Source organism: Magnolia sinica, chromosome 10 (assembly GCF_029962835.1).
Source record: "Magnolia sinica isolate HGM2019 chromosome 10, MsV1, whole genome shotgun sequence".
Taxonomy (NCBI): Eukaryota; Viridiplantae; Streptophyta; class Magnoliopsida; order Magnoliales; family Magnoliaceae; genus Magnolia; species Magnolia sinica.
In genome coordinates this window covers 83,318,060-83,390,148 of record NC_080582.1, presented here as the reverse complement: position 1 = coordinate 83,390,148, position 72,089 = coordinate 83,318,060, and the positions used below count along the sequence as shown (strand labels likewise).

Below are 72,089 nucleotides of genomic sequence, written 5' to 3'. Positions count from 1 at the left end.
TGTTTATTTCTACCGTCCATTTTACATTCTCTTAATCGTGTGGCTGTGATCATCATCCAACCATGGTTATTTTCAGTTCATGTGCAGTCTTTCATCTATTCCTTCTATCCAACGGTGTTTGTTTATCATAGGTAGGTCCGTTTGTACCTTATCATGGTTCAAATTCCACTGTGGGACCCTAGCGTGCCCAGTCGGTAGGAGGGATGGACCATAGATTGCAGATGTACCAAAAAAACATCCATGATTATATAATCACAGCCGTCTAATGAAGCTCATGCAAAACGGACGGTCAGAATGGGAGCAGATGGCGGACTCACTCTCTAGGCTATATCGTACTGAGTAAACTCTGCGGGCCCACCATGGATGTATCTGTCTTATCCATGCCGTCCATCCATTTTTCCAGATCATTTTAGTGCATGATCCCAAAATCAAAGCATATCCAAACCTCAAGTGGACCACACCAAGGGTGATATTTATTTACCATCCAACTTTTTCATAAGGTCACAAAGACAAGGACGAATGGAAAAAACAAATATAAGCTTGATTCAAAATTTCTATGGGCCCCAAGAAGTTTTCAACGGTAAGCATTCATTTGACACTGTTTCCTTTGGAGTGGTCCACTTGAGCTTTGTATATGCTTCAATTTTTGCATCATGCTCTAAAATTAGCTGGTAAAACGGATGGACGGCGTGGATAAGACACATGCATACACTGTAGTGGACCCAAAGAGTTTACTAGAATAAACTCATCCTCACCATTCATTTTGCCCTGCCCTTAAACGAACGGCTGTGATCATCAGATAGATCTATCCAATAATCCACCGTAATCATAAGTGGGCCCACTTGGGTCCCACATATAGGTCGGCAAAATAATTGGATTTTGAAAGCAAACATACATCCAAACACTCCCATCATATTCAAACCACTACTCCCAAGTCATTGTGGGGTACCATATGATCATTTTGTGGATGGGTTTGGACAAGATCCTCATCTTGATTTGATTTGTGACACCTACAGCTGTCCACGTGGCCACGTGGACGGTTATCCAGATCATCCATCGAGTGTTTCGGACCGTGGCTGGACCACATCGCTATAATCCAAAAGAACCGTCAAAGTGGAGATATACTGTGGGAACGGTCCATATTCGACGGCGAAAAAGTCCACGGTTTAGACAATTGGATTATACGAACGCCGCGAATTTTTCCACGTGGGCCATCCTCTGTGGGCCCACTCCATGGACATTTCCTATCACAGCCCACGTGTCCGAAATTGCTAGGCGATTGAGGCTCAACAGCATTTGTTGCTCCATCAGGTGTCTCCCATAGACGATCAGATGATTGCAACCGTCCATCTTCTAGGATTTCAATGGTCCACAATCTGGAAGCATGCTGAAATTGATCCTAACCATTGATTCGGGGGTGGGGTTGGTTGAATGTGGGACCTTGAAAATTTTACTTTCAACGGTCCATATTCAACTATCTTGCTCACCATGATTGTTGGATTATGGCACACCCACCGTAGTGCCCGGAATATGGACAGTTCGGATCATCGAACTATCAATGCATGTCGGCATGAGTTTTCGACGGCCCAAATGCTTTTGTGTACAAAATGATCTGGACCGTACAGTGTGGGAGGGGCTTCAATCACTAAACATAAAGCTCACCACAAGTGGGAATATGGCATATGTGTGTAGGATCCAGGACGTTCATTGTATCTTTCTCTCAGCTGATATTCAACGTGCCACAAGGGCTTAGTTAATCGCAGCTCGCTTGGGAGAACATGCCAAATGTATATGAGATCCCAACCGGTCATCACGTAGTTCCTACTTCATGTGGCCCACATTCCAAAATTGGCATTGATTGGACAATCCTATCCGTTGGATTGGGGATTCTTTTATGGAAAAAGAAAAGGTGAAATAAATTTTGATTGGTTCCTTTCTTGTAACTTTCTCTAGAGGCCCATCCAAGGTCTCGACCACTGATGAACAGTATGGATATCAAAGGAATTTGCTGGTAGATGGGAATTTCCTAATTATTTTTTTTTGAAGGTATTAAAATCAAAGTATCCTTCTCCAGAAATAGATGGGATTGTTGGGCCATGGTTTTAAGACTCGAACGAGTATAATAACTGGTCTCAAAATGTAGCTTCAGGGCTGGGCCAGGCTAGTAACTAATGTGGGCCCCACCAGTTGACCTGGTCCATTCATCAAGTGGGCCATGATTATATAAAAGAATAGATGGTTTAAAGACACTTATCAGTGGTTGTATCTGTTGTATGTGAGTAGTTTAAAGACACATTAGATAAAGGGATGTTTCAATAATCCAAGCCATTTGTTTGATTGGACTTATTGTTGGTGGCCCGCCTAGGGCCCTATTAGGGTCAGGGCTTAGGGAAATTTGGCCCGCATTAGCCCGGCCCACTTCCACCCCTAAAAGTGGGCCATTCTTCATTAGTTCTACATCTCTCTTCTAGAGAAATGATCACATACAATCTTCTTATTTTCTTGTCAGGTGTCACCGAAGTGGAACATCTGAGCCGTTAAAAGGTTTGGCCACTCCATGAAGATCAACTAGATGGAAACTTGGAATAATCTATGCATCAGGTGGGCCACAAACATCCAATGAGTCAGACAATAGGCTGTACATTGATTTCAAAGGCGCGGTCTCACCGACAAATGACCGTTCAGCTGGTTTTTGTCTCATGTGATCTTTATGATGTGGCCCACCTTTTGCATTGGTCAGATTCTACACCCATTTGACATGTCAGCATAAAAATGTTGTATTTTTAGTTAACGCAATGGGCTGTATATGATCATTTCTCTTGTACTGATGGTTCTTGCCTTTTAGGCTGCGTTTGGATGTACAATACAGTTGAATTATAAATGTTTCAGTTTAAAATTTAAACAACATGAAATGAGAAAAGATAATGGTGTTTGTTAGTTTTTTCAAATTGCTATTATGTAGCTTTTAGATCCAACTTCAAAGTATTGTAATTGCAATTTGGAGTTGCTTGTATGAATGCTAAGGAAATCACAATTTTGGTAATGTCTAGCTACTTTATTACTAATTTCTACTAATGATTTCAATTCAATTTGAAATCAAACCAAACGGCAAACGTGGACTGAATGCAGATTCATGGAGTCGGGAAAATGATGGAGCTGATCCATTAGGTAAAAATGCTGATGTTCTCACCTTCACCACAATGTTTGCAACATCCTTAAAGCTTTTAATTGGTCTGTGGGATGGCCAGTGACCGATCCAGACTGCCCATTCTTTCATGTACAATAAGAGGGAAGCAACATTGCAAAAAATCACATGGCTTGGATTATCCGAAGTGTTACGATGTAACCGATTTTGGTGGGGCCTAGTGGATAGATGTTTCAAGATGGTTGCACATATTTAGTTTCTCAGTTCGATCTTTACTGTCCATTTCACATCCTGATCTTGATCAGATGGTTAGAACTACCTGCTCAAATGCGAATCTAGTTGTAGGAATGCATGGACAGTCCTGATTGATCGATGATCCACCGGCGGTCCCACAAATCATTCAAAAGCACCTTACAATACATGTACCCTCTTAGTATCATGACCAATAAATGGGTCACTGATCTTAAAATCAGCAATGTCAGTTCCATGATATCACATACAATAAAAATGGGTTGAATCTCAACCTTCCATTTTGAATCAAAGAACATGAAATGCCACAAAGGATTGTTTCACCATTAAATACATTTGAAAAACAACATGAATATTACATGATACATAAAAGTGGGGTGTGTTTTTTTCTTCTTTTTTTCAGAAATAGAGCACACAAAGTGGGGGTTTTTAACAAAATCATGGACCTATACAATGACAAAAGTAATAACAAGCTTTCTTTGTCTATACACCATAACAATATAAGAACCCTAATACAGTTACACATCAATATCTCTTCCATGGCTTCTTCATTTTGAGTGAAACCCTAGCCCATTTCAGATCAATGTGCATTTACTAGGGTTCTTAGGATGCTAACCTGCAGCTCGAGACAGATGATGTAGCTTTTGACTTCCGAAAGCAGTTCGCCGGCTCCCATTTCATCCCCACCAGGCAAAATCCTTCTTAGAGTCGATAGACGGCAAACCAACTCGCCGTCTTCATCTCTGGTCCTTCTCTTCTTACTCTGGTGGTTTTGGTAAACCCCATTTGGCCTTTTTGAGGAATTCTGGGAATTGGGGTTAGGGTTTGAGTTTCTATGGTAGCCTACAGGCACTAGAGTCCTAGGGAGGGGTGGTGATGGAGGGAAATCTTTGAGATTTTCACCACTGTAGCAATGTGGGATGTGTTTATAGGTGAAGAGAAGGGTTGGGGATGGTGGAGTTTTGTTCATGCCGGTTTGGAGCTTGCGTTTCAATGCATGGCTCCAGCGGAATTCGTCTGCGGACATTACTAGTGCCATGTCGACCTGGAATCTAACAATCTTCTCGATCTCTTGGCTTTCATTGTTGTCGCGAGAGCTGTCGGTGCTGATTTTCAGTAGAGCTGACAATAGATGATTTATATACTTCTGAGAGAAGGTGGCACGTAGAATGGAGCTTGGCTCGATTGAGTAGACCCGCTTTCGCTTACTTCCTTGCATCTCCTCCATCAAAGCAAAGGATGAAAATGGACACTGTAAAATAGAAGAAATAGATGATGAGTAACAATAAGAGAAGGAAGGAAAAGAAAAAACAAACAAACAAAGAGCATTAATGGTTGTAAAGACTCCTACAACTAGAAGTAGTAGTACAAACAAAGAGCAATGTAGAGGTGGTGGTAAGCAACGAGTGGGGGGGGGGGGGGGGGGGTGTGGTTGTGAGGGATGGTTCTAAAGACTTCTAAAGACTTTAAAAGCTCATACAACTAGTTGTGATGGTAAGCAACGAAAAGATGAGAGAGAGAGAGAGAGAGAGACTCTTTTTTTTTTCTCCTTTGCTACCTTAAATTCTTCAAAACTTCATGTCTGAGAACTTAAAATCCTTGGCACAGATCTCCACTGAAGCACCTGAGGAGGGGTAGAAACAAAGCATCCATGCAATGCACGAAGTCCAAAGCTTCACCTTATCTTAGTAGTAGAGCCCCATTAAAGCCCAAAAGCATCATGTCTTCTAGCCATCCCCCACAACAGTTGGAAGCCAGCCCTGAGAGAGAGAGAGAGAGAGAGAGAGAGAGAGAGAGAGAGAGAGAGAGAGAGTTCCAGTGACTGTTTTCTTGGGTGTCTCGGCTACTATCCTCCCAAATGATGTGTGGGGTTTGTGTATTATAGGATGCACATGCTAGCACATGTCCCACCTCTCTCTCTCTCTCTCTCTCTCTCTCTCTGCTTTGCTTTCTCCACCTACCAAAAGATCATACCCCCTCCCATGTGCGCTAGGGAACAAGAAACCAAACTCCCTATAAATGCAATCACATGACTCCAACCATGCACCCCTTTTCCCCTTATTTCTTCTCCCTTACTCCATTCCAATTCACACACTCACATACATACATGCATACATACATACACCCCTCTTCACACATGCAACACACTTCCAGGACTACCTAAAGACCCTTTCCTCTCTTCTTCTATTGTTTTCTCTACATGGGTTTTCTTTGCTTTGACCACCTAACAAACCCCTATTTCATCTATTATGTCTTCTTTACACCTATGATAATACTACCCCTACATTTCTTCTTTGTATGAGGTGGGTCCCACACAACATCCTTAATTTCAGGGGCTGAAGATCCTTTTGACCATGATTTTAAGAGTCACCCATTTCATTATCCATTGAGATGGCCCACTTGGTATATCCATACACATTAATCCATTCTTAGTGTATTCTTTTAAGGTGGGCCCCACAAGATCCTTAATTTGAGGGGCTAATGACAAGCTTGATGATGTGGTGATCATGTTCCTCCCCACCATGCACATGCAACCAAAACGCAGTCGCCATCATGCATGACGTGGACACGATGATGGAGAAATAATTGGGAGCTGTGGGGGATGGGCCGCTGACCGATCAATCAATTGATCCACGTGAGAACTCACAGAGTACTAGGGCACGGCCGATATCGAAATCTCTCTGAATATCAACTACATTTCATTAATTAAAAACCACGTTGGTGATCCTTCATTGCCTCAACCTGGGGCCACAAGGAGTTTGGTGCATCCTCCACCACACATCATTGTCAGGGATTACAATAGCTTCCTTCCAATCTTTGTGAAATTGCCTTACTGATTCTATTAGTTGGAAAGCTTACTGCTCGGGACAACAGAAGCACCCAAAAATGAATCAAGCAAAGTATTCCAATCGCATAATCAAATACAATTACAAACACTTCAAATTTAATGTGAAAAAATTCTTGAAAAAAAATAAATAAATAACGGCACAAATCAATAATAATATACTATGAGAGCAAAATATTACGAAAGATCGAGATCACTCGAATCAAACAAGCCTCGAATTTTTCTAAGCTATATATCCTTTAAACCCAATAATGAATTAAAAAGCCCACATCTATCCTAAATCCCAATTACACCTATATATATAGCATATATTAGAGTAACAAACGAAATTGGAAACAAGTATGGCACTTACACAATTATGTGCACGCACTTGATGACACATTCGATGGTATCAACAGACTGTTGATGGCATCGAACACCCTCGATGTCATTGACTTAAACATCAAAATGTACTAGCGACTAAACATAGATTTTTCAAATATTTTCTGATGTCATCTTAATTTGATGAGACTTTGATGGCATATACGACCTATCAATGACATCGAACCCTTCGATATTATCGAGCAGGACACTACAAAGTATTTAGCAACCAACTTAGGAATTTCGAATTTTCCCGATGCTATTGAACAACTATTGATGGAATCGGATGTTCTGTCATCAACAGACTCTTGATGAAAGATTTGAATCATCAACAACACTTACAATGTTGGTTGTCATTGTTTGATTTGTATTGTTGGGCATTTCTCTTTGAAGTTGGTGGCTATGGGAAGCCATGCTACTCTTTGTACATAAAAAATATTATCATTTTCTCTAAATGTGGCACGATGGCACGTTTTCAGCACCGGATTGCATCTTTAGAAAGATCTGAACCGTTTATGTTCTCATTATTACCATTTAGAAGCTACGGCCTTTGTAATCACATTTCGTTGGTGATCCTGACCTTTGAATCTAGGATTTGAACACGAACCATCAAATATTCATTTTCATAGACAATCAACCGTTCAACAACTGCTTCTTATGGCGGTGGACCTGGTAACATGAACGGTTCAGATCATTATTTAAGATACAAGAAGAGGCTGGAAACCAGCTACTATGGTAGGGTGGCACCCTACCCTAACAAAACCCTAAAATATGGATGTGTGCAAATTGAGATTTTCGTGTTAATCAACTTGTTTGAGGTGGGCCCCACGTGGATGATTCGATGATTAGGGAGGGAATAGGTTTAAGATATTGATAAACGGAGGTTTGCTAGTTCCACGCGCGTGTAGGACCATACACATCCACTGGCGGGTACACGTGCAAACATGAAGAAGTGTCTGAGATCTGAGTTAACCAAAAGGTTCGAAATAATGCTCAGATCTTCTACCTGAAAAATCAGAAAATTTCACTTTTCAGGTGGGCCAAAACTTACAAAGTAAATCTTATGATTTAAAACTTATTTCTAGCCATTCATTTTTTTCTATTATGCTGTGGCCTACTGGAGGTGTGAAATGGCCTATTCTTAAGCCGGATGATCTAAATAGTGTAGCTCACCTGATGGAAGGCTCAGATCTCGCACATGTGTCACATATGACACATGCGCCTGCGTATGGATGTGTACGGATCCGTTAGGCGTGTGGAATTAGCAAACATCTGATAAACAAGCTTACATCGGGTGAATCGCGACATATGGCCATGCAACGTGTGCGTCTCTTGATGGGCCCATATGAGTTCATCTAACATGATCAGAGCCGTCTATATAGTGGGAAACAACGTAGATTTCTTTCTTCCCGAGAAACACATCCATTGCTGATCCTGATCACTTGATTAGTAGTATCAAAACGGTCGGTTAAAAATGAATCCAGCCCAAAAAAAAGCAATGATGACTCTGACCATCTGATTACCAGTACTCAAGACGGTCGGTTGCAAACGGATCTCGTAAATAAACATTATTTGACGGCTAAGCTTGCCCAATTATTGTAATTTTTGGACCATAGTACACCACAGTCCCAACCATAAAGATGGTTTTGATTGATGATGCACTCATTTCTTACGAGTGGGCCCATGGTTCATGATCTAATCCGTTGATCTTATGAAACACAACGCATGTTGAGTTTGGCCCAAAAATCTTCAAGATTGGAAAACTGGATAAAAATCATTCACTCTTTTTAGTCTGTTTCTGAAAATTTCTCCTGTCTATTTGTAGGATACTGATGGTAGGTTACAAATTTCTAATATTGTTGGTGATTTTTAAGGAATCACCCCATCCACATTAAGGCACATAAGATCAACGGTCTGGATCAATCACCAAACTATTTTTGAAGGAATCAGCCATCCACATTAAGGCACATAAGATCAACGGTCTGGATCAATCACCGAACTATTTTGTAAGGAATCACCCATCCACATTAGGGCGTATAAGATCAACGGTCTGGATCAATCACCAAACTATGGGCCCCATTTGTACAGACTGGTGCATCAGGGACAGTATTCACGTTCTGAACTGCATCGATTCCTTGTACGTCCCAACTCACTCGAGAAAAGGAATCCGAATTATCACATATGCTCGAAGGTACTGTAATTACATTAAATTCGTGCTGTGTGGGGCCACCCGTGATGTCTATGTGGAATCTGAATCGTCTATCTGATGAAACTCCTCATTCGAACCATACAAACCAAGAATCAACTACATCAAAAACTCAAGTGGGACACACCACAAACCAGCAAAATAACTTGTTGTAACTATCTAAATATTTCAATGGCTTCCTGTTAGCTTTAATCCTTCATCCTGGGACGTGATTAATGGTTTGGATGATACATACACAAGACAGTGGACCATAAATCTCGTATAGAAGTATCTATGGTGGGTATCCCCTCCCCAATGTCCCCTATTATTCCATTTGGTGTGGCCCACATGGGTTATTGATCAGGATTGATTTTATTAAATACTTCTAAAGTTGAGATGCACATCTAATGGACGGAATGGATGAAGTCACACATCACTTGATTGGCCCCACAAAGATCCAACGTATGGTAATCACCACCTGTACGGACTGAAATATGCTAAAGATATTCAGACGTGGTGTTCATCCATCCGAACCGTCCATCATATAGCCCCCCTCATGGGTAAGAAATAGACCAAAATCCACATTGATTATATACACCCTACACTTCCAATCAAAGGACTATGTGGACCCAGATTCAACGGTAAAAAAAACCAGGCAATCGTATCTAACGTTTAGGATGATATAATCAACCCCACTTTAGGTTATGATTCATTCAATAGGTGGGCCATCAACAAGTGGTCCAGGTTTGATATTCATTTGCCCTTCTGAGGAAGAGGAAGTATAGTACTGATGCACCATAACTTGCGTACTGTCCTGATGTACAGATATATACAATTGGGACCCACAGTTACATAATCCATACGGCTGATAATTGTGGGCCCCATCTCTACCCCACAATCTATTCATATTTCCATTGATCCAGACCGTTTAACTAATCTCCTACCTTTTGGATGGCCCACATACAAAAATAACACCACTACGATGGCACTACTTGCCAAATCCAAAGTAAATTTTTATTGACCGTCAATCAATAAATTGGGTTGTTAGGAATACTCCAACGGTTGAAACTTTTGGGGCCCATCCACTGATCGATCCACACGTGTGCTTCATAATTTCTGCCAGGCGAACCTTAACAGTCCACCCACATGGTGGGCCTTAGAAACACCCAAAAAATTTAAGGGGAGTTATTTGATGCTCTGACAGAGTACGATGCTCAATACACATGCAGTCAGAAATTCTACATTTAGCCTGTATGAATTCAAATTAAACCAACCAAAATGTGGGACCCACTTTATTAAATCAATAGAATAAGAATATTTGAACAATCCTGACCTCTGATTGGGTGATATCTGTTAATTGAATTAAGACCATTGGACTTCTTCATTTTAACCGTCCAATAAATGTCCACCAATCCCATAGTCAGATTATAAAATAAGCATAAAATTTCGGTCGTGATACATATAAGCTGGGACCCATGATTTTGGACAGTTTATTTTAATCACTCAAGGTCCAGGTATGCAAATTCTAGGTAACTTCAAAGTGCCTGTGTATCATCCCTCATACTCTGCCAGAGTATCAAAGTTTTCCTCATAAATTAAGGAAAAGGCCCACCATTAGCCTAATGTTGAAGTTTCATGGGCTGAGATTGTTAAACATTGATTGAGTTTTGGATTTTTGTGAGGGGGAGCACATGGGGCTTTTTGATGTGTGGAGCCCACCATACCTATGGTTGTTTTTGGACGTTTATAGATAATGTCATCACATGCAAGGAGCATATATTGACAAGCTTCTAACAGTATAAGAAAAAAATATTTAAAAAATAAAAAAATAAAATAAAATACTCAATGCTGTCCACCACTAGCAATATAGGCAGGTGTAGGTATTTAGTGGTGGACCCGGATGCATGAGAAGGTGGAAATGAGTCCTGGTATATACTTTATGTACAAGTGGAGGACCTGGTACAGTGATCCAGGCCGTTGAATGATGGGTCCCACCATGGATGGACAGTGGCACGAAAAAAGTGCAGATGGGGTGGTTATGTCCGTGCAATCTGTTTCTGTTGTTTCAGACCTTTGCTTTGCTTTTGACCTAACTGTTTGTTTTTACGATGCTGATCTAACGGGTTAAAACTGTGTAATATGAGATATGTTTAGATCAACGGTTGGGATGGACAAACCGTGTGCCGCACGTGTACAAACTGGTGCATAAGGAAACTCCGGTCCTGAGACTCAGCAAATGTGCACTTTGCTGAGGCTCTCTGCTCCATGCGTGTGGGACACATGATTCGGTTTATCCAGACCGTTAGTTTGATGTCCCCCATCGTGGATGGATTGCAGAATTCCCAGAATGGAGCATCTTAACCGTTCGATTACTGGCAATTTCCCGGGGATTATGGACCGTAGATTTTCCCCCCTTCTTATCTATTGTTAGCCACTGCTTGAAGGGTTACGATCTTAAATCTGGAGATTTTTAGGCACTACGCATCTGCCATGGGGCCCATCCACCTATATCCCTGGTGACCCCAACTCCACCTATATCCCCAATATGCAGGAAGCGGATCAGGTGGTGACCCCAACTCCACCTATATCCCTGGTGACCAGACTCTGTGGAGGCCCACCGTGATGTACGTGTTTCATCCACTCCATCCATTCCTTTTTGCAGCTCATTTTAAGGTATGAGCCCAAAATTGAAGCATATACAAAGCTCAGGTGGACTACACGTAGTGAGCAGTGGGGATTGAATGCTTACCATCGAAAACTTCTTCGGACTACATAAGTTTTGGATCAAGCTGATATTTATCTTTTTCCCTTCATCCAGGTCCAAGTCTAGGGCCGTGTGACCTTATGAATAGGCTGGATGGCAAATAATCATCACAGTGGGCCATACGAAGATTTCAAGGATGGATGTCACTATCCCCACTTTTTCCAGTCATGTGTTCCACTTGAGCTTTGGACATGCTTCAATTTTGGGCTCATGAGTTATAACGCCCTGAAAATCGGGGGTCGTGCATACATTCGACCCTCGAGTTCTCGAGTGTCACTTATCATAAATTTTATGGTTTTGCGGTTAATCAAATTTAGTTGAGCAACTTTAAATTACTTGAAGCATGAACACAACCACAACTAGTTTACTAAAATGAAAGAGATATACATATATACTGGTCCAAAAGAATACAGATGGGTCGCCCAAGGCGTTGCCCAACAAAAATCACAAAAATATCATGTCCAAAGGAATAGGACTGAGTCTGCTACTCAGAAATCCAACGTCCCGCATACTAATTCGAAGAGGTCCTGCTCATCAGCTAGAAGTAGGAGAACTCATCCTCCTCCTCGAGGCTCACCTCACCCTGCTCCATGTACCCTGCATCATCTGCATCTACGGGCAAGTCTGTTGGTGTTTTAAAACACCATCTCAGAGTGGGAGTGAATGATCAACTCAGTGAGTGTTATTAGTCTTAAGTTGTAACAAACATTAGTTATAGTAAGAATTTAATGAAAAATAATCATTCACAAACACCTAAGTAATCTTATTAATGCACATGTATGGTGGATGATATGATTTATGCCCTCGCCACAACTCTCCCTCGAGCGACTCCGTCTAACGATCGCGTATGTTAACACTCCCTCAGAGCGACCTCGACTGCCTAGTCGCCAACCTAGCTAATGTCGTGCAATGATGATGTTAACCGAGTTCTTAGTTAAGTCCATTCATCCAGTAGATTTGGAAATCTGATACACCTCACGTATCAAATGCCCTGAACTAGTTGCGAGGCCAAGACCCCCCAATATGTGAAGCCAAGACCCCGCGATCCTTGATCCCGTCGGGTTCCCCGTCCCCGACTTCAAGCACACGGGGAGTGCTGAGAGAAAGGAATCGTTCGCGGTTACTACGGGGAGGCGCGTCACCCCAGCGTAAGCCGACAGCTCGGACACAATGTCTCATTCTACCATGCCCGGCTCACGAGACTGTGGATCAATATTCTGTCCGGTATCGATGGGCTACAATAATGGTAGGGTGTTCCAGATTTCATACATAAGTGAGCAAACATGGTTAACAAATGGAGTTAGACAGTCGATAGGCTAGACCGCACGAGTCAGGCGAGCACGTGACGGATGAGATTGAGCACAAGAGGCCCATGTAGTCGAACTACTGCCGCCCACGCGCACCCGCCCAAATCCATGGGTTTAACCTTGGGTAGCCTTACCAATGGGGCTACCGTCTCTTCTCAAGTTTCCTAACCAATCCAAATATTTGAGAATGACTTTTAACATACCAACCATTAAGATTACCAACTAGCATAATGGTATCATATTTACAAACATCACAACATACGGTTCGATTATTTCTAACAAGCATGCTACAACAACATGAACAAGGTGCATGTGAGTGGTGTGGATTAGGGAGGAAGTTACGCACTTCCTACACCTCAAGGGATCAAATACACAAGAGTGATGAGTTAAGCACAACATAAAACAACACATATGAGAAGAAATCGATCAAACATGAGCATGTAGTTATTTATATACTAATTCATGTGAGAGGCAAGGTCAACATCAAATGCAAACTAAGCATTCAAATCATGCAATTCCAACAACATACCATCCCTAGGTTTCCTCTAGATTCTTCAATACATAATACCAAACGAACAAAATTATTAAACTCCTGCTATAATCGGTGCTAGGCCACCTAAGGATAATAGTCCGCACCTATGGATCGTTAAAGACTTGGAAATGACCTAGGAGTGTGGATTTTGGGTTGATTAGCCGGAATCCCTAAAGCAAAGCATTGCATGTTAGAATCTCATGTAAACCCCTCCTCATCATAAGGTTTTCAAGAAAAATGGGTGATGAATCTTACCTAAGCGATCAACGGAATGAAATGGCGGTCGCGGAGGAGGGTTTCCTCTTGGAGATGAGGTAGGGAGTTGTGGGGTTTGATTTCCTTGGGCCCCACCTCAATCTAGGGTCCACCTTGTCACCTTCACTCTTTTCCTCTCTTCCTCCTTTCTTCTTTCTCCCTTTTCTCTCTCCTCTCTTCCTTTCCTCTAGGGCCAAGTCGTATGGGGAGAGGGGGTGCCCAAATGAGGCCCTTTTATAATGTCAGATTTGGGGTAAATGGCCCCAAGGGCTAGGTTTTTACTATACTAGACCTATGAGAGGGTTTTTCTAAGCTCTAGGGTCCACTATGGGGTGTACACATTAATTTACATGGTAGGATAGTTAGCCCTAATGATGATCTACTTATGGATATGATCGGCCTGCCATTTGGATGCGCCGATCAACAGATATGATTAGAAGTCTGTTCAACGATCACCGATAGTCGATCGGGGCCGCGGCTATACGGATATGAGTAGGAAAATATTCTTACTCCATGTGTGAAATTTGGTCGCAAACCGACGATTCGAAACCCTCAACTTTGCATAAGAGGGGACGACTCAATTCACTTAAGTTTCAGCTCCTTTCTTTAAGGTATTTGCACTTCTCATGCACTCGTCCTTTAGCTCAAGTTGAGCGGTTCTGGGCAGTACCCAGGTCCGACTCTCGCGATGGATGTCAAGCCCAGCAAGACGGACATTACTCTATAATTTTGTAACTAGTGGCCCACCAATGAGCGGTTTAGAGCTTGTTCAAAAAATCGGGGCATTTTTGGAATGAATTAGGTATTGAGATTTCTCGTGGGCGATGATTAGGGTTTGGATTAACTATGTTCATAGTGTGGCCTATTCATAACTAGTGAAAGTGGAGATTTAGTCATGATTACTCTAAGCCGTCGGTTTTAGGCTAAAAGAGTAACGGGGTTGATTTGATCTATTATTCAAGATCCGGGCCTTATCTGACTTTACCCAGGTTAGATCTTTAATTTAGTCATGCTTACCTTAATTAGTTAGCGAAGGCTCGGTTAGATTTGGGCCCTCTGGCCTTAAGTTTCAATGAATTCCCACAATGGCCCTCTAGGACTCTTCATTGGCTTTGGGGCGGACCCAACACCTCCTTGGCCACCAAATTTGTTGTGTAGGTGCTTTATGACCTAGTGAGGGGCCATATAAAATTTGGAACAAACGGATGAACGGATACGGGGTTTGAGTAAACGGTTTCGATCTTCAAATGGCCCTGTGGGGTCCATTCCGGTGATTGGAGCAGTTTTGGTGGCCCTCTGCCTACGAAACTTATAGGATAAGTGCTCCAAGGCCCGATGAAGGGCCATGCAAAACTTGAAAAAGATTGAATATAGGGTTTGGTCACACGGGTCTGATTTGCGATCAACGGTCACCGTTCCATGATCGGGTCCCAGAGTTTGTAGATGGGCGTAGAAAAATATATTAGACCCTCATTGTAAATTATGAAGAAATTCGACGGCTGAAATGTCTTACATCTTAGTTTTATTTACACGTGTCAGATTCCAATTCTGGCATTGGTGGGGCGCATCTAGAAAGTGCCAGATTCCACTTCTGGGTGTCCACTGGGTCCTTGGTCAATGATGGTCTCCAAGTCCAGTGAGATCTATGCTCCCTTAAATTTTTATAATTTTCTGACCTTCCCGTGTCGCGGTATAGCCCGCACGGGCTGTCCCTAGGTGTAAACGGCCATCTGGCTTGAAGGCCCGCACCAGGTTCTATCAGGACCCATCTAGTCTATTCAATTGGGCTAATCTTGGTCTAATTTATTTATGATACCTCACTACGAGTGGCTTAAACAAACAGTCCTGTGGCAAATCCTACGTGGACGCCCCAAGACATTGTTCTGGTTGGGCGGGACGTTACACTACACCTGATGTTCAAGTAATCGGGCGGATTTATTGGCTTCCTACGGCTGATTAATCAGACTGGTGCGGTTCTTTACTAGTACCACCCCTGTATACACTAACATTGAGTGCTAATGGTTATTAAGTAATATTTAGGTTAATTAAATTTTTTTAAAAAAATTGATGGATTTTTGAAAATCCAAAACAGTGAAAATCCAGGATGTTACATGAGTAGAGCTAAGCAGAATCCAACTCGATCTGGCGAATCCGACCCGATTCGGTGGATCCGACCTGATCCGAACTGAATCGAAGGCCTAGATCAAGGCGGATCGAGTAGGACCACTCAGATCCAATCGTACATCGGATCGAGTTCGCATCGTGGTTAATCCGGACCGATCCGATCCGAAATCCGAACGAACCCTAACCCCTCTTTCTCTACCCAAAGGAGGCACCGCACCCACCCATCTCTCTTCCTTTCTCTCCCTCTTTCTCTCTCGATTTCCCTCATCTCCTTCCTTCTCTCTTCCTTTCTTTCCTTCTTTCTCTCTCGGTTTCCTACATCTCCTTCTTTCTCTCCTCCTTTCTCTCCCTCTCTCTCCTTAGACTCAACTTGATTCGGTTTCCCAACCGAGTCGGACTTGGTTCGGGTCAGGCCAACAAGGATTCAGATTGGATTGGGTCAGCCTTGCTGGACTCAGTTTCGGATTGGAATGAGTTCGGGTCAGGTTCTTGAAAAATCGGATCGATTCGAGTTGGACCCAATTTGGTCCGACTCGACTCGATGCCCACCTCTACTCATGTGTTAAATGCGCTGGAAAAATGGATGGAGGGAGTGGATAAAACACATACATTACGATGGGCCCCACCGAGTTGTCACCACTGTTAGGGTCACCACCTATAATCGGCTTCCACATGTTCAACAGTACAAGGATGCATGAGGAGCGCAATCTGTCTGCCCGGACGCAGTTTGGTTGGTGACCCTAACAGCAGGCAGTCAGCTGCTGTAAAAGTTACGTCAACCTCACCATGATGTATGCATTTTATCCAGACCGTTCATCTGTTCTGCCATATCATTGTAGGGCATGAGGCCAAAAATAAGGTAGATCCAAATCTTAGGTGGACCACACCACAGGAAACAGAAACACTGTTGATTAAATACTAAACTGTTGAAAACTTCTTCCGGGTCACGGAAGTTTTGAATTAAGCAAATATTTATGTTTTCTCTTCATTCAGGTGTGTGACCTTATCAACTGGAAAATAAAAAATCCCAGTTGACCCTAGAAGGTTTTTAATGGTGGATGTGCATTAAAACAACTATTTCCTTGTGATGTGGTTCACCTGATATTTTGATCTGCCTTATTTTGTGGATAATTTCATAAATGATATGTAAAAAAAAAAGATGGATGGCATGGATAAAACACATACATCATAATAGCTCCACAAAGCTTTGACACCAGCTAGTTGGCTGGTGTTAGGGTCACCAGCTAAACCAAGTCCATCAAGCTAGGTTGGACCCAGATATGGCACTGCCACGTTAATTCCAAGTAGGATTGGCTGTGACATGAAGGGGTGTACATGAACCGAGCTAGCTCAGTTAGCTCGCTCGACTCAACTTGAAAAGCTCGATTCGACTCGGTTTGAAGCTGAGTTTGAGCTGATTTTTTAAGCTCGAAAATAAGTTCGAGCCGAGTTTGAGCAGGCCCCAACTTGACATGACTCAGATCGAATCCAACTCGAATTGAACTCGGATCAAACTAGTTCAGTGACTCGGTTACTTTGCCATTGATGTTGTTCACCAAGTTTTTGATAAAATGACTCAACGAAGTGTGGCTGGTGGCAAGGAAGGTATGTATGCGAAACAAATACCCTTTTTTTCTGGTTTTTCTTCGTTTTTATGTTGCTTAGAAGATGTTTGGTAAAATACCTATAAAACCATTACTTCTGTTTCACATACAGAGGGATTTTGAAGGTGCAGTCCAGGTGTTTGTGGAAATGCCTCAATGGCGAACTCGGCTCAATCTTGGCTTGAACTCAGCTTGAGCTGGCCCGAGTTGCTAACCGAACTAAGCTAAGCTGGCCAGTCAGGCTCGAGGAGTGAGCTGAACCGAGCCGAGTTTGAGCTGAGGTCAGCCAATGGCCGAGCCGAGTTTGAGCTGAGGTCGACTAGTGGCCGAGCCGAGTCGAGTTGAGGCCAGCTCGACTCGGTTCGACTTGATGTGTGACACCCCAAATTTTCAGGGGCCGAGTAGGAACTCGACTCCTAAATTTTTGAGTGTCACATGTGCCCTAATGGGCTTCAGATTTTAATTACATTGGGATGATCTCATAAGCAATGGAGAGTTTAGTAAGGCATGAAGCATAAGTAAGTTAAAAAGCAGTATCAAGTGCCACTAAATATAAAAATATTCAAACCACAAATCCAAAAGTGACTAGGGCCCTGGCCCATACCCCGTGATCGCCCGAACTCGGAATAGAAGGATCCACCGAAAGTCTGGAAATACTCTCACTCCTCCTCATCGTCCACGATGGTGCCCCCAGAGCATTCAACTCTGTCGTCCCTATATCTATAACAGGTTCATGACACCTGCATCTAAAGAAGGGCCTGGTTGGTGTTTTAAAATACCGTCCCAGAGTGGGAGTGGGTAATCAACTTAGTGGGTGCCATTAGCAATGAGTTACCTAAAATATCAATTACAAAGGAGAGATTAATGAAAAGCATACAAACACCAATACCTAACTACTCTTGTTAGTGCATATGCATGTATTATGGAATGATGCATGCCCTCATCAACAACACTCCCTCAAGTGACTCCATCTTACGATCGCAAATGACCAACATTTTTTCAATGCGACCTCAACTGTCGAGTCACCAACTTAACTAATGCAATGCATGAAGATTTATGTTAGCCGAATATTTAATTAAGTCCGTTCATCCAGTAAGATTGGGGAAGCTGAAACACCTCTATTTAGTCAATGGCTTTACCCAGATCACTTGGCCCAGGGCGGCCGTAGTGCTTTGAGCCTGCGATCCTTGATCCAAATTTAGGTATCATTCTTTTGTCTTACAAATCAATAATTCTAAAGGTAAGGCATGATACCTAAAGGTTTGAGGATCAACTCGGTATAGATCGTCACCCAACAGTGAGTATGATCACTCAATTTCGAGGTGCGGGCTTGTCAAATAACCAAATCACTACAAGGGAAAGGGCTCGTCACCCAATTCTATCCATGCCCAGGTCGTTCGAATGGTACTTTGGTACGGAACCATCGGTTGGGTAATTTAACGGGGCCGTTCAAATAAGGACCTATCACATCTTATGCTCGCTGATCACTACGAGGAGGCTCGTCACCCCAGCGTAGGTCGACGGCATGGACACAGTGTCCCATTCTATCACGCTTGGCTCCCGAGACTTGGTTACTCACTAGTCACTATAGGGAGGCTCATCACCCCAGCGTAGGCCGACAGCTCGGACATGGTGTCCCATTCCACCATGTCCGGCTTATGAGTCTTGGGAATCATATCATTACGGTTAATAGTAGCCTCTCAAAGGCATGAGGTGCTTCAGATTCAGGTAAGCGTGACCATACATGGTTGGTCAACTAGTGATGTAATTTGCCCTCATTCAGGTGAGTTGCGGAATACACGGCATTGGAAGCGAGCGTCCCATGTAGTCTAACTACTCCCAGATATTCGTACTCGAACTAAATGGGTCAGATTAGCCGTTAGACAACCCTATCAATGGGGCTACCGCTACCGGCTTCGGTGTTTGCTGGCCAACCAAACAAGGGGGATTGTATTCCTACATATAACAAAATTATAATACGATCTACTTCTATTTGTGGGGAATTCGAGCATACATAAGTATTAGATTCTTATATTAGATATTACTAGTGATCAAATTATAAGAAAGTTCTAAGCAAGCATGTAAGAACATCAATTTACTTAACATTGTAAGAGGACCATATAATATTCCTAATTACAGAAATTTAGACATGCATGTATGTAATTATGCTATCAATTTCCTCAATTCATATACATGGAAAGCATGCAATACATTTTTTCCAAATTACTCCAGGTTCGAGGATGAGTCAAACTCAATTTCTCATAGTGGAAAGGAATTTAAATAGGGTAAACATCAGATGGTTAGGAACTAAAGTACTACCCCTCTAATAGAGTCTAATCAATTTTTAGTGAATGTCTACCATTAATTCCTTTGGGAAACAACATGCACAATAATATTTTCATAGAAAATCATTAATTATAGCCTAGGTTTGATAAATGGCCACCTAATGTTAATGGTCCGCACCTATTGTTGATCAGAAGCCTTTGTGGTCGCTCTAACGTCATCGGGTCCGTAAACTCGACGTATCTAAGCCTTGCACCAAAGAATGCATGTCGAGATGCATGCATGCGACCCTAGCTTAAGAGAAATTGAGGAGAAGTCAAGATTGTTACCTTGGATCGGCTATACCTCATTTCTACGATGGTAGGGCCAAGGTTTCTAGTGTGCAGTGGTGGTAGGGGTGCGGAAATTTTAATTCCCCAGCTCCCTTGCACATGCACCCTCCTCCTCCTCCTCCTCCTCTCTCTCTTTCTCTCTCTCTCTCTCTGCTGGAAATGGCTGTGGGAAATGAGGGAGAGAGGAGGGATAAGGGATTTTATATCTCAAGTTTTAAACCAGTTGGCCCTGGGTACTGTAATTTTCTTCAAATGGTCCTGTGGGGCCCATTTCTGGCTGATGGGGCTACCCTGATTGCCCCCTGGCCCATCTAATTTATAGAACAGGTACCCTATGGCCTGATGAAGGGCTGGGTAAAGTTTGACAGCAAACGGATGAGAGATTTTGTCGCAAAGGTCCAATTTGTAATCAACGGTCACTGTTTCTCAATCGGGGTCAAATTTGGTGAACGAGTGTAGAGAAATATCTTCAATATATGGTGCAAATTTGGTTGAAATTCGACTGCTGAGATGTCCTAATTTATTATTCTAAGTGGCGGGGCCATTTGTTTTAAAATTCAGATTTTTTGTCAATACTTGGAAGAGTTGCATTTTACAAGTACCGACTGGGAGGCATAAATCTTCTGTTTTTACGGGTCGTTTGAGTCCATTTCCCGCGATGGACCACAAGTGTCACGCCCCGAAATTCGAGTACAGAGTGTGCACCCTCAGACCCGAGTTTCGGCCCATGACACGTACACTGAGTGTACTAATTTCATTCAATTATATAATTATTCATTTACCTACTAGCTCTATCGTAGATTTACATTCTATTCATACTCAACAACATTTCAAAAATAAGAAACGATCATTTATTATAATAATTAATCATAAACATAACTAAGGACCCTCTCAATTGGGATCTTATGAAATGAAATAAACATGTCCAACAACTTGAAAGAATTAATTTACAATCTAAGAAAATTAAATATAATTAAAGTAAAAATATCATGACTAGTCTAAGGCTGCAACTTCTTCTTTTGTCAAGTAGGGTCACGTGTACCTTAAGTCCTTTTTGGCTTGACCACATATTCCTATTTTTGATCCACTGGCCCACCCTCATTCACATCTGTACGGTTTTTCCATCAATAAAAAATATAAGCTGACCAGGCTTAGTGATATAACCCAGCATGGTTCATAATCATATTAATTAAAATAATACAAAAATACATGTACAACGATGCAAAATGGGGTATGAATGCATCAGATGGTGTGATCGTCCATCTACTTGGGTTGGAAGTCGTCAACCCACATCCACCCGTTGGGTAGGCTTCCACCTTTTGGTAGGCTTGGGTATAGCCCGCATCTGGTAACGCTCTACCAGGATCGACATTTCTTCTAGGGAGGGCCCCTAGGATCGACCATGCATTATGCAATGCAATGAATGAGGGATGATATGTAAATGCATATTTTTCATATTTGGCATAGTTGTCTCGATTAAAAATATTTATATATAAATTTATCGTACAATTATCATATCAAAATATTCAAATCAGTAAATCAATCAAACAATCATAATGATTTATTTTAATTTTAATGAATTATGAGACAAGTTGGGTTACTCACCTGAGTCTGGTAGTGTAAAATTCACAGGGTAATTATGTTGGTTTGAATTCAGAAATCCTATCAGTTATATCAACAACATTATTATTCATATATTTTTATTACATGGTTGGGCCCACCTCTTATTAACATCCTAAGTGGCCAGATCCAAAATAATCAAATAACTAAAATTTCTATTCTATTTTTTTCTCCTTTTTAAGATTATAAGATTGAATGACAATTACTTGATCGGGGTGGTCCATCGGATGGTCAGATCATTCAGATTCTTGAGGTATTATCATGTTTTGTCTCTACACATTAGATGGATGGTGTGGATCTAACCACACATACACCGATGGCCCATCTCGACCTTCTACGCCAAGTGATACCAACACTTGCGCAAAAATCTAAGATTCCTTTATTAAACACTTTTAGATCTGACTAATGTAGCCTATCTGATTGTTAGATTGATCTAAAAATTATAGCCCTTTTATAAAATCGTCACTTTATTAAAATTGACTCTACACACCTATACAATGATGGTGTGGATGATCCACGCCATCCATTGTATAGATCAAGAAGAAATTAACAACATAATAAAAAGCTAAAAAGATCTAATGATTAAAACTTACCTGACCGAGTCTTCTTAGAATTTCCTCCTCATTTTACTTTAGGGCTTCTTATCTCCTTTTTTTTAATGCAGAAACCTTCCGTATCCCTTTTTAAAGAAAATTTTCATAAGATAGGATGAGCACATCCTCCCTTATCTTGAATTTGAATTTTTTTATAATATTTAATAAAAAATTTATTATTACTACTTCAAGAATCGATCCCTAAACCTCTCTCTTAATTAAGAATTTCGCTACCAACTCAACTATTAACTTGCTTTTATTTTTATTTAAAAATAAAATCATTAAATATTTAATTTAGTTTTTTTTTATGATGTACCAAAATTTAAGGTTGTTACATTCTACCCCCTTAAAATAAAATCTCGTCCTCGAGATTTAAATACTAACATTTCAATTTTTATTTTTTATTTTTTGCTTTTAATGGCATTGGTCACACTTATGTAATGGATGGTTTTATACACTGGATTGGTTTTTTAGTTTTTGTAATAGTGAATTTATAAATATGTAAAATTTTGTCAAAAACTATGGTTTATAGAAGATTCAAAAATTCATACAGTGAAGGTTGTCTAGAAATAAACATTTTTTTTCCAGTTAAAAATAAAATTTGATTTTTAAAAAAATTTTAAAATTTTATTTTCTTAATTATTTTCTTTTGAACTCGATTTATTAATCTACGATGTAGCCTTTGAATCACCTTAATTGGACTCGTACTTAATTAGTCATAAGTTTCTCAAATCAGGTGATTTTCATTATTTAACAAAATATAAGGAGCAAATTTCTTTCTTTTTAATATTATGGGCTCTTAGGTTGGGTTTCTAAGTTTCAGATACCATAAAAATTAATGATCTTATGTATTGCATCACTCAAATAACCAACGAAATATTTTAAATTTGGACTCACAGACACAATGTTATTTACAGAATTTTAACATTCGAATCAAAAGTCAAAATGACTTGAAATTTGAAAAAAAATGTCATTAACTACATGATAAAAAAAGAAAAAAATTCTTATTAAAATTATTACTTTTATTAGGGTTTTTATTGCTGCTAAGGGTGAAAAATCCTGCTGTCCAACAGTCGTTTCCATTGTTTACAGCCTAGTGCTTAAATGTTTATAATTTCTTTACAATTCGAATCATCATAAAATTTTATAGAGTAGTATAGGGGTATTTATATGACTAAAATATATATATATATATATATATATATATTCAGGAATTATTTGGAACGATAATTTTATCTAGTTTGATCAGGGATACTAAACTGGTCTAGATTTTCACTCTATAATGTTGAAATTTATTAGAAAAATAGAAATAATTTAACCATACCTTGAAATTTAGGGAAGACATTGTCCTATACTTGAAAAAAATTCTAGTGAGTTTGATATTTATTTATTTATTTCTTTTTTTTCTTAAAATATTTTTTTCCACCAAATATGGACTTATGATCTTATAAGAAGGAATTTTTAAAATTTAGTAGAGATTATGGTTTTTTTTTTTAATACTTAATATATTTTTTTTCTTTAAATGAAGTACTTCAAATAAAAAAATATTTATTTAACCAAAGGTAATTATTAAAATGAAAAATTCTATTAATTCAAATCTATAGAAAGTCAGTATAGACAAATTGATTTTCGGTTTGATGACTGTTGTTTATATTACATTTTATTATACTATAAAATTTCAGATTAGGTTAAAAATATATATGGAGATCTGATTATAAGTTTACTGTCTCTGTAAAATCTTAGCTAAAAATTCTAACTGTAAAATTTTTTAGAATTCCTGCAGTCAGTCCTGACCAGAATTTGATAATTTATGACCAGCCCGTACTAATTCACTGGATCAGTATATTTACTATAAGATTCAAAATTTATTATTATTTTTATCTTAATATAGACTTGTCTATCTTCGATCAGGCTTTTGAATTGCCTCAATCGGAGTAGTACTTTTATAGCTATGAATTTTATAAGTTGGGTAATTCTTGCTGCCGATTGCTGTCCAGCAGAATTTTGTGAATTAAATTATCTTTAAAATTTATTTTCATTATATTAATCCATCTTAATCTAAATTATATTCAAATAAAAGTATAGAGAATCTAAATTCTTATTTTTACGTTCAGCAAAAATTAATAGGAACTTAGTTTTTTTTTTTTGGCAGATTTAATTTCTTTTTAATGGATGTGGTCATAATCACTATTTAAATACTTAGGAACATCAAATTATATTCAAATTTTATTTTATTTTTATTTTAATTAATTAATTAATTAATTATTTTGGGATTCCATGACAAGTATACAGTCCTTTTATAAAATTTTAGCTTAGTTAGCAATTCACATGAATTTCTAAAATTCCCGCAGTATGACCTATCCAAAATTTGATGAATTTTTGACAAGTCTACACTAAGTCTCTAAATCAGTATAATGACCATCTGATTTCGATTTTCTAATTATTTTTATTTTAATTTAGACTTGTCTATCATCGATCAGGATTTTGAATCGCATCGATCGGAGTTATACTTTTATAGTTATGAATTTTACAAGTTGTGGATGATTCATACTGTCCAACGCAACTTGTCGACTAAATATCTTTAAAATTTATATTTGATTGAGAATAACTCATTTCAATGTAAAACACATTCAATTTGAGTGCAGGGAACCTAGATTTTTTTTTTTTGTCTTTATAATAAAACTTAATCCAAACTTTACAACCTACAATTAAGTTTTTTTTTTTTTTGAATTACCACCATTAGAATTATATTTTCTTTTATAGTTACGATTTTTACAATCAGAGTAACTACTGTTGTCCATTTCTGTATAGTAGAATTTTGGAAAATTTAATATTTTTAATAAAATTTTACGGTTCAAATAATATTAAATTACAATATAGGAAAACATCCTAACGTTGTTTTATACATTCATTTAATATATATATATATATATATATATATTTATATATATATATATATATATATATATATATATATATATATCCATGAATATGGAACATTTATTTATTTATTATTATTTTTTTCTACGTTTTTTTTTCTAATACACAATAATTAAATAGGGAATCCTAAGTGTACAATTTCTAATTAAAGGGAATATACTAATTATGTATGTATGTGGGATCATAACTTACAGGTCACACTAAATTTAGAACGAGCATCGCTCTGATACCATTCTGTCACGCCCCGAAATTCGAGTACAGAGTGTGCACCCTCAGACTCGAGTTTCGGCCCATGACACGTACACTGAGTGTACTAATTTCATTCAATTATACAATTATTCATTTACCTACTAGCTCTACCGTAGATTTACATTCCATTCATACTCAACAACATCTCAAAAATAAGAAACGATCATTTATTCCAATAATTAATCATAAACATAACTAAGGATCTTTTCAATTGGGATCTTATGAAATGAAATAAACATGTCCAACAACTTGAAAGAATTAATTTACAATCTAAGAAAATTAAATATAATTAAAGTAAAAATATAATGACTAGTCTAAGGCTGCAACTTCTTCTTTTGTCAAGTAGGGTCACGTGTACCTTAAGTCATTTCTGGCTTGACCACATATTCCTATTTTTGAGCCACTGGCCCACCCTCATTCACATCTGTACGGTTTTTCCATCAATAAAAAATATAAGCTGACCAGGCTTAGTGATATAACCCAGCATGGTTCATAATCATATCAATTAAAATAATACAAAAATACATGTACAACGATGTAAAATGGGGTATGAATGCATCAGATGGGGTGATCGTCCATCTACTTGGGTTGGAAGTCGTCAACCTGCATCCACCTGTTGGGTAGGCTTCCACCTTTCGGTAGGCTTGGGCATAGCCCGCATCTGGTAACGCTCTACCAGGATCGACATTTCTTCTAGGGAGGGCCCCTAGGATCGACCATGCATTATGCAATGCAATGAATGAGGGATGATAGGTAAATGCATATTTTTCATATTTGGCATAGTTGTCTCGATTAAAAATATTCACATATAAATTTATCGTACAATTATCATATCAAAATATTCAAATCAGTAAATCAATCAAACAATCATAATGATTTATTTTAATTTTAATGAATTATGAGACAAGTTGGGTTACTCACCTGAGTCTGGTAGTGTAAAATCCACAGGGTAATTATGTTGGTTTGAATTCAGAAATCCTATCAGTTATATCAACAACATTATTATTCATATATTTTTATTACATGGTTGGGCCCACCTCTTATTAACATCCTAAGTGGTCAGATCCAAAATAATCAAATAACTAAAATTTCTATTCTATTTTTTTCTCCTTTTTAAGATTATAAAATTGAATGACAATTACTTGATCGGAGTGGTCCATCGGATGGTCAGATCATTCAGATTCTTGAGGTATTATCATGTTTTGTCTCTACACATTAGATGGATGGTGTGGATCTAACCACACATACACCGATGGCCCATCTCGACCTTCTACGCCAAGTGATACCAACACTTGCGCAAAAATCTAAGATTCCTTTAGTAAACACTTTTAGATCTGACTAATGTAGCCTATCTGATTGTTAGATTGATCTAAAAATTATGGCCCTTGTATATTTTGGCCTTAAAGATCATATGATCCGTACAGATCTATCTTAGCACAATCAGATTCCATCCATTTAATTTATTCCTAAAATATTACTAATTAGACCAAAATTATAAAATCGTCACTTTATTAAAATTGATTCTATACACCTATACAATGATGGTGTGGATGATCCACGCCATCTATTGTATAGATCAAGAAGAAATTAACAACATAATAAAAAGTTAAAAAGATCTAACGATTAAAACTTACCTGACCGAGTCTTCTTAGAATTTCCTCCTCATTTTACTTTAGAGCTTCCTATCTCCTTTTTTTTTTAAGGCAGAAACCTTCCGTATTCCTTTTTAAAGAAAATTTTCATAAGATAGGATGAGCACATCCTCCCTTATCTTGAATTTGAATTTTTTTATAATATTTAATAAAAAGTTTATTATTACTACTTTAAGAATCGATCCCTAAACCTCTCTCTTAATTAAGAATTTCGCTACCAACTCAACTATTGACTTGTTTTTATTTTTATTTAAAAATAAAATCTTTAAATATTTAATTTAATTTTTTTTATGATGTACCAAAATTTAAGGTTGTTACAACAAGCCCAGTGAGATGAACATTACTCTATAATTTCGAAACTAGCGGCCCACTAACGAGCAGTCTAGAGCTTGTTCGGGTAATTGGGACACTTTTAAAATAAATTGGGTAGAGAGATTTCTTAGGCGCAGTGGTTGAGGCATGAATTAACTAAGTTCACAGTATGACCGATTTGAAATTAAAGAAAATGGTGATTCGGTCATGATCACTCTAAACCGTCGGTTTTATGCTAAAAGAGTAACTGGATTGATTTGGTTTATTAATTGAGGTTCAACCCATAGCTAGCTCAGCTTTGGGTAGGTCTTTAACTTAGTTACGATTGTCTTGATTAGTTAGTGATGGGTCGATTAACTTTGGGCCCTATGTGAACAAATCATGGGGCTAAACTCGATGTTTGAGTGATCAGTTGGGTTCATTGGTTTTCTACGGTTGATCAATCTTATTTGTACAGTTCTTTATCGGTATCAGTCACATATAAGCTTACCTCGAGCGTCAATGGTCCATAAGTGATGACGTGACTAGTTATTAAAAAAAATTAATGATTTTTTGGCAAATCCAAAATAGCAAAAATTCATGGTGTTATATGATGTACACCCCTAGACATGATGAGATTTAATTGGTTAAGAGGTCACCATCTGAACAACTTTAAATCATGCTTTGTGTAGGCTCGCAGGTGATGGGGATATGTAATCCAGGTCCTGCCAGTTAACACCAATTTCATCAGATTGTGATGTGACACCATTTCACCAGTCAGCTGATACATATTTGAGTGGACTTGATAAAAGTTTGGACGGATCAATAAAATAGCTCCATATCACAAGCTGACAAAACTTAGTGTTATATACCAAGCCTAACTTGACACTAATATATATTTCCTGAGGGTTCATATGAGTTCATATAAATCGTGATCCATTATTTGGAACTGATCTTATAAGGCAGGTTGCACGCAAACTTAGCATGCAACTCCATCTTTCGGCCATAGTATCATTTCTGCATCAGAGCCATGTAAATGTTCAGACCCACCATAAAAAAAATTTCTTCTAAAATCAAGTCCCCGCATTAGGTAGACCACGCCTGTACTATGAATTATGCTAAGAAGCATCTATTAATTTCAAAGTGTCGCAGATTATGATTGATTGGATTTGCACGTTACTCTCACCATGTTTTAGTTTCTTCAAGTAGAGCCTATAGTTCAACCATCCAAATCAATGATATAATCAACCTCCCCATGGATGGCCTACACACCAACCCACCAGATTGAATGATCAAAGTCATTTGTTGCTATTCAATCAAACACGAGACCACACATCTCAATGAACGGCTTGTTTACAATCAAACATGTCCGATCAAGATAGTGTAGGCGTGCCTGAGCCTTACTTGACTCGTGTTTGATTGAGTGCTTATAATCTAAGTGCTAAACTAGAGATAGGATCATATTTGTGAAGGTTGACCGATTATCTAGCCACCGACATTGCATCCATCAGGCAATTTAAACGGGGATTGTTAGTCCTTCAAAATGTGAACTTTTGCCTTGAGCTAAGGACTTTTCTTTCAACAGTGATCGTGGGTCTTGAGTTTCTCAATAATGTAGTGGTGGAGACAGAAATAAAGACTAAAGGCTAAAATGTCAATTTTAATTATTTATAACTAAAGCTCAATACAATCATCAAATAAATAAAATAAGCAGAAAATTAAATAAATGATAAATACCTTACTAGTTTGAGATTCTTGAAGGTTACTAAATCAATCCGTTTTTAGATCTCATTGCGAATTTAGCTATAGAGATCCTTGAATGTTCAGCTTGAATCCTACTTGGATTTAGATTCAATATCGTGTCTTTTGATTTTCTTTCATTTTGGAAGAATCGGCTTGTCGAACCTTCATAGTCACCATATAAGCATCAATCATACATTTGTGGATAAGTTCAATACTTTAGCAGGATTGTGTGAGATGGTCTTGCTAAGCATATTCAAATTGTAATAGACTTTCTATCTCGGTGGATCTTTATAAGCTTGTCGAGCAGGCTGCTTTGACCACACTTGTCATTTGTGAAAGGGCAACCTGACCACACATGTTCTGTGCAAAGACACCATGATAGTATTTCATTTGAAAGCGTGCTTATGACTCTCGGTAGGTCAAATGATAAATAACAAAAGATATTCTCAAGCACGAGTAGAATTTCATCCGTCGCTCACAAGTTGTGCTACTTTTCATTGATCTACAAGGACACACCGGAACAGATGTAATCACTTTTGAACATGTGGCCTTTTTCTTATTGAATATGAACCATTTATATGTTGTTCCAAGAACCATCTATTCAATGGGCCACCATTTCAAGAGTTTGGTTTTTTTCTAATGTGACATGTCTTAATTAGTGCATGCCCCATTAATGGTGAGGCCCATCAAGTGGACGGTTCGAATCACTAAATCATGGGATCACTTTTGTAGTACAAACTGAGATCCCCTACAATGGGATGTTAGATGTATACTACTGCTAACTTACAACGCCAGCCATCTTTCTCAGCAAAGTGCCAACTCGTGCAACGTCCTATATATATATATATATATATGGTCAAAGTGAACATATACGTGGGTGGTACCAATAAAAAATTATACAAATAAGATTAATCAACCGTAGAAAGCCAACAAATCTGACCTATCACTTACATATTGAGTTTAGCCCCGTGATTTGTTCACATAGGGCCTAAGTCTAGCTAACCTATTACTGAGTAATTAAGGCAACCACAACTAAACAAATATCTATCTAAGGTCAAGACAACTATGGGTCAAATCTTAATTAGAACCAAAGTGACCCAATTATCCTTTTATCTTAAGAACCAACAGTTTAGAGTGATTTGTGTAATGCTTAGACGGATGCATGCTAACCAGTGTTAATTATTGATTTGGGTACAAAATGTATGGACGAATGCTTGCTAATTAGTGTCGATTGATGATTGATATAATATGTAGATGAATATATGTTAACCAGTGCACACTTATATGGCCGCTTGCTTTCCATTATTTGTTATCTTAGTGTAATGCCACTTGCATGTTCTATGAAATGCACCATAAAGTAGGATTTTCTGAATTCATTGTTTATATCCCTCCTTATTAGTCACGGTATCAATTTATTAGTGTGATTGACTGACCAGGACTACCTGGGTAGTCGAGTTGGCTGGCAAATCATAAATCCACAAGGGCAGCCCTGATTGGGTTGGCCGCCCTAAACTAGTTTGATTGATCTGGGCCGAACATGGATAACCGGTAGTAGTCGGACTACACAAGATGCTTGCACTAAATGCCAATTATGCCGTAGTTAGTCCGAGTCAACCGAATTAGCTTAATAGTAGACCAACTATGTGTGTCCACCATGTATGTTCACGTCTGCTTGAATTTAGAGCACTCCCATATCTTAAAAAGGCCTACTGATAATCATTAGTGATACGATCCCTAAGTCTCAGGTGTCCGTGTCGTCGGCTTACACTGGGGTGACGAGTCTCCCTGTAGTGACCAATGAGCAACCAATAGGACTATGAGCCTAGTACATCAAACCGTAATGATGTCGCGACCATTTCACAATTGCGTTTGGGTAACGACCCTTATATCATTTGTGAGCGCCCTCCATCCGTCGATGGGCGGCCTAACCCTGTGCGTTCAGGCTGTGTCATCCGGGTCTTAAGTGATCGGTTGGGTCAGTGTTAGCCTCATATTAATTAGGGAGTTGTCGTCTGGGTGGTAAACCCTAACATAGATTAAGGATCGCAGGCAAAGAGTCGTTATGGCCACCCTAGGCCTAACAATCTGGATATCGCCATTGATTATATGGAGATGTTCCAGCTTCCCCAATCTTACTAGATGAACGGACTTAATTAATTCATTTGACTAACATGAGCATTCACCGCATTGTGTTAGCTAGGTGTGGCGACTCGACAGTTGAGGTCGCATGTTGAGGGAGTGTTGCTCATTTACGAACGTAAAATGGAGTTGCTATGAGGGAGTGTTGGATAGCAAGGGTATGCATCATATCATAATGGCATGCATGTGCATTAATAAGAGTGTCTATGGACTGTATGCTTAAGTTACTTTTCATTAACTGTGCATGTAGATATGATAACATGTGTAACTTAGAGTTAATGTAACCACTAAGTTGATCACTCACTCCCATTCTGGGATAGTATTTTAAAACATCAACCAAACCCTATCATAAACGCAGGTACCCTGGAGTCCGATGCGTTGGGCAAGGCATTCATGGACTCAGAGGAGGAGTCCTCGTATATCGAGTTATTTAGTGGGCCAATGTAGGACGCCCATGGGTCGTCAATGAGATCTTAGATTTGACACATTTGTAAATTTTGGACTGTATATTTTGGTCAGCGGTAGTCCCGTACTCTGGATGAATATGTTCTACTGATAGCTGGTTTACTTGCATTAAATTCACGTTTATTATAGGACACATCGTATAGTCTATTTTAATTCTATAAACTGATCAAATGCCAAATGAAATGAATTATAAAATCCCTTCTTTGCAAAGCATAAGTGGCACCTGGGATATCAGAAGTCGAGTATTTACTCGGCCCGAAATCCGGGGCATTACAACTTGTATGGCACATCCGCACCATGTAACGAGTGGGTCCCATTTCACGGAGAATCCTCGTAATGAAATTCAGGCCATCCACTCATTAGGTGGGGCACACATGAACTTCTAGACATTTGACCTAATGGGCCACAATGTTAGAAACAGATGTTCAAAAGATTTTGGCGAGTTATTTTAGCAAAAACTCCCCATAATCGTCAGGCCAGGGCATCCACAAGGTGGGTCCTATCCAACAAGGATCTTAGATCTGACACCTATATGCCATGTCGGCAAATATGCAGTGAAGATCGAGAGAAGATCTTTTAATGTTAAAACTCTTGTGAAACTAGGATCGTGTAAGATAAGTGATGCCATTTGAGGTGAAGAATGAAGAGGTTATGTATCAAAGAACCATTATAGCTACTAAGGCAAGTCCCAAAAGTATCCTATTTTGACCACATCTGCCCATCCAAGCGGTTGATCAGGTGGGCTCCCACCATTATTCTTAGCAGCCTGAAGATCACACAGGTCTGGCGCTGAGGTGGGCTACAAATATACGTTGAATGTAGGCTTCAGGTAGTCCCTTTTGCTCTTTTTTTTTCTAACCATGGGTTCATGTAGGCTACCCTAATTAGTTGGGATAAGGCTATGATGATGATGATTTTTCTGACCATCCATTCTCATTAATTTACGTGTGGCCTGCAAACAAAGCATGGATTCATGTCAAATGTATCTGATTGTATTTGATGGTACATCTGATTTTGTGGTTTCCACTCTCATATCAGGTTAAGATACTTGAAACAAAACTAATTTCGTGCCTCAAATAATCTAAGGCCGGGCCCATAGTGCATCATGTCAGATTTTTTTAGTGGTTTGGGCCCATAGTGCCCATATCAAATCCCCACAAGGTATATATTAAAGCAATCTTTTTCCTCTTAATATATATATATATATATATATATATATATATATATATATATATATATATATATATATATATATATATATATATATATATATATATATATATATATATATATATATATATATATATATATATATATAGCAGTGAGCCACACGGCATAAATCATGAAATAGCCCTTTCACAATCCAAAAACAAGCCCACAATTTCAAAGAATATGTAACACAAATAGAAATGATCCAAATAAAACAAAGCCAAAGAACTCATCAAGTGGGCCACAATGTCTAAGATCCTTTGCTAAATATGGGGTCATTTCACACCTCATGTAGGCTATCCAGCATGCAAAACATTTCACACCTCATGCGGGCTGCTTAGCACTGAAAACAAAAGGATGACTAAAGAAAATTATTTTTACCTTCAGTTTAACTCCGTACACTTTAGCCCACCTGACAAGGGAAATGGCCTGAATTTCATAGCAAAAGATCCAAAAGCATTATTTCCAATTAGATGGAAAGCTCAGAATTCTCTTATGGGCCCATAGTGGTGTTTATGTGAAATCCACCCTAACCACTACGTGTGTACATCCTCTGTTAGGCCCAAAGTTCAGCCCAGATTCATGTGAATCACATGATTAGAAATAGCATAAACTCACCTACAAATTGTTTCCCTTCGTGAGGTTCATGGTTGGGCTTGATTTTGGGCCCAGACATAAATTTTAGTGTGGCATCTAATGGTTGGAGTGAATTTCATATAATCATTATATGATGGGTCTAAAAAAAGTCATATGTAGACATCTCTCTACCAACCAATTTCCTTTGGTGTAACCCACCTGAAGCCCAGGGCAAACTGATATATTTCCCTAAACCAAACTTGGGATGACCTAGCTAATGGTTAGAGTGGATTTTACATAAACGTCATAGTGGACCATGTAAAAATCAAGGGTGGGCTTTGGCCTCCAAACTGTTTCCTTTGGTATGGCCCATTTGAATCACAGAATGCATTGATTTTTGTGCCATGGGCCTACCATGGTTGACACACCTGGTGGTGTGAATAGATTTCTCATAAACATTTGTGTGGCCCAACCTCACTTTTGTTTGTACGCAGATTCTTCATTTAGATTTTAAAAATAAATAAATAAATAATAAAAAATTAAAAAACAAGAGAAACAAAAACAAATACCATAACACGTATGCCAAAGGAATGGACACTAGGTTCACCTAAAGTTGAAGGGTCTTACCGGATGTGAAAGGGGGGAAAGAGATGGTTGGAGGAGAAAGAGACTGTTTTTAAAAGGATCCCTTACCACGTTCAAATTTTCGATGGAGAATGTGTGTATCCATGTCAACCAAAGGCGTGGGAATTATGATAGAATCGGTCTGTGATGGAAGGATTCGAAAACTTTTTCAAGTTTTCTTACGAAATCTGGTATATCAACAAAAATAAATATAATAAATCCAACTCTAACATTCCCCAAGATTCATATATTTCATCACAACCAAAGAATCATATATTTCACCACAACCAAATGTGAAGCAGGATGGAACTATTCTTCCCTTCTTTAAGTTGTAGCCACCTTTTGTAAGTATATACTTTTCATAATGTAATTCAACAAAGGGGATTTCATTTTGTTCATGCTTCTTTGTTGGGCTACTGTCGCTGTGTTTTGGAAGGTTCAAAGAATAGTTTTACACAACTCTCATATAATATCTTCATCTTCACTCTCTGATACCACTCGTCATCAATACTTGACCAATTTAAAATTGAAAGCAGAATGCCAATGCAGGAACTTACTGCATTCGTTCCAACGACGGAATCAGTCCTGCTTTGGAATTTTGATTTCACTTTTTTTTCTTTCTTTCTTTCACTTTTTTTTTTTTTTGTTCAAAGAGTGCCGGATGGATAAGAATAACAGACCCTAAGAGAGCGAAACATCTAGCCTTGCATGATGCTGTACCAACCAATGAAAGTGGGTCCCACAAATGCTACACCACAAGTTCCATCAATTGAGATGGTGGGATGGTAGAGAGCAAACATGGACCAGCTAAGCATTGGATGTGGACAGGAATTCCCAGTTGTTTGCTACCTCAAGAGATGCTACCTAGACATTAAGATAAGTGGGCGCCATGAGTTGCAAACCATTGCATGACAAGGTGAGTTTTGCTAGTCATGTAAAACAACTAAGTCGCTGCTACTCCAACCAGCATTTCAACTACATCGGTCCTTTCATTTTTTGTTGTTGAACCATGAGTTAGTTTCTAACCAATTCAATAGACCCTCTGATCTTTACATGACATTGCATTTTTTATCAGAGCGGACCCAAACACCATCACAACCCTTCCTGAGAAATCAAAGCCCACTTCCCATCACCATCCAATAAGAAAATTTGGCAGCCAAAAGATCCACCCATAGCAAACTTTCGCTATAGGAGTTTCTCAGTGATTAAACTAACTATAGAAAGGTCATTTTGCTCATACTACATAACGAAATGGAAACCAGACAGACCTATCCTCTGCCCCTGCCAGCAAAATGAAAATGAAACCATGAAATTACAGCATGGCACGCATCAATAGAAAACATCCTACTAGTTAGAGCTCCCCTTCTATTTTTGTTTGATCTTTCACCGTCGGGACCTGCCGCTTAACCTCTCGATGAGTTGCTTCTATGTTATGTTTCATCACACGGTGTAATGCTGCTGGATCGTATCGATGTCAAGGCCTTTCAGCTTCACCACCGACTCCACATGTCCCTTGAGCGTGTGCAGTTCACGTAGCCTGGAAGAAACAAAGTCACAAACCTTAGTTAAAAGAGCAAACACAGGTTGTTTTAGTCAAATGGCGTTGTAATTGCATCTGCATGGTGGCATCCATACCTTGCGACCTCAGCTCGCCTCTTGGCCTGCTCGGCAATCTCCGAAAGCTCCCGGTAGCTGCTCTTGTCAGAGAAGAGGTTGGTTGTTTCAGGTGGATGGAGCCCATGGAGCGTCCTCTGTGCCAGTGCCCATTGAGCTTCTCTTTCCTCTCTGCCGTAATCCTTCTTGCTAGTGAATGCAGTCTAGTAGACAGACAACCACAACAGCAGCATCAGTGGGATGAGTTCTAATGACTTCTTATGTAAGATATTTACAGACTGGTTCCCGGGAGAACATTTCTAATAGAGAGAGAGAGAGAGAGGGAGAGAGAGAGGGAGAGAGAGAGAGATGAGAGAGAGTATAGATTAATACCTTATTCTGTATAAGGGTATCCCAAGCCTTTCCACTTAGGGCATAGCGGACGGCAAATTTCATGAAATCAAGCGGGAAGTAGAATACCACACTGTAAAGCCAGATGAGACCAGCCCAGCCCCACCCCACTCCTTTGATCCTGGCGAAACCCCAGTTGGCATAGACAGCTATCAGAGTTGCCACCTGGAAAAATAGAATCAGTTAGTAATTGAATGTGGATCTTATCAGACGGGGTTTTGAATTGGTCGGGAACGACAGGTGACACTCATGCTGGATGTATTCTACGGGTGAATGAATCCAATCACCGAGAGGTAGGTGGGACCCACTTGATCAAGATACCCTTTCAACTCGTGGGGCCAGTCTCCGAATCACAGGCCAATCTCAATTGTACAATGAAGTGTCCTTGCTTAGCATTCTAGTTTATAGAACAATGCGTGAATGAGCATTTTTAAATGAAATCTAATGCGGTCAGTGGAAAGGAAATTAAGTAGAGATCTTACCAGCTGAGCAGCTATGAAGGCGCTGACCAAAAGGAGCCCAGGACGTTCAATGAAGGACCAGCTGCGAGATCGGGTGACAAATATGAGGGCCTGGCTCACAATGCTCACTTGCAGGTACAAGGCCGCCATCATCTCATTTTCGTTATTCCTCAGTGACCTAACGTGGAATTTATTCTGCATTCAATAAATAAATAAGGCTTAAGAATTCAATAATGAGGGAAATATATATAGAACCTAATCCATCTTGGAATAGTGAGATTTGGAAATCTCCTTTCCTTCTTTCGTTAATGGATGTTAGTATGTGGTGCACATGCATAAAATTTCGAAGTGGTTCCATCCCCAAGGTGCACACGACCAATTGGCATGTGGCGATCTGGTATGTCGATCAGATGGAACACCGTTTATATGGGCAATACCCCAAAAATCAGTGACCACTTATCCACTGGCTACAACAGTTCACTCCCCTTGATTTTGGCATATGGCCATCCAACAGTTCCAATCAGCACATTTTTTAATTTTTTTTATGCCACATGCAATGTGAGGGGAAAGAAAATCTTACCGAGAAGAAGTCGGTATCTTTCATTGCCCAAAAGAAGATGACTGTCATCAGTGCCAGATAACTGCCAAGAGCAATGCCAGTAACGAAAATCTCTTTCAGCTTCCAACTGTCTGGCATGGGGGATGGCTTCACTCGATCCTTAGAGATTGTCATTATTGTTCCTGTAATCAATTCCATCACAAGGAAACAAGTTTAATCCCACCATCACTCGGGGAGAAAAAAGATACTTTGGATCTTCTTCATGGTTCTTTGATAGAAGAACACTCACCGTCATTGAGAATGGCAATGATCAAAACCATGAAGGGAGAGAAGTCATACTGCCAAATCAGAGCAATAAGCATAAAACCAAGCTGCAAGAATGGGAAGAGAGAAAGAAATCAATACAAGCAATTAGGAAAGATGAATTAAGACACAGATGGTGATGCTGTTATCGCTACTTACAACAATACGGATGGTGATAGAGACTGCATATATCTGCAAATATCAAAGGAGCCAAAAGGAGAGTGTTTAGATGAAAAAAGGTGGGGATGGTTAGGAAAATGAGAGCATGGATTAGATTAGATCTAACCGTATAGTTCTTCATCCTCTGGAAAATAGCTCTGCTGGTTAGAACAGCACTAACGATGACACTGAGTCCAGGTTCAGTAAGAACAATGTCTGAAGCGCTTCTAGCAGCATCGGTAGCATCAGCGACAGCAATTCCAATATCAGCCTTTTTCAAAGCAGGCGCGTCATTGACACCATCTCCTGTCATACCACAGATATGCTTCCTCTCCTGTAACTTCCTCACGATTTCGTACTTGTGTTCTGTTTCACAAAAACCAAAATGAAAATATAAGCTGAACGGTTTTTCTAATCATGGAAAAGATAAGAAGGAACTGAATTATAAACGTCACCTGGAAATACTCCTGCAAATCCATCGGCCTTCTCAATCAGCTCATCAACGGGGAGAGCAGCAATGGATGCATCCTTGTCTCCACCAAGCAACGAAGATGAAGGATACATGTTTGTTCCCATTCCGAGCCTTCGGCCCGTCTCCTTAGCAATAGCAAGCTGATCCCCTGAAGTTATGGAAGAGAATGCAAGTAAATTGGTGAATAGGGAAGGAAATTGCAATGCAAGGACAAGCAAAGAAAACCAAATTTACCTGTAATCATCTTCACATTCACGCCAAGGTTGAGAGCCCTGCGGATGGTTTCTGCACTGTCATGCCTGGGGGGATCAAAGAGAGGCAACAGACCAACAAATTGCCATGGTGTTCCCAGACTCTCCTTTGTTCTCTCGGGCACTTCCTGTCAGCCAAAGCATAAAACTGATGATAAGAGGAGTTTATCACAGAGATAGAAACAAGACACTGAAAAACAACTATGACAAACCTGTCTTGCAACAGCCAATGATCGAAGCCCACGTTCAGCAAACTTGTCTATCACAGAATGAACCTTGTTCCTAACATCATCCTTGCAGTTGCAAAGGTTCAAAATCTGTTCATGGAGACCAAACAAAAAGTGAACAACAGCCCAATCCATATTGAAATACCTTCCATCTATATGAGAACTGGGAAAAATATAAGAAGAAAAATTAGTACCTGCTCAGGGGCGCCTTTGCTCGCACGATGCCAGCTGCCATCAGCCTCTATATAGGTAAGAGCAGTTCGTTTGTCCACAGGGTTGAAGGGAAGAAAATGCATCTCCCTTATACCAGCTCTGGCCTGTCAGATGGACAGGATATATTACCATTAAAAAAATTGCTACAGGTACTATGTTCTGTGTTTGCTTGGAAATCAAACGAAAAATAAAATAAGCATATTTCAGCATCAAAGTCACTCCGACTTTGTATATGAAATATGGGGTATGCCCTTATAGTAGCTCTGTCTTGCATGTGTGTCACTTTTTTTTTTCATTACTTTCATCGCTTGGTCAATCAACAGAAATAAATCACAGATGTTTATGAAAGAGGCAAGATTGCTAATGTTCTCAAGATCCGCTAGCCAATGCAGCTGCAAACCCAAAGTTTTAGTGTTTGAATGAACTGGAGAATCTCGATAAATAAATTGTGGAGATGAACAAATTGTGATCACCTTCCTTATTGTTCATATTGGAGTTGGTTCCAAACTGCAATGATGTTGCTTTCACATTCAACCACAGAAATCTAAATATTTGCGATTCAAATTTGTTGTGTATCCAAATGTAGCCTAAGGAAAGGACATTATAGATTCACATGAAAAAACCAAGAATAGACAATGGAGTCTCGGAATTTCCAACAATCACTCAAAATTCAAATATGGTGTGTTACTTCCTAATGTACGCAACACATGAATTATCTGGCATTCCTTTGATAAATTTTTCTGAGCAAGAAATATGTAACTGAATACCAAGACATGAGGATTGAGTTATACCTCCTTCGGATCTGCAAGCATCCCAACAATGGCAGCATCAATAGCATCCTGATTTTCAGTCCTTGATGCTCTTGCTGCGAGCAGGATCACGTGCTCTTTGTCCACGCCTTTTGCAAACACCTCAATCAAGGTTCTGTCGACACTCAGCTTGTTAAGGGTCAGCGTCCCGGTCTTATCACTGCAGAGAACATCCATGCCTGCCATCTCCTCTATTGCAGTCATTCTCTTGGTGATTGCACCCTGCTCAGACAGCCTGTGGGATCCTATGGCCATTGTCACAGACAAAACAGTAGGCATCGCAATAGGTATGCCTCCAATCAAGAGAACCAACAGATTATCAATCCCATCCCTATATTTGCGATGTTGAATCGGGTACATGACAATGATCTCTACAATCATGCCCACCGCAATTGAGCAAATGCAAAAGTTACCAATGGCCGTCAGAACCTGCTGGAAATGTCCAACTTGGTTGGTACTGTCAACCAGATGGGCGGCTTTCCCAAAGAAGGTGTGAACACCAGTTGCAATGACAACAGCTTCAATCTCCCCCTGCTTGCAAGTCGAACCAGAGAACACCTCATCCCCGGGACTCTTCGTGACAGGGAGGGACTCTCCCGTCAAGGCCGATTGGTCAATCTTCAAGGGATCACCCTCGAGAAGACGGGCATCAGCAGGGACAATATCTCCCAACTTGATGCTTATGATGTCTCCTGGAACGAGAATGGCAGCATCCTGCTCACTCCATCGACCATCTCTGATAACCTACAAATTAGGTTTTAAAAAAAGTTATGTAGACGAATTGAGTTTAAATATGATAATCTGAAATGGGTGCAACCAAATTTCAGAATCTTTGTTTTAACAGTCTCCGTACCTTTGTTTTTGGTGCAAGACCTGCCATCAGAGCAGCAGCTGCATTACCGGCATTGTTTTCTTCAATGAAACTGATTGTGGAGTTGATTACCAGCAAGACAACGATTCCAACAAAGTCCTGCCAATCTGGAGGCCTGCCATCGCCGTTCGCTAAGCCAATAGCCATCAGAGCAGCCAGTTCCATCACCCATGACAGAGGGTTCCACATGAAACCCAGAAACTTGAGAATTTTGCTTTCCTGTATTTTTTTTTTTTTTTTTTTAAGTTTCAATATCAATAAGATATTCGAGGGGCAAAAAAAAAAAAAAAAAAAGAAACGAGGAAAGAAAAGGGAAGAAAGCAGATGAGGAAATGGTTGTGAAGAGTGACAGATAACGAACCTTTTTCTCTTCTAGCTTGTTGGGTCCGAAGATCTGAAGCCGGTTGGCTCCTTCCTCCGATGACAGCCCTTCTTTGGTACATTTCAACTGCTCGAACACTTCCTCAATTGGAATCCGTTCCTGAACATATCCAATAGCAGAGGTCAGTACTATTGACCGTACTTACCTGCCACGGTCTCCGCAAACGAAAATCAGATGACACAGCGCGGTTCGTTGGCGGCATCTGAGAAATTTATGGGGGGAAAAAATCCTCCGTGTTTTTTTATTTAAATCAAAACCGTCCCAGGTGTAGGTCCCATCGTGAATGGGCCATGTGCGAAGCGTGAGACGTAACGGACAACTTTAGCCGTCCCATCCATAGATTTCGCACTTGAATCTATTTTTTATAATGGTTGAGATATATTTACAGAAAAGAGGATGATGACTTCCATCGCCAAAACTTGGCCGGCGCAGTCGTCGAATGGGAATGGCAGTGGGTCGAGCTAACCGATTTACTAAACGTGCAGGGCGAAATTGCGACTCATTAACCTATGGCCCGAATTGACCCACTTAAAGTTCATCAGGCCAAAGTCCAACCTGACCTGACCCAATCCAACCAAATTTAATTGTGATGGGCTTGATCTTTCAAACCACGCGCGACCCATTAGAGCCCAAACCACTACCCCTTTAGCTTGGCACAAACCCGCCTCCTAAGTGAGTCGGGCCAGTTTATCCGCAGGTGAACCAGGGATGCAGATTAGCTGCTGAGGCCCTCGCCCTCCTCAGCAGTTGTGTGGTGACGTGGCCAGATAAAATTGGCTGAAAAACCTTCAAAACTGTCTGGACCCATCCCAGAGGAGGCAGATTCGGAAGCAAGGCTCTCACCGCCTTCAGCGGTTGTGTGGTGACATAACAAGATATGATTGGTGGGGCCACTGTCCGGGATAGGCCGGGCTTTTTAAAAGGTTTTTTGGCCGCTCCGGCCACAGCATCCGGCATCACCAATCATATATCATCGCGCCACCAGACAAGACTGACGGTGGTAACTACCTAATCCGCTTACTCCTACCATCTAAAGGTGCAAGGTGCGTGTCTATGGCTGATAGGGTGTGCATAACACAGCCACATGCAGCCAAATCCGCAGTCGTGACGGGGGACCTACAGTACAGCCAAAATGGGACCCGGCACGACCTAACCCACGAACGAGCAGACGTGAGCCAGCATTTAATCAGGTGGGGCCCACTCATCACGTTGCACAAGACGCGTATGCTTTAACCGTTCATTCATCCCATGCAATTATGCCCAACCTAATGCCCGTAGCGATGCCCAACCTAATGCCCGTAGCGATGGCGTGGCTTCTACACGAAGGCAGGTTTGCGGTGGACCAGTCTGATGGATGAGACGGTGGGAACAAAAAGTGGAACCGTTTGAGCCGAGCTTGCGTATCTCGGATCCAAGAGCCATGTGGGTGGAACTTTGAGGAAATCCAACCTGCCCATCAGGTAATCATGGAACCGAAAAATCATGATGACCGAACACTCAGGCAGGCCACAACATAGGAATATGTTGGGATGGGACGGCCCGCCTTTAGTTCTGTATAGGGCCCACCACGGTATTGATATGCCATCCAATCCGTACCTCATAAAGGTCGAAAGAAATACCAAGAAATCAAAGTATTTCAAAACTCAGATGGCCCATACCACATGAATCTAGAGGTTTTAAATAGGGTGGCCCACCTTGGTGTTGAATCAGCCTGAATTTTTTAGATCGATCTAAAAAAGAGGTAACAAAAACTAATGGACGGCGTAGATTTCATTCAAGTTAAGTCGTTTTCCCACGTTAGAGAAAGTGGCCACAACGTTTCCGTAAAAAAAAAGGGCCAAGAAATTGGTAAGACAAACGTACCACGGAAAGTACCCAAATGCCAATCTCAAAACGGCAGAGCAAGCGCCAGACTTGGTTTCACAAATCCGAATCTTGCTTACCGGTCTTGGTGCATTATTGCGCATGCGCGCGTGTGCAATAAAGATTATGTACACGCGACACATGTGCCATAATGGATAGGTGCGAGATCCAATCCATCCAAGTTGTTTTTCCGACCTTCATCATGTTTTCCCAAAAATAAAATATGGACCACTCAGCATGTGGGCCCAAATATCAGAAACATGTAAATGGATTAGAAGCTTTTGTTTTGCAAACTGCGGCCCACCTGACCAGTGGATCAACCTAAATCTTGGATTAGGTCATCAATATCATGGTGTCTTTCTGATAGATGGTTTAGATCTCTGACCTATCATGCCACGTAGCCACATGTGTGGCCATTACATGAGCTTTATTGTACACGCGTGCGGGATAAGCAAAGCTCCCAGGACTAGTAATCTGACGACTAGAATATTCGGCGGTCTAGAAAGCGCTGATGAAAAAGTAATTCGTAGACTGCCTATCTATTACATGCGTACGGGAAAAGTTTTTACATGCCTATGGATGATCAGAGCCGTTGAAGAGGTAACCCCACCAAAAATATACGTACGGTAAAAGCATGAGTTTGCACAAATGATCCTAGCCATCCATGGTGCTACCTACCCGTGAAGTGAGTGTTCACTGACCCCCATGGGCAAACCTTTTATCAACTCCGTACATCCGATCTTACAGCTCATTTAGGGTATAAGCTCTAATTGATGCAGATCAAAATATCAGGTGGACAACACCAGAGGAAAAAGTGGTGATTCAACGTCCAACGTTAAAAACATTCCGATCGCCACAAAATTTATAGACAGATTGGATGGAAAATAAACATTACGGTGGGACCTAGATGGTTTCAACGGTGGGTGTTATTATCCCTACTGTTTCCTGTGGCGTGGGCCACCTGAGATTTGGATCTGCTTCATTTTTGGGCTCATTCCGTAAAATGAGATTTCAAAACGGATGAACAGCGTGGATATAAAACAAATACATCCCGGTGGGCCCCGCTCGGTAGTTCACCCGAACAAACGAAGCCGTAGCTAGAGGACACGCCGCCCTCATAGTTATAGCTCGGAGAACAACGCAAATTGGAACCAGCTATTGAAAAACGAGGAATTGCATGATACGTGGACTGCATCTCTGCGGTGTGTACGGGTCCGGTGTAATCCAGACCGCTGTGTGTTGTGACCCACTTCATGGAGCATGTGCCTGGGAATCCGAGCGCTCGATATTTTAGGACCTTTTTTTCAGTTGCGTATGGACCGTTGATCTTCACTTATCGACCATCCAACGGGTTAGATTTTCTCATTGAAGAGATTGGTATGGATTAGTCGAAACTGGAAGTATATCATGCAGTGGAAAGCGGATTACTGAAGCACGGCCCTACTTGACCGTCTGTGCTGGTAAATGATGTGGGCCACGTATCATATCATGCCTCGTTGAAAAATCGCAAGCGTGGTTGAAAAATCACTATGCGGCCTTGAAATCTCTCCACATCACGTATCATATCATGCCTCGTTGAAAAATCGCAAGCGTGGTTGAAAAATCACTATGCGGCATCTCTCTCTCTCTCTCTCTCTCTCTCTCTCTCTCTCTGTGAAAATAACTATAGAAAGATTTTTTTCAGTCTCTTCATCTGAGAAATCAGATGTCCGGAGCGAGTTACGGGAAGCAATAAAGCACCTTCATGCTACTATTGGAAAAAGGGGAAACCCGCAACCTCGGAAAGGTACAATATCTCCGGAGAAGCACAGATAGAGAGTAAAAGAACTCTTCGAACACGATGTAAAATTCAAAACTCTTTTCCAAAAGAAATGGAAAAACATCTCGATCTGCAAACAGGGAAAAGGCAATCCAAAGAGAGAAGAAAATCGTATCGGTTCCAGGTACTCCGAAATCGACGGAAAGAATCGTGCCACCACAGATCTTTCAAGATTCCCATGAAAATACGTTTTCCGCAATAAAAATTAAAAAAATTAAAAACTCCTAGCGCTTCAGAACACAGAAGAGGTGAAAACTATTCTGGAGATATTACCAAAAAGGAAAATTGGAAAATCAGATAAATACAAAAAAGAATCTCGATTTCCATTACAAAAGAAAAGAAAAAAAGAAAAAAAGAAAAAAAAAAAAACAACAAAATCAAACTAAAAAAAGGAAAATCCTCTTTTCCAGAAAGTTAAAGGCAGCAGCAGTAATCAAAATCGCCAGAAATAAAAGGAAACAGCAAGTCACTCTCGAATTCTATCTCGAACCCTAAAATAAGTATAAATCAAAAGAAAATCAACAAAAATACCAGAAAATTCTATAGAAGGTGCAATTTCAGCTCAAAAACAATCCAATACCATCAAACAACAACGGATCTTCAAAAAAGAAAGAAAAGACAAAAACAGGGAGTTAGGGATTTTAGATCTCTTACCAGATCAACCGTCTCGTTCTTTATCTCCTCGAGGCTAATTCCCTTCTCTCCTCCCATTTTCACAACCGAGAAAAATCAGCCGCAAGAGCTCGAAATGGATGAAGAGAAACCCTAAAAAAAGCCCTAGAAAACAAGCCCCATAATGTGAGGAGAAAAAACAGAGAAGAAGCACTGGTTTTCTTTTCCTCTCCGTCTCTCTCTCTCTCTCTCTCTCTGAGTGCTGCTTCGCCTCCTTCATGCATTATATACTCTCCCACTTGGCGGGGCCCACCACCGGCCGCATATATGCTCTCTCTCCTCGGCTTTTTACCGGTGACGTGCCAGTCGTTTTAACCTTGGAAGGCGGACCTTCTACACCTCCACGAGCCATCCTAGAGACGATCTCCCTGGGCCCCACAAGTAAAAGCGATTCGCGCCATCCTACGGGTGGGAGTAGATTAGGTGCGCCGCCAGCGTGGCCCTTACCGTGGGGCCCACCTTGATGTATTTATTCAATATCCATGCCGTCCATCAGTTTTTCCATACCATTTTATGGTGTGAGCACAAAATTCAACTAGATATAATTCTCAGGTGGACTATACAATAGGAAAAAGTGGTGATTGACCATTAATGGGCAACAAAAGTCTTGGATCAATCTGATATTTTCTTACACCTCATCCAGCCTTATGTGACATTTTCAACGGTTTGGATGGAAAATAAACCTTACGGAAACCTTACAGACGACCCTAGGAAGCGTTTAATGGTAGAGCGTTCAATAACTAGTGTTTCCGATTGTATGGTCCACCTGAGATATGGATATTCTTCATTTTTTGTCACATGCACTAATTTGATCTGATAAAAGATATGGACGGTGTGGATTTAGAATACATACATCAAGTCAGAGTCGTGGTAAGGGCCGGACCATCTAAAGTGAGGCCCGGGTCGCATCTAATCCACTCACCTGCGGGTGCACTTCTCTGAATTATGCCGCTCCCACGTGCAACATGGTACACGTGTGGCGCATATGATCACTCACTCAGTCAGGCCTCACCTCGTACCTTGGATTGAACGCCACGCATCTCCACTCAACCGATGGGCCGTACATTGATGTGGACCATCGATTTTTTGCCTTTTAACCGTCCATTTTTCTTGTGGCCAGTGGGCCCAGATGATAAGGACCCAGCCTTTTTTCGGTCAAGGATCGTGATGTGCAGTGAGGATCTCTCCATCGACATGCTCGACACGTGTCTAAGAGGTCACCAGAAAGTGCCCTTGCACGAGTGAACTTGCAGGACCTAACATTGCACTTTTCCAGTGGACGTGGGCCCGTATGATTGGTTGATTAGAAAGAATACAACGGTTGTGTCGTAAGATCTGATACAGCCATATCTTACCTGCCAACGTAGACCGTCTGTAGAATATCGTATCCGTGCAAAAAGTGGGCCACACCATGTCTATCACCTAAAATAAAAATCATCCCGATCCAGTCATTGTGTGGGCCAAGCAGTACAAAAATCATACCTTTGGCATTGCATTGGTTATGATGCTGTATCCCGATCAACGATCGGATTAGTCTGATTTTAATTTGATTTGATTATCATGGTGTGGCCCACCTTGTTCGCGGACTGGATATCGTGCACATGTGACTTGGCTGGAAAAAGTGGGTTCTGTTTCTGTTTATCATACCAGTAAGATGATCCTGTCCGTCCATAATGTGGCCTTCTATTTAAAGCTATCCGTTCTCCGAATCTGCTAGCGCTGTACGCGATGGCAAGAATCGCCCAATAACAGATGATTCTTCCCTTCAATCCGAATAGGGAAACTCTTCAACCATACACATGCTGGCCTAGTTGTATGCAATCCAAACCGTCCAAATTACTGGCCCAGCTGTAGATGAACATCAGTAAAAAATGCACTGAGAAGACCGAATTTCTCTTTTGAATTTATATCATCCTATTTTTCTTAACCATCCATTTAATATCCATTAATTGGATGGTTAGGATTGCTTCATCAGTGTGATCTTAGAGATGATGATCCATTCACAACAGGATCCATCGTTTGGATGGTCAGGATAGCTGCACATCAGTGCCAACATGTTAGAAGGGTATGCCATTACCAATTTATAGGCGTTGATATCAGAGAGCTCAGGCGGGTGAGCATCCAAAATATGCAAATCACACACAAATGATTTCATTTTTTTTTAGGGTTTGGGAAGGCATTTAAGCATGCACACACTTAACACACGTAATGGATTGAATGTCTTCCACCAATCATAATAGCTCCAAACGTAATTTAAAGTTTTTAATAGTGGATGCTTCCATCCTTCCTTTGTACGATTTATTTGACAATGGACAAGTTGTCATTTTAGAGCCACTAGAGAACATCAAGAAAAGTATACGATTGATAGAATAGATATACCATATGTATTTATGGTGGGCCTCACATATTATGAGTGTGTATTAACCATTTTATTTAGTTGTAAAGTATCTACTTGTAATTTAAAACATGACATTTTACTAAGTTTTAAATTATAACATCAACTTATAATATGTAAGCATCTAAGCAATTCCTATAATTAGATTGTCTGTGATTCATTTACAACTTAAGAACTTTAAAAGCATCTAGACAACCCTTAAGAAAACATCTCCAATCTTCCAACCCAAGAGCATGGAAAATGACTGCTTATTCAGTGGGTCCCATCTAGGGCAGTTGTTTGGTAACATGTAATTAGAGAATTCTGATGTGAATTGATGGATAGGATTGAAATCTAATTCACATAAAATACACCAAAATTTCATTTTCTTAAATTCAAAGTAAAATCATGTTATTCTATTCTATATTGATTCTAATTTCCTTCAAATTACGTGATTCTATTTTACTTGAACTTTGACTACTACCGACTTTTGGGTCCCAACACTCTCTCTAACTCTCTCTCCACCTATGGATTTTTAATGGCAAGAATTAAATATGTTTACATGTATTTCCAATAATTTAATTACAATCACTCAAATATAACTAATGATTTTAATTTACATTGATTCTATAATAAATTGCCCATGCATATCAAATACAAGCTCCCAAATGACCCCACATCAATTTTATTAGGGAGCTATTGACTATTTTATTTCAGGTTTTCTGATCGAATGCGGCCCATCGCACTAACCATTCCTTTCTCAGCCTACTTATCGAACGACTGCCACAGCCCAATCGGCTAAACTTTCAGGATATGGCCCATCAGCATGATGGCCCATTAGATCAACGGTACATATCACCAGGCACGTTTCTCACGTGTACCGTATAGAGGAAAGTGCGTGCGAGTTTTGTTCCTCGATTTTCATACACGCAACGCAGCCCTTTTCTCGGAAAATTGGAAAGGTAAAGCAAGTACATAAGGAATAAAGGGAGCAAAAGCATAAAATATGATAGCTATTTGATACTCCGCAGAGTCTAATGCTTCGTACACAGGCACTCAGGATTTGTACGCGTGGCATACACTAACTGAAACAATGTTCACGATGATGTCCAATATTCCCACTAGCCGGATGGCAATTTTAATTTGAATTTTTATATACCACTTTTCTAGTTCACATGTCATATCTATACGCCCGTGTCTCATGATCTGACTCTGCCAGAGTATTGAAGTTTTCCGCTGAAGAGTAGCAAGGTCAAAAATATCAGCTCCCACTTCGTATTGGTTTAGGACTCTACTTCTACAGTCGTAGCAGTAAAAGCCACGAAACCCTTTGTGGCCTTACATGAAGAGAGATCCAGACCGTTCAATCACCGGACTACCTCTTAGATGTATGTAACCTTAAAACTAGTTTGTATAAGAGAATTTTAACTCTCTGATTGATTATCCATTTTGGATGGACCAAAAAACTCATCCAATTTTCAGGACAAATCAAAAGAAAAAATTGTTAAAGACACAAAATCACTCCAATCCAGCCTTTTAAATGGACCGTTTGTGATGTGGGCCATCAATCAATAGAATCGGTCTGATCAACATATGGGCCACACAGATTAGATGCAGGATTGATTCCATACACCCGACTTTCACTGGATCAGGGCTCACCGGCGCTATATGGAGTCGGTTTTGACTGGAGCAGCTTTGACTTGAATTCGTGGTACCCACCCAACCAAAAATCCTCCCTTCTACGGCGGAAGCGGATTGCGTACTGAGTAAACTCTGTGGGGTCCAACGTGATTTATTTATTTTATCCGGTCTGTCCATCCATTTTACAAGATAATTTTAGGCCATTGGATCAAACCGAAATATATAAAGGCTAAAATGGACCACACCACAGGAAACAGTGTGAATTGAATTTCTACAGTTGAAAATTTTTTGAGGGCTACAGAAGTTTTGAATGAATATTATATTTTTTTTTTCCCTTCATCCATGTTTGTTTGATCTTATGAACAGTTTAGATGACGAATAAACATCACCGTAGGGCCTTGAAAGGTTTCAAGGGTGGAAATCATTATTTCCACCGTTTCCTTTGGTATGGTCCACTTGAGATATGTATAAACTTCAATTTTAGGTTCAACGCCTAAAAGGAGATGAAAAAACGGATGAAAGGTGTGGATAAACTATATAAATTCACAATAGGCCCAACTGAGTTTACTCAGTACGATAAGACTCAGTGCGCAATCCGATTTCTTCTACAATCCGATTTCTTCTACGGCAGCTTAAACCGGTTATATTTATTTGGGTGCGGATTGCGTACTGACTAACTCACTACACTTAGCGTACCGAGTAAACGATGTGAGGTCCATCATGATTTATGTATCTGATCCGCTCCTTCCATCAATTTTATCGGATAATTTTAAGGCCCGAGCCTCAAAAATGAAGTATATAGAAAGTTTAAATAGACCACATCACAGGAAACAGTTGAATTAAACATTCACCGTTGAAAAATTCTTCGGGGCCACAGAAGTTTTGGATCAAGCTTATATTTATGTTTTCCCTTCATTGATGTCTTTATGGTTTTATAAATAGGTTGGATGACAAATAAACATCACCGTGGGGCCTAGAAAGGTTTCAACGGTGGAAATCATTATCCCAACTGTTTCCTGTGGTATGATCCACTTGATCTTTGGATATGCTTCAATTTTGGGTCAACCACTTAAATTAGATGGAAAAACGGATGGACAGCGTGGATAGACCAAATACATTCAAGGTGGGTCCAACTGAGTTTAATCAGTACGATAAGAGCGTACTGAGTTACTCAGTACGCAATCCGATTTCTATTTATTTGGGTTTTCGTCATTTAAGTGCCTACATTGTTGAAATTCCAAGGAAGTACCTATTTTCTTATTTTTAAATAAAAAACCCACCCTTACATTGTTAATAAAAATAGCCCCTGAAGATGAGCTTGCGTACGAATGTTCGGTTCCATTTAAGTAATTACATAAATACTCTTATGCGGATTAAATGTATTTTAATATGACCCAACTGGCAGTTTACCGACTACGGTCATCAGGAGATGAAGCGGTTCCTGAGCAAGGATGCTGGGTGGGCCAACCTTGATGTTTGTGAGAAATCCACCCCATCCATCCGTTTTTAGAGTGTGTGACCGAAAATTAGTTGTATCCAACACTCAGGTGGGCCACGCAAGAGTAAACAGTGTACATTCAATAACAACCGTTGAAGCATTCTTATGACCATAAAAGTTTTATACCAGGCTATGTTCTGATTTTTTTGGTTCACTTCATCCCATTGGGAATGACCTCATAAGCGGTTTGGATAGCATTTAAACATCAAGGTAGAGCCTAGGAAGGTTTCAACTGTAGTAATTGCTTTCCCTCATTTTCACTCCCGTGAGCCTACTTAGAGTTTTGAATCCACCTCATTTTCGGTTGCACTTAATGAATTGTGCTCTCAAACGGATGGAAGAAATAGATTTCTCACATACATTGCAGTGGCCCCACCCAGCATCCTTGGGCAGGAATCTGCATCCGGTCATCAGGACTGAGTCGACACATGGATCAACCAGACACGTCAATTATTTTTATTAAAATATATATTGGAAATACCAAAAAATAAAAAATAAAATAAAAAAGGAAAAGGAAAAGGAAAACCAGGCCCGAGTCTAGTGCAGCTTAGTTCTCCTGAGTCAGTGAGCAGGTAGGTGACCAGACCGGGTTGACTCAGTCGAGTACCGAGTCAACTCGCCTGGCTTGAAAGCTATGAACCCACCACACATTAACTCCAAAATCCTAACCTAACCCAACCAATGCCTTTTCTCAATGTCTCACTCTCTTCTCGTCCTGCACCGATCAGCCAGCACAAAACGCGTGACCCCTTCGCCAACAATGCCACGTGTATTGTGGGCCCCATTGTACAGTGCCACATGTACAGGGGCACTGCACCAATCATCCATTATAACGGAGCGGATTAGGTGTTACCCTCACCGTGTGGGGCCCACCTTGATGAATGTGTTATATATCCACGCCGTCCATCTGTTTTTCCAGGCCATTTTGGGATGTGGTCCTAAAAATTAATCAGATCCAAATTTCAAGTGAACCACACCACACGAAACAGTGATGATCTATCACCCAAGATTAAAAACTTCCTAGGGCCCACCGTAAGTGTATCCATAATGTTGATTTTCCATCCAATACGTTGATAAGGTCAACCAGAATGGGAAAAGATGAAGATAAGCTTGATCTAAAACCTTGCTGGCCTACAAAAACTTTTTTAATGATCATTCACCCCTTTTTATAATAAGCATGGTCCACTGGAGATATGGATCTACTTAAGTTTTGGGAAAACATTGGAGAATAAGCTGACAAAACAGATGGGCGGTGTGGATATACAACAAATTTATCAAAGTGGGCTCCAAGAGGGTAACTCCAACCTTGCGGTTTTTAGCCTACATATCATTGTACAGTGACGTGGTCATGGTAGTAGCTTATACGGAGCTTATACGGACTAGGCTTAAAGTTATGTAGCTCTTAAATCACTTTTTTAGATTTTAGACTATGAAAATATTCAGATTTTAGCGTATGAAAATACGCATTTGCCACAGTTGTTGCTCATGTAGTAGGCTATGTAGAAAAATGATAAATGTTCTTTTAAAAATAAATGTGAGCCTCACTAAGAATTTTTTTTCATTCTTCCTTCATTGGCTTTTTTTAACGGGAGGAGATCGGAGAGTGAAAGTGAGGATGATATTTTTTTGTTTCCTTCATTCTTTCTTTCATTTATAGTTATTTTTTGAGTTTTTTTTTATTATTATTATTGAGAATGAATAATGAGAGTTTGTGAAATGAAGAACGGTGCAGAAAAATGCTCTAATAAATAATTTTTTATTATAATGGAATAATATTATAATTGATGAATTTTATAATGATTAAATATTGTAATGGATAAAATTTATAATGTAGGAAGATTTTAATGGATAAATGTGATGAATGTTAAAATAGATAAATGTTGTAATAGATGAATGTTGTACTGGATGAATTTTTGTAATGAAAGAATGTTGAGGTGGAAGCATGTTGTAATGAATGAATGTTTTATGGTGGATTATTGATATGTACTATGGATTGAATATATTGATTGTGGATCGACGATATTCAGTGTAGATCGTTGATATTTGGTATGGATCATTGATATTCACTATAGATCATTGTTATTCATTATGGGTTATCGATCTGACAAAAACAATCTTAATTCCCTTGTTATATGTTCGATTTTGTAATCTTATATTTATTGGAAATGTAATTTTATAGTCTTTCAAATAGCTTTAGAATTATATCATTTTGACACCATTTGATTGTTTAAAATTCGACCCAAAGTTCATCATTTACCATAGGCCACCAATTCGACAAAAATAGCCATAACTCGCTCATTATATGTCCGATTTAGGTAATCTTATATTTGTTAGAAATATAATTTGATAAACTTTCAAATGAATCTAAGATCTACAGTGAATGATAAACCTAATTTATGCCCACTTTTGGGTAATCAAATAATGTCTAAATAAGATTATTCTGAATCTATTTGAAAGTCATCAAATTATCTTTCTAACGACTATAAAATCACATAAATTACATGTAACAAGGAAGTTATGGCCGTTTTCGTTGAATCAATAGCCCACAATAAATTATCAACATTGGGCCAACTTTTAGGCAATCAAATGATGTCAAAATTAGGTGTTTCTAAAGATATTTGAAATTTCATTAAATTTCCTTTCCAATGAGTATAAGATCACCCAAATCGAATAAATAACGATGGCGATATGGCTATTTTCGTCGGATTGGTAGCCCGCAATGAATATCGGCGATTCACAGTAAATATTGACAATTTACATGGAATATTGGCGATCCACACATAAAATACAAGTGATCAATAGTAAACATCGATGATCCACCATACAACATTCATATATTACAATATACTTCCATCTTAATATTTTTCCATTATAAAAAAAATCATACATTACAACAACCAGCCATGACAACATTCATGTATTCCAACATTCATCATATTCATCCATTATAACATTCTTACATTGCAAAATTCATCCATTACGATATCCTTTCATTATAGAAATTCATCCATTAGAGCATTCACCCATAGCTTTCTCTCTTTCACAAACTCCAGCAATTCATAAGCAATCAAAAAAATCCAAAAAAAAAAAAAAAATGACTATAAAAGAAATCAAGGAAGTAAGAAGGAAATGAATAAAAAAACACCATCCTCCCTTTCACACCCCTCTCCCAACTGTAGACACCCCACCCTAAGCCGATAAACTGATTGAGATTGAACGGAACCTAAACCCTAAACCCAAGTCCAAATCCTAATCTAAGCCAAACACTAAACCCTAAAAGCTTGAATCCCAAAAGCCAACGCTAAACCTAGTCAACCTAGTCAAATAGACCCACCAGAAACCCAAACCTGGAACCCACTGAGTCAACTCACCTGGTCAGCATACCCAATCAACTCACCTTGTCAAACCAAGCTTAAAACTCATTTAGTCTAAGTCTACTTCAAAGCCTAATTAGGTATATACAAAGACAACAAAGCAACCACGTTTGTCCAGAGCTCCCCACATGTGTGGAAGAGCTCACCTACTAAAACTCAAAGGCTGGCTTTGTACGAGTAACCCCCAAGGTGCCACTTGCCATGTGACTCAATCTGTACTTTGGCCACTTGGTCATCCATGTGCAATTGGTTCCTTTACAAATTTCAAGCATGTGCAAAAAATTAAATTACTCCAATAAACCCTCCCTTATGCCAAAATGTAACGCCCTGAAATTCGGGAGTCGAGCATAACTCAGTTCCCGAGTTTTAAAACATCACTTATGCAACATATGTAATGATGGATGTATGTTGTCTGTATGAGTGCATAAAACATGGAGTAGATTAAGCCAAACTGCAAACATAATCCAGGGATAAGTGAAAGACGCAAGCGGAAGACTTAAAGAAATATATGTGTATATGTGTAAGTCCCTGTGATATGTATGCTCTGCCAGGTCATAATTACAGGTGTTTGTTTTCAAAATATAAGTATCAAAATGAAATCATCTATTACAAAAGAAACCTAGAATCCCCGTAGATCAGGACACAGCTCACATGTATGCTCTGTCAGGTCATAATTATAAGTGTTTGTTTTCAAAATATAAGTATCAAAATGAAATCATCTATTATAAAAGAAACTCAAAATCCCCGTAGATCAGGACACGGCTCACATGAACCCGCCTGAGAACTGCATAAAAGAAAGCGCGTTCTCGTCATCCTCATACTCCTGCTCTGCCTCGGGGGTCGCATCATCATCTGCATCTATGACAGAGTCTGGTTGGTGTTGAAACACCGTCCCAGAATGTAGGAGTGAGTGATCAACTCAGTGGAACTATACAGTAAAGTTAACATGTTATCAAATCAATCAAGCAGTAATGATAAGGCAATACAATCAAACATGTCCTAATTACTCTTGTTAATGCAAGGATGTATGTAGAAATGATGCATGCTCTCGCATGCACTCCCTCAGTGTCTTCATCTTACGGTACGCATGACAACCTCCCGCAGTGCCCACGACGCTAAAGCACATGCAATGCGGTGCATGAACATGATTACCAAGTTGTTATTAGTCCTTTTCATACAGCAGGGTTGAGAAGCTAAGGTACCTTCCTCATATCAATTTCCAAACGGTGATCCATTCTAGGGTCGTCAGTCCTAGACAATCTCATACGATCATATGGTTCTAGGTCGTTGCAAAGGGCTCGTCACCAATCAATGCATGTCTATCATACCTTAGTTACTACCCTAAGGCTCGTCGCCTCAATGCAGTATCAAGGTATGCTCGAGGTCACTATAAAGGGCTCGTCACCAATCAATGTAGGCCGACAGCACGAATATAGTGTCCCATACCACCATAATCGGCTCACGAGTCTGGTGTGCTCACTGGTCATTACGGGGAGGCTCGTCACCCCAACGTAGGCCGACAGCTCGACCACGGTGTCCCATACCACCATGCCCGGCTCATGAGTCTTAGCGGATCGAAGTACCATAGTTAACGGGATTCCGTTGGTAAGTTTGGTACCCTATATTCAAACAATAACGTCCATACATGGTGCACATCCACCGGGACAATCGGGTTACTTGACGAACTCAACTAGCACGAGCGCACATTGAGTTGAACGACATAGAGTGCGCAAACACTCCGTGTGGCCAAACCACTACCGTCAACCCTAATACGACTCGCGTTCATCAAACACGTCCTACATGGCGAAAACAACCTCGGCCACGAACTCAAGGTTTATTACCAATTCCCTGGACTATTTCATAGTCCCAAACACATTCAAGTATAACAAATATTCATACCAGCAATTCATAACAGTAACGGATCAACAATTTCTATCATACAGTATGTGAGCATTTGATGGATATTAACTTAACATGGATATACGCATAAGTAGTGCCTGAATTTAAACAACAAAGAATGTAAATTGCATGTAGGAAATCATACACATCAATAAGATAGTTGAGAATCTCTTCTCAACGCCCATAAATAGGAAATATATTACACACTTGACCATTCAGACATTTCTACAAACACTTAGACTACATATTCCAACATACATGACGTATGTCGGTGATAACACACATTTGAACAATTCCTTTCGCCAAAGAGTTGATACACATACAACTAGCACAAATACACGACAATTAATCATGGCAAACACATGTTCGTATTTCATACGTATACGATACTTTCTACATATATATAGAATACACAAATCTCAATATAGCTCATATATATCAGGAACACAATATAAACATCGCATTTGGCATGTGAAATTGTACCCACAACAATAATAAATCATTATCCGACATTGAAAGCCTTGAAAACCATAACCTATACGAATATAGTCCGCACCTTAAACCAGGAAGTGCGCTACAGATCTGATTCAGACGATAAGTCTTCGTCAACGGCGACTAGATAACCTAAGACATGAATAGAAAGAGTTACAACAACACTTAGACTATTCTAAGCTCCAAACAGGTTAGGGTTTGATTGACTTACCCAAGAATGAACTCAGAATCGCCGAAATAACAATTCAGAAGTGATGGTTTAGGTACGCAGAATAACAGAGAAGAATCTCAAGATGATTCACCAACTTCTTTCTCAGTTTCTCTCTCTTTTCCTCTCTCTCTAGCTAGGGTTTAGAAAATTCGTATGGAATTTGAGAGTGAGGGTTTAAGGTCTTTATATAGGCCTAAAATTGATGAAAATAGCCCCAGGGCCAAGGTATACTTAGGTTATAACCAAATCGGGTCTATATCGGTCCAATGGAGCACTTCTGATGGTCCCTTTTCCACGTGCGGTCGGACTTAAGCTCACTGATCACGGATCTAGGTCAGGCTGAGTTTTTATACCGATCGGATTTACAGATCGCTCATGGCGGACCAATCTCAATTCAACGGTCACCGAAACTCGATTAGGTCCACCGGCACTATGACATGCCTGGGCCATCTTCCCTGATCCGAGGGTAAATTTGAGTCAGAATCCAACGGTCAGATTGCTTAAAATCGTCGCGCAAGCGACACGACTCAGATTTCATAAATTCATATTTAATTTCTCACCTTTCTCACACTCTTCACTCCGGATTCAAGCAAATCGACTCAGGACATCATCTGGACTTGATTTTTGAGGTGATGGTCAAGCCCAACAAGATGATCATAATTGGCTAAGGTCATCGCTATTGGACTTTCGACGCACGGTCTAAGTCCGATACAAAGTTTCCAAGTACTCCCGAGAGCAACTGGATTTAGCGTTGAATCCTAGATTTCAAGGTGACATAGCGCTAACGATTCTACAGGTTTTGAGTCTTGCAGATCAAATTTAAAGTTATTGATGCTAATTTCACAAGCAATCGAGTTTAGCGCTAATTAACCCACATATAACTTCTAAAAAATTTGTGGTAGTACTCAGGTCTTTGTACAAAATTTTCTGGGTTATTACACAAAATTATACCATATGTCATCAAATCTAACACATGAGATCTTGTCACATGGCAATCTCAAATCTCAGCCATCCAAACATTTTCTAACCTTAAACTTGATAAGAATTGTAAGGAAATCAGGCCGGGGGGCTATAAATAACCCCCTTACTTCACATTTCAAATTATTCTCTCTCATTTTTAAAGCCTTTATCCATCCCTTAAGCCTTATCCTACCCGTCCACTCCATCTACCAAGGAGAGGGAAGAGCTATAGGAAAGATTCCAGCGCAGGTCCAACTTAGCCTAGTCTAATCTAGAGCCACCTGAGCCATCCACATCTCAATCCAATCCTTGCATCACTACCATCCATCTTACCATTCAATTTTCAATATGTTTCGTCTAAACCTTAGCATTAGTATCGTGTAATGTTCTTTCTATTCTCAACTCCTTTTACTCATTAAGTTTATCATTTTCTGCACAATATTGCATCTTGAACCCGGTCGGTATAAACATATGCTTTCTGGCTTGCCGACTTAATAAGATCCCACTCATAAGAAATTTGTACTGACTAGTCACTTGCTTTGGCAAGTGGAAAATTTTGGTTGAATTTCTTTAGCACGAACCTAAGCTTATCATAAACTTTGTACTCAACACCACATCACACACACATTTGCATCATTCATGCATGAGAACTGATCCTTAACCCTCAAGAATAGTAAAAACTTTTGAAGTTGAAATTGTACAAAGGTACATGCAAAGTGGGTGCCTAACACATTCCCTCTCTGTAATCATGAACCCTTACCCTAAATCTTTAATCGCATACCACAAAATCATCTTAGGATTGAGAATCTTCGGATCCTCCCTCCTAACGTTTCTATAGGGTCTAGCCAACTGTAGAGATGAACAACTGGCTAGTGGCGACTTTTGTCAAACATAACACTCTTTCAATCGCAGCACGAAGCCCTTTGGAAAAAAAAGGCACATGTGGAAGCATGATTCGATTTCGCACCTCGGGATCCATCGTATACAACCTCCAATTGAAAAATAAACAAAGAATGAAGAAAGAAACGACTAAATGGCCCTCATGTGGCAAGTGCCCCGTCTTTTGAACCTAGCCGCATCTTATGTGGGGTCCATTAGATTGTCCTAAAACAAATCCAACCCATCTACATATAAAGAGTTTAAATTTCATATCACTAGCTCAAGTTTGAGGACAAATCTCATTATAGATTGACTACACCAAAGGAAAGAGTTTAGAATTAATACACAAGGTTAGTATAATTGCAGGCCACAAACATCTTCGAATAAAAAATAGAAAAATCTCTCCTTTAGGTTCACGATTGTCCAATTAAAATGAACGGATCAGATCACTTAAGGTATGGGCTAAATTTCAATTTTTGGTGGGACACATATTAAAATAAAAAAATAAAAAAATAATAATATTAAAAACCTTGAATTTTTCGAGACAGAGCTCACCCTATGAATCGTAAATGGGCATTTTCGTCTTCCAAAAATTGAAAAAATAGTTTGATATTACAAAACGTCAAAACCTACTCCTACCATGACTACGTCACAACAGTACAGCCATCCGGACCAAAAACCCTAGGTGGGAAAGTGGGTCATATCAGAAATGACCAAAATGAAATTGCATTCTTCAAGAAAAACTAATGACCAAAGGCTATCCATCTCAAATGAATTTTTAATCCCGATCTATCTACGCACATGGCAACATCTCCAGCACTTAGCAAGAAATGCTTTCCTCATCCTATTCACACTATCAGCCCAATTCATGTGACATAGCGCGTACATCAAGTCGTCCACATGCATGACAAGTTATTTAAATTGATAGTGAAAACTGGCTTAACTACCCATCTTACATGCGGGGCCAACATATATTGGACGTGCATTGCTTGAGACCCTAATCCCTAATCGCAATATGTTCCTTTGATTGGAAGTTAGGTGGGCCCACTATGATGTTTGAGAGAAATCTACTCGAATTTATCTCCATTATACAAACATTCTCAGGGCCGAAAAGTCATGGATCATCATGTTGATATTTTTGTTTTTTCAGTTGACCTTATGAACGGTTAGGATGGCATATTAACATCATATGCAGACATCGAGAAGGTTTTAGTATTCATTTCTGAATTTCTCCTAAACATCGTGATATGCCCCACCTAGCTTTCAAGAACATATGAACTTCCTCCTTTCAGTGTGGAGGGACACACCTGATTAATGGTCGAGATGCCATATCTTTTGAAATAAGGTGAGGAAGTAGCATAAGGAGATTTTGCCTAGTTAAGCTCCATTGGATTAATAAATGGCCAACAAAATTCCTAACACGTGGCAGGTTTATTCATCCCGTCTGTAGAATGGACTTTGCTGGATACCTGATCGTGGGGCCCACCGTGATGTATGCGTTCACCAGATCATTTCAAGGTATGAACTAAAAAAAACACGTTAGATTCAAATTTCAAGTAAACCACACCAAATGGAATAGTCGTAATTGACCGTTGAAAGCTTTTAATGGTGGATGTTCAATCACTACTGTTTGTTGTTGTGTGGTCCACCTGTGATTTTGATCTCCTACATTTTTGGGCTATTATTGTAAAATGGTATGGGGAAATGGATGGGCGGTGTGGATATTAGACACATATACCAACGTGGGTACCACAGACAAGATCCACCGACCTCGGGTAAGATGGTTGCGAAAAGGATGGAGTAGTCATTTCACAACCTGATCCACGTTGTTTCCTCCTTTCCCGTACTTCTTCCTCAGTCAAAGTCAAAATGCGGGCACGGACTTGGTGCGGTACGGATGACAGATTCGTACTTAGTCGGTGGGGGTCTGACCGTGGGCTTCCTCTATATATTTGTTTTATATCCACGCCGTCCATCCGTTTTTCCAAAGCATTTTAGAGCATTGACCCAAAATTGAGGTAGATCCGAACCTCAGGTGGACCCCACCACAGGAAAAGAGTGTTGAATGAACACCCACCATTAAAAACTTCCTACGGCCCACTGTAATGTTTATTCGCCATCCAACCGTTGATTAGGCCAGACCTGGACGAAGGGTAAACACAAATAGCAGCTTGATCTAAAACTTGTGGCCCCGGAGAAGTTTTTAATGGTGTGAATTCAATCCCTAATGTATGGTCCACCTGAAATTTGGATCTGCCTAATTTTGGAGACCATGCCTAAAATGATCTGGCAAAACAGATGGACGGCGTAGATATAGAACATAAACATCAAGGTAGGCCCCTGTCATGGCATCCCCCACTCAGCTGTTCCCACTGCCCCGCCTAATCCGCGCCCGTGAATTGTGGGCTTTTTGACCATATCTTCCAAGGAAGGCCCTTTTTTGGTAAATAAACAAACGTTGGACCCTTATTTGTAAATAAATAAACGATGACCCTTATTTGTAATTCCACCGTACTATGAGCCTTTCTGCGCCACGCACTGTCTCCCACCGGCGCGACGATCTGGACTGTTTATCATGAGGTTCCATAGTAGGTATTACCGTAAAAAAAAAGATCTGCGCAGTAATTATCCTGGCCATCTCTGAAAAGGATTACTAACCGTCCATGTTCAATCTGCAAGTGTGGCCCTCTTGATGAACGGTACAATCTAAGTTTTCATATCAGAATTTATTCTCCAAGGAGTATCCTGATGAACGTTCCGGATCTCAAACAAGTATGCTACGTCAACACGTGTGTGGCGCTTGTGTTTGAAGAGCGAAGATGCACTAAAGCAGCTAATGGTAGCGTGTGGTTGAGATGACCGGCTGCCGCCGAACCGATTCTCAAAAAGAATATTGACCGTTAACTGCAGAGCATCGCCATCGTCGACCGAGAAAAGACTGTTTAGATTTCGTATATTGATATGTACATCCTTCCTATTTAATAACTCCTCTTAATTTTTTCTACTAGTGACAAAACAGTAGTACAACTTTGTACTCTGTATTACCAAAAATGAAATCAATGGGTGTATTTATCAACTCTGTACCTTTTATTTTTACCCCTTTTATCGCCACAAAAAACGGAGATATCTTTCCATTTTCCTGGACGGGTTTTAGCTAAGCCCACGCGTGTGGGGGAGCGGATTAGGTGAGAACCTGGACTTACCCACAACGGTGCAGTTCTTACCGTGGGGCCCACCTTGATGTATGTATTCTGTATCCATGCCGTTCATCCGTTTTTCCTGGTCATTTTAGTGAATTATCCTAAAAATGAAGCAGATTGAATTATCAGATGGACCATACCATTGGAAACAGTGGTAACTGAACGACCTACCATTAAAAACATCTTAGGACGAACCTTAATGTTTGCGTAGTGTTTATTTTACATCCAATCTGTTGATAAGATCACATAAGTCTGGATGAAGGGTAAAAAAGATATCAGCTTGATCCAGAACGTTTTTGGTCCATTAATGATCAATCATCACTGTTTCCTATGTTATGGTCCACCTGATAATTGGATCTATTTAATTTTTGGTATAATTCACTAAAATTATCTTGAAAAACGGATGGACGGTGTGGATATAGAATAAATACATCAAGGTGGGCTCCACGGTAAGGGAAGCACCGTCTTGGGTGAGGCTGGGGTCTCACCTTACCCGCTCCCCGCGTGTGGAGCCATAGCGATCCGTACGTGCCAACATGCCAGATTCATGTGATATCCGATCTAATAGTGTGCCCCACGTGTTGGAAAGCTCGGATCTCGCATGATGGTTCATGTTGGCACGTATGCACGCGTGGACTCAACAACTTATTTACACCCATGATAGTTCGCCACCATTTTAGAAATGAGGTTGACTTGACTTCTTCACACGTGTCACTCATGTGGGGCCATCCAGACCATCCAAAGTGTGGCACCTTGTGGATGGAACCTATAAATAAAACCTCCCTGATCAAGCTAATCCTAACCATCCATTTAATCGCAGTCAAAGGGACGGTTCAAAGTAAAATTAGTGATGGATCCTATAACGACTCTTCGTATACCGTACAGTAACGCCACGTGCGTGGTTGAAAATTTTCAGTTTCCATGCGTTATGCATGTTATTTTGAGTTGCGTGTAAGATAACATATTCACTGCGACTGCGACTTTTTGTGGATATCTAGTATACTAGGTACTCCGTACTGAATCCGTACATGCATCTTGGTCATTTCATTCATGGGCTGGATCCAATCCGTACAATAGTGGGCCCTACATTTCAAGGGTCCGTCATTTTCACCGATGGGAAATCGTGGGTTCGGTACGTTGCAAGAGCACTTCAAATCGATGCCTCCCTTATCCTTGATACATACAAGGGATGTGCATGGTGGTTTAAAACAGTCACGTGGAGTGAGCCCCATCTTGTATGGCCTATAACCCAAATAATCTCAACCGTCAGATGACCAAGCAATGGAAATAGTTGTTATGCAATGCCGTGATGTCTGTGTGACATCCACTCCGTTCATTAATTGTCCATTACCGAAAAGAATAGGGATGGGAATGCTATCGTTGAAACCTTCTTAGGCCCACCAAGGTTTTAGATCAGGATGATGCTTGTGATTTCCCTTCCTGGTAGGACTCACCTAATTATGAACGGGTTGGATGGCATATAACAATTATGGTGAATCCGAGGATGGTTTCAATGTGGGTCCATCTTCAATGTTTCTTGTGGTGTGACCCACTTGAGCTTTGGATCTGCTTGATTTTTGGTTTCTCACTCTATCTTGATGTACTACAACTGATGAATGGAGTAGATTTCAAACAAACATCATAGTGGACCCCACAAAGCTTTTTGTTTTACGATCGGCCGATCTCCCTATGGTAGGAAATTCGCATTCTCTTTGATTAATTTCTCATCAATGCAAATCTCTTCTACACGCCGGACGCGGATTTCCTGGGAAAGCCTCTCGCAGGGAGTTGCTGCCCAAGTATGCTGGGAGGAGCCACCGTGATTTTTGTGAGAAATCACTCTGTTTTTCCTTTTTGAGAGGTCATTTTAAGACATGAGATGAAAAATGAGTTGAATACGTCATTTGATAGGAAAATATGGGGAAAGAAATTTGTACCGTTGAAACTTTACTGGGATCCAACTTAATGTTTATATGTCATCTTTTCTTTTCTTTTTTACAAACGCGCACACACCCTACACATGCATTTTGAGAGCACATTTGAAGACATGAAACGAAAAATGAGTTGGATACGTCATTTGATTGGAAAATTTAGGGAAAGAAATTTGTACCGTTGAAACTTTTTTGAGATCCAACTTGATGTTTATATATCATCATTTTTTTTACAAACGTGCACACACCCCACACACTCATTTTAAGAGCTCATTTTAAGACATGAGACGAAAAATAAATAGGAAATCGTCATTCCATAGGAAAATTTGGGGAAAGAAATTTATACCGTTGAAACTTTATGGAGATCCAGCTGAATGTTCATATGTTATTTTGTTTTTTACAAACGCACACACACCCCACACACGCATGCCGTAGTGGAATTTCACCCCCTATGGGAACCCTAGGCCCGGTGTTGAAACTCCTAGGAGCCTACTACCCGAGTAAGAGTAAGGACCGTTTAAACCGTTTTATAAGGTCATTACCTCCATTGAAAACAAAATATCTTAGTGTGATATAAAACAACCTGTGGCCATGCAAATATTTCAACGGTGGACCACTGTTTCCTCTCGTGTGGCCCATTGAACCTTGGATCCAACTCATTTTTGGTTTTATAACCTTAAATGAGCTTGGAAAACGGTTTAATGGGATAAATTTCTCACAAACATCATGGTGTGCCCCACCTAGATTCCCAGTGAAGGAACTTTTCGCAGGAAATCCGCGTCCCTACATGTCCCTACATGGGTGGTCCACCTCATCAACACCTCCAATGCATTAATAGATATAGGCCATGGGTCACCTATGCTTGCCTTGAAAGTAAAATCCTTGTAATGATGTTGGGTGAAGCTGTAAATCTGCAAATCTATCAAGCAAAGGGGACCGTTGCCACGATGGGGAAGAAGAATCAACGGGTTGTTTTCACCGTTGCCATCTAAACGGTTGAGATTGACAACGATGGCTCAGCCAATGACCGGTTAAATCGTGCTGAGTACGGGATTGTCAATGCGTGTTTGACAAAAACTCCCCTTTCATTCTCACATTTATGGCCCAATTTAGATAACCACTATTCCAAATGTTGAGACTGGGGTAAACGTGTCAGTGATCAGAACCGTCCATTTGATGAATCTCATTTTGGATGGGGAATGATCTATAAAAATTCCTAAATAGTATGATTTGAACCTTGGATCTATCAGTGGCCTAAAAATAGACGGTTAACAATTAATGAAAAGGATATGGGATGGCCAGGATATTTTAATCTGAAAAAAAAGAAAGAAAAAAAAAAGAAGATATTTTAATCTGTAATATTTTAGAGGCGTCCGCCACCCTCGTGTGTTCCATCAGCTCACCATGGCAAAAAATCACCAACTTTCAATCTGTAGAAGTGGGTCCATGGAAAATGATCCCGCCCATTAACCTGATGGGGTCACTTTGGATGGAACATCCTAACCATCCAATTGGTATTTGTCCACAGAAGGTTTCGAATATTGGACGGTTAGGATCTTCCAATTTCATAAGATTTTTGGTGCATGGCCTATTGAGGCCAGGAAAAATCACGCCAATGGTCCTGATCACTGGATCACGGGCCTCACCTATGCAAAATGAAAACCCAAGTACACAGTTCAGATCCTAACCTCAGTGGACCACCATACAAGTCCCATTCATCATTAAATAATAAATTAGGAATTCCATTGACGGTGGAAGTCACTAAGTTGAAAATTTCCACCATAAGGTGGGTCCTACCAAAAAGTTTCAAACATTGGATCAGCACAAGCGTAAAATTTGTTTCCATTGACTTAGAAAAACGTTTCAAATCTATGGAAATATTAATCAAATCTCACCAACTTTTACACAAGCTCTTTTTCATTTATTTAATACCCTTAATGTGGACAGACCACACAAGCACAATCATACGATATTTTAAAATAAGGAGAACATTACCATATATAGCATTCCTCTACGTATGGTCTCCTTGGATATCTAGTATATAATAATACTAAAATACTGTTTTCCTGAAAATATAAGTCATTCAATAGTGGTTTAACTAGGGTGAAAATGAGTCAGGTCCGGTCGGTAAAATATGAGAAAGTGGATTATGTACTTTGTAACTCAGTATAATATAATAAATTATGTGGGGCCTACCATGGATGTATGTGTTTTGTACATGTCATCTGTTTATTTTTTTCTTAATATTTTACGGCATGAGTCCAAAATTAAAGCATATCCAAACCTATAGTGGACCATAGGTTGAGAAATAGTGGAGATAATGATGTCTACTGTTGAAACCTTCTTAGGATCAATAATGGAGCGGTTTACGAACAAGTTAGGTAGGATAACTTGCTCGACTTGACTCGAAAAAGCTTGAGCTGGCTAAGCTCGAAATTAGGTTCGAGCTGAGTCAAGCTGATTTTTTGTAACACCCTAAAAATTAGGGGTCGTGCATACACTCTACTCCCAAGTTCCTGGGTGTCACTTATAATCAAATTTTACTATTTTGTATTTAATTCGGTTTAATGAGCAGTATGGAATTGCTTGAAACATGAATCATAATCACAACTAGTCTATTGAAATGAAAGCGACTAATGTATACAAGTGTACAAAATATATATCAACGGGTCGCACAAGGCGTCACCCGGAAAAATACAAAAAATGACATGTCCAAAAGAATAGTGCGCTGAGTCCCCTACTCAGCAATCCAAAATCCGCCCGCTAAATCTATGGCGAACCGCCCACCAGTTGGAAGTAGGATAACTCATCCTCCTCATCAATGCTCGCGCCGCACGGCTCATCGCACTCAGCATCACCTATAGCTACTGAAGAGTCTGGTTGGTGTTTTAAAATACCATCCCAGAGTTGGAGTGAGTAATCAACTCAGTGGGTGCTATTAGTCTTAAGTTACAACAAGTGTCAATTCTATGAAGAATTTAATAAAAAACATACATTCACAAATTCCTAACTAATCTTGTTAGTGCATATGCATGAGTTATAATATGATACATGACCTCGCAACAACACTCCCTCGAGCGACTTCGTTTAACGATCACACATGACCAACGCTCCCTCTTTGCGACCTCAACCGCCGAGTCGCCAACTTAACTAATGCAATGCGATCATGAACATGTTAGCCGAGTTTTTAATTTATTCCGTTCGTCCAGTAGATTGGGAAAACTGGTACACCCTACACCTCTTGTTGCTGAAAAATGGTGAGAGTGGGTGCTAAAAGATTTTATATCCTAGATTTTTTTTGGGTCAAATGGCTTTAAGTTCTACTTATTTCCCTCAATGGCCCTATGGGACCCCTCTTTGGCTATTGGGGCTGCCTTGTCACCCCCCTAGCCACCAAATTTGGAGTGTAGGTGTCCCATGGCCCGATGAGGGACTGTGCAAAATTTGAAGGCAAACGGATATGTGATTTTATCGTATAGTCCCGATCTTTAAATGGCCTTGTGGGGTACATTTCTAGCTGTTGGGGCGGATCTAATGGCCCCTTGGCCATGAAATTTATATAATAGGTGCTCAATAGTCCGATAAAGGGTCATGCAAAATTTGAGGGCAAATAGATGCGGAGTTTTACCATAAGGGACCGATTTGCGATCAACGGTCACCGTTCCAAGATCGGGGGTCAGATTTTGTGGACAAGCGTAGAAAACTATTTTCGGCATTTGACGTAGATTTAGAAGAAATTCGACGGCTGAAATGCCTAATATCTCAGTTTCATTTAAAAGGGCCAGTGATTTAGAATTCTAGCCTTTGAACCAAGGCTGGGGTGAGTTGCGCTTGGCAAGTGCTATTAGGTTGATGCGAATAATAAATTTCTAGGCATTTACTGAGTTCGTGGTCCATGACGGACCACAAGCCCAGTGAGGTCTACGGTCTCCCCAATTTTTAAATTTTTCTGACCTTCCTTGGTTGCTGCACGACCCGCACATTAGTTTGAACGTAACCAGATTCGACAACCTTAATGGGATAACCTGGGTTAATTTGTTGGTGGTACCCCTCACACGTGCGGTTTAATCGAGCGGTCCTGCGGCAAATCCCATGTGGACGCCTCATGAGACTTTCTGGTTCGGCCGAGTGTTACAATCTAACCCCCTTATAAATAAATTTCATCCTTGAAATTTGTACATGTTCGTATTTTTGAAGCAGGCTTGGGTAATGTTTGCGGACTTCTGCTTCCGTCTCCCAAGTGGCCTCCTCTTCATCGTGGTGCGTCTATAATACCTTGACTATTAGGATGACTTTGTTGTGTACGACTTGCTCCTTCCTATCCAGTATTCGAGTGGGTCGGATAATGTATGTGGCATTTTCCTTGAGCTCCACATGTTCCCACTTGATGATGTGCGAAGGGTCGGGGACATACTTCTTTAATATTGAGACATGAAAGACGTTGTGTACTCTGGCGAGCGGCGTGGGTAGGGCCAGACGATAAGTAACTGGACCCACACGGTCTAGGATCTGGAAAGGCCTAATGAATCATGGTGTGAGCTTCCCCTTTTTGTCGAAGTGCACAACTCCCTTCATTGGCAAAATTTTGAGGAATACATGGTTCCCAGCTTCAAATTCCAAGTCTCTCCGCCTTGTGTTGGCATAACTTTTCTTTCTGCTTTGGGCCGTCAAGAGGCGGCGCCGGATAATTTCAATCTTCTCAGTCGTAATTCGCACCAAGTCTAGCTCTAGCAAGCTTTTCTCGCCAATCTCTTCCCAGCAACGTGGGGCTCGGCATGGGCGCCCATACAAAGCCTGATAAGGCACCATGCCGATGCTAGCCTGTAAGCTATTATTATAAGCGAACTCGGCGTAGGGGAGAGTGTCATCACAACTCTCCTGAAAGTCCAGTACACAGGCCTACAACATGTCTTCTAATATTTGGTTCACCCATTCAGTTTGCCTATCTGTCTGCGGGTGGAAGGTGGTACTGAATTTTAGCTTCACTCTCATAACTTCTTAGATGCGCGTCCAGAAAATTAACGTGAATCGAGTGTCCCGGTCTGACACAATTTCTAATGGGACGTCATGAAGTCGTGTTATTTCCTTGATATACAACTTGGCCAAGTCATCAGCGGAGCTAGAAGTCTTTATCGGAAGGAAGTAGGCTGATTTTGTTAACCGGTCCACAATCATCGATATTGAGTCATGCCCCTTCCTAGTCTTGGGCAATCCGGAGATAAAATCCATAGATATGAAGTCTCATTTCCATTCGGCTTAGGCATGGGTTGTAAGAGGCTCGGCGGTCGGCAGTGTTCGACCTTGACCTGTTGACAAGTGAGGCATCGAGACATATACTCTGCTATTTCCTTTTTCATGTTGTCCCACCAATAGTTTCACCTTAGGTCTTGGTACATTTTGGTACTTCCTGGGTGCATTGCCAATTTGGAGTTGTGGGCAGCATTTAGGACTTCTTCCCGTAGTCCATGGAGATTTAGGACACAAAGTTGGCCTTGGTACTGTAATCCTCCATCAGCACCGACTCTCTACTCGGATTCCATATCATTTCCCGCTCATCCTTTCATCTTTTTCAACAATTCATCGCCTTCCTGGGCTTCAATGATTTTACTGATAATTAGCGGCTGGACATGAATGTAGGCTACAACTTTATACGGTTCCTCCATAGTCAGTTTCATGTCAAAGTCTCACACAAATTCCACCATATTTCATTCTCTCACCATCAATGGGGCCACAAGTTTGAGTGTTCTCTTGTGGCTCAAGGCATCCGCTACCAAATTAGCCTTGCCAGGGTGGCATGAGACTTCAAATTTGAAGTCCTTCAACGTCTCCATCTAGCGATGCTGCCTCATATTCAGATCCTTTTCAGTGAAGATGTATTTGAGGCTCTTATGATCACAAAAGAGCTCAAACTCCTCTCCATAGCGGTAGTGTCTCCATATCTTCAAAGCAAATATTACCGCCATTAGTTCGAGGTCATGGGTAGGATAGTTCTCCTTATGCTTCCTTAGTTGTCGAGAAGCGTAAGCAATTGCCCTGTCCTTCTGCATGAGTACACAATCCAAGCCCACACGAGAGGCGCCAGTATAGACGGTGTATTTGACCCCTTACTCAGGTAACACAAGCACTGACGCCGATGTCAGTTTATCTTTCAATTCTTGGAAGGTAGCCTCTGCTTTCTTATTACAGGCGAACTTGATGTCCTTCCGCATAAGCTGGGACAACGGTCGTGATATTTTTGAAAAATATTTAATGAACCTTCGGTAGTAGCCTGTAAGACCGAGAAAACTCCTTACTTTTGTAACCATACTCGATTGCTTCCAATCTTATATGGCTGCCACCTTGGCGAGATCCACGGATATGCCTTCCTTAGACACCACATGTCGTAGAAATTTAACTTCCTCCTTCCAGAAGTCGCATTTCCTAAATTGCGCAAACAGCTGATTTTTCCTAAGGGTTTTAAGGACCGCTCGTAAATGTTCTTCATGCTCTTCGCGACTCCTTGAATACACCAATTTGTCGTCGATGAATACGAAAACGAATCTGTATAAAAATGACCTGAAGACTCTGTTCATGAAATCCATGAATACCGCTAGAGCATTAGTGAGCCCAAAGACATAACTAGGAACTCGTAGTGGCTAAAGTAGGCTATAAAGACTGTCTTCTGTATATCCTCTTCTCTGACTCACAGTTGATGATACCCTGATTTTAAATCGATTTCTGAGAAGTATTGCGCGCCTCTCGGCTAGTCGAACAAGTCATCAATTCTGGGCAACGGGTATTTATTTCGGACCATCACTTGGTTCAATCTCTTGTAGTCTACGCACAATCGCAATGTGCCGTCCTTTTTTTTCACAAATAGGACCAGAGCTCCCCATGGCGAGACACTGGGTCGGATGAAGCCTGACTTTAACAAGTTGTCGATTTGAGTTCTAAGTTCTTCCATCTCACATGGGGGCATACGGTAAGTCGGCAAGAAAATGGGTGAGGCACTTGGAGTTAGATCAATCGTGAAGTCTATTTCCTGTCAAAGAGGAAGTCCGGGTATGGATTTAAACACGTCGACGAAGTTTTGGACCACAGGGGTGCATGTTAGCGATGGTCCATCATAACTCTTATCCAATGAAGCATAACACAAAATTTTATGTTCGTGGCTGTAGACACTAAAAATTGGCGCCCACGCTGGTTTAAATGTTATGTTTTGGTGGTGGGGGTGATTAGGTTGATTTGTGAATGTTCGAGTCGTCACTAGCCAATTAATCTCAAAATCCCACAGTCAGCTAGAAACTGCAGAATATGTAAGGTTGGAGAAATTCGAAGATTCTCCTAGTGACTTCTCATCTGCGATCTGGGATTCTAGGTAAGGGACATCGGTTACAAAGAGGGGAGGTGTTAGGCACCCTCTTTGCCCATACAAATGTACGATCTCTACTTAGTGTGGTAAGAAATCTCAAGGGATAAAGATATGGTTAGATTAGGACTAGGCACATACGGATTTCTGATGCGGCAAGATCTGAGATTTCGACAAGCCACGGAGCATACGCCCAACAATATGTCTAGAAGGTGGATGTGATGATGCTTTTGCAAAAAAAGGTAAAGAAAAGTGGACTAGATCACTAGGAATTTCTTATGTGACAGGATCCGATGTGCGGCAAGTCACAGAGCTTACGTTCACTAGAGATCTAGAGAAGCAAGGGAGTTAAGAAGGGAATAGATGTCATGATGAATGCTTGCATATAAAATAAAAATATCTTTGGCTTGAACTTGAATAAGCTAAGACATGAGTTGCACCATGATCAATCCAGGCTAGACTTGTGGGTTAGGAAGGTCAGGATGTGTAAGACCCATATCATAGTCTGTACCATTCCGTAGATTCCCGTGATCCTCCCTGTCGAATTTCGACAACCCTCGACTTGTATCTGACGTTTGCACGCGACCTTGAGAAGCAATTCGTCAATTAGAGTCAGCTCAACCCGAGATTTGTACCCTAGTGACCGCGCCGTCGCCACAGTTTCGATGCCGTGTCTCGCGTGTCGAAGCGATACTTAGGCCAGGAGATATGGGCCCACGTTCAGTTTGAGAAAAACATCGTGCATTGTAAAACCCAAGAGAGTCTGTACAACATGTCACCTCAATCAATCAATCAATCCCATCAAGGGTCAAGTACATGTCAAGTACACCATCACCTCGCACCCATCCCCAAGCAACCCCATAAGTCAAAAAGTTCTTACACACCCCATACCCTTCTTACACCATTTACCCCTAAGTCAACAAAGTTCTTAAACACCCATCACTCACCACATCCATCACTCCATCACCCATCTCTCTCTCTCTCTCTCTCTCTCTCTCTCTCTCTCTCTTTACAACCCTCTCTCTCATTTCTCAAACTCATTTCTAAGCAACCAAAGAGCCACACATCCAAGCTCTCCCAAAGCTCTCATGGAGGAGCTTTAGTGTGGCCCACTTCCTACCCTCTCATCTC

The 72,089-nt window shown here is 40.3% G+C and overlaps 2 protein-coding genes across 2 annotated transcripts; both read right to left on the bottom strand.

Annotated features, from left to right (window-relative positions):
- Nucleotides 1-3,632: 3,632 nt before the first annotated feature.
- LOC131257578 (transcription factor bHLH146) lies at nt 3,633-5,219 on the bottom strand. Its single transcript, XM_058258363.1, has 2 exons — nt 4,953-5,219; nt 3,633-4,646 (listed from the first exon to the last, which is right to left on the bottom strand). The coding sequence occupies exon 2, from the start codon at nt 4,620-4,622 to the stop codon at nt 3,975-3,977; it is 648 nt and encodes a 215-aa protein (XP_058114346.1). The 5' UTR covers nt 4,623-4,646; nt 4,953-5,219; the 3' UTR covers nt 3,633-3,974.
- Nucleotides 5,220-35,191: 29,972 nt separating this feature from the next.
- On the bottom strand, nt 35,192-45,311 carry LOC131217195 (plasma membrane ATPase 4). The gene is made up of 16 exons (XM_058212021.1): nt 45,134-45,311; nt 40,777-40,896; nt 40,398-40,634; nt 39,527-40,288; nt 38,717-38,839; nt 38,508-38,612; nt 38,279-38,423; nt 38,028-38,192; nt 37,700-37,938; nt 37,573-37,605; nt 37,400-37,481; nt 37,132-37,292; nt 36,573-36,746; nt 36,073-36,255; nt 35,722-35,903; nt 35,192-35,623 (listed from the first exon to the last, which is right to left on the bottom strand). Exons 1-16 carry the CDS (start codon nt 45,188-45,190, stop codon nt 35,527-35,529), a joined length of 2,865 nt encoding a protein of 954 aa, XP_058068004.1. The 5' UTR covers nt 45,191-45,311; the 3' UTR covers nt 35,192-35,526.
- Nucleotides 45,312-72,089: the final 26,778 nt, after the last annotated feature.

Coding starts and splice junctions, on each gene's coding strand:
- LOC131257578 (XM_058258363.1), bottom strand. CDS start 4,622: ATGGAGGAGATGCAAGGAAGTAAGCGAAAGCGGGTCTACTCAATCGAG.
- LOC131217195 (XM_058212021.1), bottom strand. CDS start 45,190: ATGGGAGGAGAGAAGGGAATTAGCCTCGAGGAGATAAAGAACGAGACG. Junction 36,747..37,131: donor AAGATACCGACTTCTTCTCG/GTAAGATTTTCT, acceptor TATTGAATGCAG/AATAAATTCCACGTTAGGTC. Junction 35,904..36,072: donor ATACCCTTATACAGAATAAG/GTATTAATCTAT, acceptor TCTGTCTACTAG/ACTGCATTCACTAGCAAGAA.